At 40.1% G+C, this 72,089-nt stretch overlaps 1 protein-coding gene across 1 annotated transcript; it reads left to right on the top strand.

The window, feature by feature from the left end:
- Positions 1 to 37,586: 37,586 nt before the first annotated feature.
- LOC114708590 lies at positions 37,587 to 64,521 on the top strand. The gene is made up of 5 exons (XM_028891958.2): positions 37,587 to 37,684; positions 41,284 to 41,446; positions 58,877 to 59,124; positions 60,209 to 60,348; positions 63,062 to 64,521. Exons 1-5 carry the CDS (start codon positions 37,627 to 37,629, stop codon positions 64,295 to 64,297), a joined length of 1,845 nt encoding a protein of 614 aa, XP_028747791.1. The 5' UTR covers positions 37,587 to 37,626; the 3' UTR covers positions 64,298 to 64,521.
- Positions 64,522 to 72,089: the final 7,568 nt, after the last annotated feature.

Raw genomic sequence — 72,089 nt, 5'->3', positions numbered from 1 at the left:
ATGGAAACTGAATAATGCCCACCTGAAACATCAATGGGTCAAGGAAGAAATAAAGAAAGAAATTAAAGATTTCCTAGAATTCAATGAAAATGAAAGTACAACATACCCAAACTTATGGGACACTATGAAAGCAGTGCTAAGAGGAAAATTCATAGCTCGAAATGCACACATGAAGAAGATGAAGCAATCCCATACCAATGAATTAACAGCACAACTGAAAGCTCTAGAACAAAAAGAAACAAACTCACCCAGGAGAAATAGACGCCAGGAAATAATCAAATTGAGGGCTGAAATCAACAAATAGAAAACAAGAGAACAATACAAAAAATCAATGAAACAAAGAGTTGGTTCTTTGAAAAAATCAACAAGATAGACAAACCCCTAGCCAAATTAACCAAAAGGCAAAGAGAGAGCACCCAAATTCACAAAATCAGAAATGAAAAGGGAGACATAACAAGAGACAACGAGGAAATCCAGAGAATTATCAGATCATACTTCAAAAACCTGTACTCCACAAAAATGGAAAACCAGGAAGAAATGGACAATTTTCTGGATAAATACCACATACCAAAATTAAATCAAGACCAGATAAACCATTTAAATAGACCAATAACCCCTAAAGAAATAGAAACAGTCATCAAAAGTCTCCCAACCAAAAAAAAGCCCAGGACCAGATGGTTTCAGTGCAGAATTCTACCAGACATTCAAAGAAGAACTAATACCAATACTCTTCAAAGTGTTCCACACAATAGAAACAGAAGGATCACTGCCAAACTCTTTTTATGAGGCTACAATTACCCTGATACCCAAACCACACAAAGATGCAACAAAGAAAGATAACTACAGACCAATCTCCCTCATGAACATTGATGCAAAAATACTCAACAAAATATTGGCAAACCGAATCCAAGAATACATCAAAACAATCATCCATCACGACCAAGTAGGATTCAACCCAGGGATGCAAGGATGGTTCAACATACGAAAATCAGTCAATGTAATACACCATATAAATAAACTGAAAGAAAAAAACCACATGATCATCTCCTTAGATGCTGAAAAAGCCTTTGACAAAATCCACCACCCCTTCATGATAAAGATCTTATAAGATCAGGAATACAAGGAACATTTCTAAACATAATAAAAGCAATTTATAGCAAGCCAACAGCAAACATCAAATTAAATGGAGAGAAACTCAAAGCGATACCACTAAATTCAGGAACAAGACAAGGCTGTCCACGCTCCCCATATTTATTCAATATAGCACTAGAAGTTCTAGCTAGAGCAATAAGACAAAAAAAAGAGATCAAAGGGATACAAATTGGCAAGGAAGAAGTCAAACTTTCACTATTTGCAGATGATATGATAGTTTACATAAGTGACCCCAAAAACTCTACCAGGGAACTCCTACAACTGATAAACTCCTTCAGTAAAGTGGCAGGATACAAGATCAACTCAAAAATATCAGTAGCCCTCCTATACACAAATGATAAAAGGGCTGAGAAAGAAGTCAGAGAAACATCACCCTTTACAATAGCCACAAATAATATAAAATACCTTGGGATAACACTAACTAAACAAGTGAAGGACCTTTTTGATAAGAACTTTAAATCTCTAAAGAAAGAAATTGAAGAAGATATCAGAAAATGGAAGGATCTCCCATGCTCATGGATAGGTAGGATTAACATAGTAAAAATGGCAATCTTACCAAAAGCAATCTACAGATTCAATGCAATCCCCATCAAAATCCCAACACAATTCTTCACAGACTTGGAAAGAAAAATACTCAACTTTATATGGAAAAACAAAAGACCCAGGATAGCTAAAAGAATCCTATACGATAAAGCAACCCTTGGAGGCATCACCATCCCTGACCTCAAACTCTACTATAGAGCTATAATAATAAAAACAGCTTGGTACTGGTATAAAAACGGACATATGGACCAATGGAATCAAATTGAAGACCCTGACATTAATCCATGCACATATGAACACCTGGTTTTTGACAAAGGAGCCAAAACTATACAATGGAACAAAGAAAGTATCTTCAACAAATGGTGCTGGCATAACTGGATGTCAATATGTAAAAGATTGCAAATAGATCCATATCTGTCACCATGCACAAAACTCAAGTCCAAGTGGATCAAAGACCTGAACATAAATCCAGTTACAATAAACTTAATAGAAAAGAAAGTAGGAAGCACTCTTGAACGCATTGGCACCCGAGACCATTTCCTAAATAAAACACCAACAGCACAGACCCTGAGCACAACAATTAATAAATGGGACCTCTCGAAACTGAGAAACTTTTGCAGGGCGAAAGACACAGTTAATAAGACAAAAAGACAGCCAACAGAATGGGAAAAATCTTCACCAACCCCACATCTGACAGAGGATTGAGCTCCACAATATATAAAGAACTCAAGAAACTAGACATCAAAGTATTGAACAGTCCAATTAAAAAATGGGCTACAGAGCTAAACAGAGAATTCACAAAACAAGAACTACAAATGGCTGAAAGACATTTAAAGAAATGCTCAACATCCTTAATCATCAGAGAAATGCAAATCAAAACGACTCTGAGATACTACCTTACACCTGTCAGAATGGCTACGATCAAAAACACCAATGACAGTCAATGTTGGAGAGGATGTGGAGCAAAGGGAACACTCCTCCACTGTTGGTGGGAATGTAAACTTGTACAACCACTGTGGAAATCAATATGGCGGTTTCTCAGAAAATTAGGAATCGAACTACCTCAAGACCCAGCCATCCCACTCTTGGGCATCTACCCAAGGAATGCTGATTCATACCATAAAGATACATGCTCAGCTATGTTCATAGCAGCACTATTTGTAATAGCCAGAACCTGGAAACAACCTAGATGCCCATCAACGGAAGAATGGATGGAAAAAATGTGGTACATATACACAATGGAGTACTATTCAGCAGAGAAAAACAATGAAAGCATGAAATTTGCAGGCAAATGAATGGAACTAGAAAAAAATTATCCTGAGTGAGGTAACCCAAACCCAGAAAGACAGTCATGGTATGTACTCACTCATAGGTGGATTCTAGATATAAAATAAAGAACAATCAGACCACAACCCATAGAGCCATAGAGGCTATATATATAGCATGGAGGTCCCTAGGATGACTGTAGCTTATAATAAATTTCAGTTTTACTCAATTATTGAAAAAAATAGCCAAATGAATGGAAACACCTGAACTATGAAGCAAAGGTTGAGGGGCCCCCAGCTGGATCAGGCCCTCTGAATAGGTTGAGACAGTTGATTGGCTTGATCTGTTTGGGAGGCAACTAGGCAGTGGGACCAAGTCCTGTGCTCATTGCATGAGTTGGCTGTTTGAAACCTGGAGCTTATGCAGGGATACTTGGCTCAGTCTGGGAGGAAGGGACTGGACCTGCCTGGACTGAGTACCAGGTTGATCGCAGTCCTCGGGGGAGGACTTGTCCTGGAGGAGGTGGGAATGGGGGGTAGGCTGGGGGTAAGGGGAGGGTGTGGGAGGGGGGAGAATAGGGAACCCATGGCTGATATGTAGAAATGAATGGTATTGTAAAATAAAATATATATAAAAAAATAAAAAAATATGGAAATTTCCACTGCCTATGGAATAAAGAACAGCCTTAGAAGATGTGACTCAAATGAAATCTGAAATCCCGGAGCAAAGATGAAGACATTAGAGAGCAGACAAGGGAATCTGAATAAAACTTTGGTGAATAGTAATGCTTTAAAAAAAAAAAAAGATATAAGAACAGTTAGCAAGAAGCCTGCCACGGCCATACAGTTTGTAAGCAATATAAGTCTCTGTGTTTACTTGGTTGGGTCTGAGTGGCTGTGGGACTGGCAAGTGACAAAGATTTGTCCTGACTGTGGGCAAGGCAGGAAAACTCTAGCTACACATTTGCCATACAGAACATCCCAAAACATTCAGGCCTGGAACTGCTTCAGCAAGGGAGGGTATCTTGACTCTTTGGGAAAGTCAGGATATACCTGGTATGATGGTATGATGGGGGATGGTCTCCCTGCAGGACACAGCAATCCTGCTCCTCTCCTGGAGAGCCACAATCTCTGGCTCAGTGTTACCCACTCTTTCTCGCTCAGACCACTATGGGACGTCCCAGCAAGGTTCTTCTGTTCAGCTGTCAATGAAGGTCTTCACCCAATACTCTTTTGAGAAAGAGGTTCATTTGGTAAAAAGTCCAGGAGAGTAGCTGTCTCTACCAGGGTGGAGAGAACAGCTCACAACTGACCGGGCAGGGCAGTTTATATAGGATATCTAGGGGGTGGAGTCAACTGTGATTGGTTAGTTTATTTTGTGCCCAGGGATTTGCCAGTTTTGTGAGCAAGGGGTAGAGATGGCCCTGATTTCAGGGCCAAACTGTGTTTCTTTCACTGTCCTTTCTTGGCTTTTTGGCACTGCCTCTAAGGCCAGGACACATTTCTTTCACTGACTCTGATTCTAGGGACCAAGAGTGTTATTTTGGTACTAGTTTCAGAGTCAGGGCATATTTCCTGGGTTCTGGGTTTGGGGATAAAGTGTTCATTTCTCTGGCTCAGGTCCTAAACACAGCTGTGTTTCTTTCCCTGGTCCTGGGCCCTAGGGCCAGGATTCTGTTGTCATGATCTGTGATTGGTTGGTTTCACAAGTCAGTTGGACAGGGGCAGAGATGGCTCTGATCTGAGCTAAACTGTGTTTCTCTCACTGGCTTTATCTGAGCCATCTTTCCCTAATTCTGGGCTCCAGGGTCAGGGTAGGTTTCTCTAGACAGTCCCTTTTCCCTACAATCTCTGTGAGTTCAAAGCCACACTGGAAACAGCCCGGCATGGTGACACACACCTTTAATCCCAGGAAGTGATGGCAGGAAGCAGAAAGGTATATAAGGCATGAAAACCAGGAACTAGAGCTGGTTAAGCTTTTAGGCTTTTAGCAGCAGTTCAGCTGAGATCCATTCGGATGAGGACACAGAGGCTTCCAGTTTGAGGAAATGAGATCAGCTGAGGAGTTGGTGAGGTAAGATTAGCTGTGGCCTGTTCTGTTTCTGTGATCTTCACCATTCAGCATTCACCCCAATACCTCGCTGCCGGGTTTGATTTTATTAATAAGACCTTTTAAGATTCGTGTTACAGGATTGTTGTGAGTTTCATGTCAGCCTGGATTCTGTAGTGAGAGCTTATTTCAAAACAAAAAAAGCAAGTCCCTCAAACAATAAAACATAACCAAACCAACTAACCAAACAACCCAACAAACTCTTGGGTGAGTGGTTGTTACTTAGGGGTACTGCTGAATTCATTCCCTGGGACAAATTCATCTTGGCAAGATGACTCACCCAGACAGGAAAGTGAAGTGACACTTTGAGAATGAGGGGCTGCTGACAGATGGGGACAGCTTCGAGATCTGGGGCAGACATGCCAAAATGGTGCCCACCACTGTGAGGAGAGTGAAAGTAGAGATCCTGAGGGATCTAAGACACAAAGTAATGGTTATGGATCCCGAGGTAGAAGGTTAATGTCACCTCAACCCACCTGAGAATGACAGTAGAGATCTTGAGGGTCCAGGGCACAAATAATTGTTAGAAATCTGAAGTAGGAACACAACTGCCACATGCTCCTGAGTGAGAGTAGAGATGCTGAGGGTCCCCGACACAAAGATCAAGTTACAGAGCTGAAGCAGGAAGGGAAAGAGCCAACCTCCCAAAGTGAAAGCAGAGGTCCTGAGGGTCCCCGACACAAAGTTACAGATTGACAAGGAACATTGGAATACCAGCCTCAGAGAGAAACATGAGATGACAAACCTTTTTAGAACAAACAGTTCAGGGGGATGGGAGGGGTTCCAGAGATGGGAGTCTGCCAGGGGCCTCTGTGTTAGACTTTTTTTTTTAAAGGCTCCTGGGATCCTCCTTGCTCATACCCCCTCTCATCCTTGATTGTTCTTATCCAGCATAGTCTCCCTTGGTTAGGCTCTTTTCTCGCTGCCCACCATTTTGTAGCACTTGCAATCTCCTAGGGGTGAGGCAACCCCTGGAGCAAGGAGCAGCCTTTTTTTTTAATTTAAAGGAGACAGATCTTAGCCGGGCAGTGGTTGCGCACGCCTTTAATCCCAGCACTCGGGAGGCAGAGCCAGGCCGATCTCTGTGAGTTCGAGCCAGCCTGGCTACCAAGTGATTCCAGGAAAAGGCGCAAAGCTACACAGAGAAACCCTGTCTCGAAAAACCAAAAAAAAAAAAAAAAAAAAAAAGGAGACAGATCTTGTTTCCCATACCAGCCCAAGTCCCACTGGTCCCCTTTCATTACCACCTTTCAGAGATTGATACCCACTGCTGTGGTGACTGCTTTGACTACATCCTGCTGAGAGGCAGTGTTTTAGGGTGTCAACCAGAAAGAGGACAGTCTTCAGGAGTGGGTTCATTGGGCCAATCCAGAGAGCTGTGATAGAGCTCACTTGGCTGTATAGATCTGGGGTGCCAGAAAGCCATTCAGTGGCAGTATGCTGTGAGGGTCAGGTAACATCTATAACCCATAAGGAGTGAGACCATTAGACTATTGTAACCTGTAGTTAAGAACATGATTAAAACAACATTGGGGACAGATTTTCCCTAATTAGAGAACAGGCATGAAAAATATCCAGAAAAACTCTTTGTAGGCTTTGTTATAAGCATCAGATAGGCTGATGATTTCCCTGCCATCTTTGTCCATTGCAAGGTTTACACAATGAAGAAGGCTATTACTGTAGACGAATTTCTAAATGGTCATTAAATAAAAAACATGGAGCCAGATTTGGGTTAAAGCCTTAGAGATTTCAGGGAAATACGAAAAGCCACCAGCTAACCTCACCTCATCAAGTCCGCAGCTTCCTAGGAGCGTGACTTCCTGTCTACCCAGGCTTATATGCCTTGCTTTTCTCTCCTCTCATTGGCTCTTAGCCCAGCTACCTCACTTCCTCTTCCTACACATCTTTGTCACTGTCTATACAGACCTCCAGGTCTCTATGGTTGGTACTGGGATTAAAGGTGTGTGTCACCACGCATGGCTCTGTTCCCTAGTATGGCCGTGAACACACAGAGATCCTGCCTGCTAAGGGATTGAAGGTGTGTGCTGCCTGACTTCTTGTTTACTTAAAATGGCTGGCCTTTCCCCCCCGATCTCCAGGCAAGCTTTATTTATTAATGCACAAATAAAATATCACCACATATTCCATTGATTCAAGAGCTCAAAAAGCTTTTAGTTTGTCAATTCCAGTTTAGAAATCAGCCACTGTGCTGTGGGATGGACTGTATGTCAAATAAAACACTGGTTGGCCAGTGGCCAGGCAGGAAGTAGGTGGGACAAGGAGAGAGGAGAATGCTGGGAAGCGGAAGGCTGAGGCAGAGAGACACTGCAGCCGCCGCCATGACCAACAGCATGTGAAGATGCCGGTAAGCCACCAGCCACGTGGCAAGGTATAGATTTATGGAAATGGATTAATTTAAGCTATAAGAACAGTTAGCAAGAAGCCTGCCACAGCCATACAGTTTGTAAGCAATATAAGTCTCTGTGTTTATTTGGTTGGGTCTGAGCGGCTGTGGGACTGGTGGGTGACAAAGATTTGTGCTGACTGTGGGCAAGGCAGGAAAACTCTAGCTACAAATGGCGCCCAACGAGAGGGCAAGAGTTTCCACCTAAAACCTGAGAAAAGATTCTAAAACGGAGCTAAAAACAGCTTCCTAATTGTCTCTCTCAAATGAGCAGCAGCTGCCGGTTTGAGTTACTGGCGGGTTCCTGGCGTGTGCGCTTAACCTGCAGTATGGCGGAAATGAGGCCTCTGCAAGTGGCACATTAAGCTGCATGGTGGATTTAGCCTTTGCTAGTACAAAACAAAAAGAGGTTTCTGGGCTACACGCTGCTTTGATAAGAAGCATAGACCCACTATTTCTGAGAGTTGATGTCTCCCAGAGCTGGCGGAAAACGTACCACCGCCATGTTGGGAAGCTGAAGTGGGAGGAGCCAGCAGCCACAGCACTATTTCAGGCTTAGAAGGCTGAGTTTAAAGCAATAAGCTCAAGGTAATATAAAACATAAGCCACATAAAGATGGCTACCACACAGAGAATCTGGATTATGTTCTCTTTGATATTCGTAACTGAAGAGAAACATTTGATTGCAAAAGCTGTTAAGTTATGCCAAAATGTGTATTTTAAAGGTACCTTAACTTCAAAATTTGGATGTAAGGATATGTTGCTTTGGAAAGGAGGCTCTGATTTTGTTTCTACAGAAAGCCAGAGGCTATGGATTTGTTCCAGATTAAGATACATCAGGTTTGACCAGCCAAGACCACCTGAAAGGTCTCCGATGACACCATGGCCCAGATGGTCCAACATCCAGAATCGTTTCAAGGCAACTGGCTCAGACGATATGGTCTCACAGACTACTCCATGATCCTAAAATTTTCTTTGCGTCCCCTTAAGATACAGCGCCCCCCTCCAGCAGGAAGTAGTAAGAGAAGCTACGCCCAAATTCCCAAATATACCAAGCTGGCTTTGGAGATGTATAAAAGTTAAAACCTTCCTTTTTAAACAAAGAAAAGGGGAAGTGCTGTGGGATGGACTGTATGTCAAATAAAACACTGATTGGCCAGTGGCCAGACAGGAAGTAGGTGGGGCAAGGAGAGAGGAGAATGCTGGGAAGCGGAAGGCTGAGGCAGAGAGACACTGCAGCCGCCGCCATGACCAGCAGCATGTGAAGATGCCGGTAAGCCACCAGCCACGTGGCAAGGTATAGATTTATGGAAATGGATTAATTTAAGCTATAAGAACAGTTAGCAAGAAGCCTGCCACAGCCATACAGTTTGTAAGCAATATAAGTCTCTGTGTTTATTTGGTTGGGTCTGAGTGGCTGTGGGACTGGTGGGTGACAAAAGATTTGTCCTGACTGTGGGCAAGGCAAGAAAACTCTAGCTACACCACTGTGTCTCTTTTATTACCACCACCTCATGGGAAACATTAGGAGATGAGGTTAATGAAGAGAATTCTTTAATGTAATCATTTACGTTTTATTCAGTGAGATGAACTGTAACTGTGCAACAGGCTGAACTGTGTGCCCAAACCCTGTAATACAGAGGAAATGCCTAGAAAGTTCATATGAAAGATCTGTGACAGTGTGTCATTAGCTATTTCCTCCCAACAGTAAGTGCCACCTCCCATGTGTCAAATGTACTCTTTGATGGGACTAGATACAAGTAGATACATGCCACCTCCTATTTATCAAATGTACTCTTTGATGGGAGTAGATACAAGAGGTCAGGTCTAAACGAAGTCAAGATTCCATTCTCTCTGTTGGCAAAACCAGATGTCACTCTCTAATTTAGTCTACAAGAGAGATATAATCTAACTGGGTTCTGTTTTGTAAATCTGTCTAGCAATATCTCATGGTACAAGATGGATATTCTGACAGCTATACCTAAAACTGTGATTTTGACCACTGGGACCTTAATCACTTCATTCAGTTAGGGAACATGGGCAGTTAGAATGGAGGATGTGTTACAATTATGAGAGTCTATTTTCCATAAAGAAGAGGTATTATAAGTGGCAAATACACAGACTTTGCCTCTGCATTCAGGAGAGTGGGCCATCAGCCCCTGGACATCTCAGCTCCCATCCAAATTAAGATATTCAAGCCTAGTCCTTGTTGGGCTTAAATGCAATCTCTCTCGCAAGTAGTGGTGGGGGCATATTCCTAGAAAATCCATTCTGCATTCCTTACCCATTCCCCTAACCCTGAATCTTCCTTCCTTAAGGCATTCTAGGGGTTTCCCTCCTGAAATAATAGGCTGACTTTGTGTTCTATCCCAGATAGGGAGGCCTTTTCTAATGAAATGTTTCTCTTCTGAAGTGACCCAATCTAGTTGCCCTAAAATCTCTAGGCTTTTACTGATTTCCTCTAGTAGGTCCTTACTATAAGGAGAGGCTACAACTGTGGGAGAATCTTAATCCACTGTTTCTCAGAGATAAGTCTGGGATACCTGTAGCTAAATGTTTCCTGTGTCCTGCCCAGTCTGCAGCTGGCTCTGACCCAAGCTTACAGAGACTTCCATTAATTCAAACTGCTTGGCCATTATCTCAGGCTTACTACTGACTAGTTCTTACACTTAAACTCAGCCCATTTCTGTTAATCTATATGTTGCCACGTATTCCGAGGCTTTACCTGTGTGCCCTTACATGTTGCTCCCTGGACGACGAGATGGCATCTCCTGACTCAGCCTTCCTCTTCCCAGAATTCTCCTAGTCTGCTTATCCCACCTATACCTCCTTCCTGGTTACTGGCCAATCAGCATTTTTATTAAACCAGTGTACAAAAGCATTATCCCACAGCAGATACCTTCCAGAGAAACTGGGTCTACTGAAAAACTGTGATTTGAGTACACTTAGAGTAAAGTGATTTTGACCACTGGGACCTTAATCACTTCATTAAGTTAGGGAACATGGAACCTAGAAATATTTCATTGGAGGGTAAATATGATAGGTACTACTCCCAGGTAAACAAAGGTCTGGTGTGCCAAAGAGGCTTCTAGAATCATCCCACTCTCAAACTGATACTAGTCCTATGACTCTTTTGGGTTCACTACTCAATCCATACTACAAGGTGAGATTGGTTTGGGGAGGTGGGTAGGCCCACAAGGCAACACTCAGCAGTTGGGTTTATCTATTTGGAAATTCTATTCAAATCTCATAGGTGCAGGGCATAGTCTTGAGTCAGTGCTCCATGTTACAATGGACCTTATATAGATGATCAGGTTCATGAACCCTACACATGGGTATGTCTGACTGGAAGTGGAGTTTACAATCTGCTAAGTATTCCTGGTCAAGGGCACTTATCATATTGATGGTAATATAGGCAGGGATCTGACAGTTTTGATTTCTAACATAAATATCTGACAGGGAAGGATTAAAAGGAGGGCTCTTATTTGGGCTCAGGACAAGATAATAGAGCATAATTGAGAAAGATTATCCTTTGTACAGGCTTAGGGTAGTTTCTGTTCCATTTCAGTTAGGAAATCCATACCAGCTGTCTTGATGGATACAGAAGCAGACAGGAAGACAAGATAAGGATCCACCCAGTTTGGCCTCGAAGAAGGGGGTCATCTTGAGGACTTTGATCAGGACCAGATCTTCAGGACAGAATTGGGGATAATCCATCTCTTCCTTCAAGGGCTCCCTGTCTAAGTCCTAGGAAAACTTGGTACAACTGGCTAAATGGGTGATGTGGGATACCATCTGGGTAGTCTTGGGATCATGTAGTAGGTCCCTTGAAAGAAAAGGCTTGACATACAAAGCCTCAAAAGGAGTTAGTTCTAAAGGGCCCAGGGTACTCCTCAGCCACACCAAAGCTAAGGGCAACAACTTTGTTCAGGGAATTTGGACCTTTTGCATTAATTGAGTGAGATGTGTTTTGAGTAGGCCACCCTCCACCTTCTCAAAAGACTGGGGATGCCAGGCACAGCGGGGAGATTCATTTGTATCCCCAGAGCTCAAGAGTCTCCTCTGGTGACTTTTGTTTTGACCCACTGTCAGTCTATATGCTTCTAAGTATTGTGAGTCTAAGAGTAATTTCATTTAAGATTGTCTTTGTCACCTTCTGTACCCTTTTGGTTTGGCAAGGGAAGTGAGAGGGCCAAAGAAAGCCACAGAAATCACACCACAAAACAGACATCATGCAAGAGATTTATTGGGGGTGGGCAAAAGGCTGCCTCTGAGTGGGGATGAGAGAGGGAGAGAGAGAGAGACAGAAAGACACAGAGACACAGAGACACAGAGACAGAGCGAGAGCAGTGATGACACAGATTTTATAGGGGGTATGGAGCATGCACATAGGGAAAATACGTGACAGTGGTGATGGTGGAAATGTGTCCCATTGGCCTTTAGTAATGATGTGGCATTGGCACTGAATCATTGAAGGTTGGAGGATCCTAGTTCTAGAATGCAGGTGATTTTTAGTTGACTAACAGAAAAGCTTCAACCCATTCAGTGAAGGTGTCCACTCACACTAGTAGCAGATGTGTTTTAGGTCCCCCTGGCAAGTGGGTAAAATCTATTTGCCAATATTTCCCTGGATGTTTTCCTTGCCTGTGCATGCCAGAGAAAGAAAGGTGATCACTACAAGAATGAGTCTTTTGATAGACTTTGTTAGCATGAACTACCTGAGTTATAGCATCTGATATTCTTCTCTGTATCAACATCCTTTTAATTGAACAGTGTTTTCCCTTCCTAGGTGACATTTGGTGGAGGGCTTTAAAATATTTTTTCCATATAAGGACTAAAGTAGCCATATGACTGGTGTTGGCCTATCAGTGATCCAGGCTGCAACCTCGTCCTTGGGCCTCCTCTATCTTGGAAAGAATATGTAGAAGAGAGTTTTCCAACAAAAGGTGAAATATTCCTTCTGTGTGCCACAGCCTCGAGAGCAGCATCTGTTATGTGGTTACACAAGACTATTGGATCATCGTCCATCAGGTGCCTTCATCAGTGAATGATTGCAATATCCTAGGGAAGCAGGACTGCATCTAATAAGTTCAAGATATCCTTGGAGTGTTTGATGGATATCTCCAAGGTGATCAGTAACCCTGTCTCCTTCCAGATGGCAGCATGATCATGCAGCATTCACTATGCATATCTGGGATTCATTAAGTATTTACTCATTTTCCTTTTGTAAGGGTCAAAGCACCTTTTAGGACGATAAAATCTGCTCGTTGAGCACTGGTGCTAAGTTGGAGATGGTTAGGCTTGAGACTCTCAAATTTGGCTACCACTGTATATCATCTTTTTTGAGACCCATTCTGTATAAATGAAAAGCCATCAGTAAAAAGTTGGAGATTGGTATTTTTCTAGGATTGGTTTCTAAGAGCAGGCCTGGCACCATAGGTTTCTAGCAAGACCTCATAACATGAGTGTTCAAGATTTTCCCTATCAGTAAGTTGAGAGAGAAAGTAATTTGAAGATTTTCCTCATCAGTAAGTAGTAGGATTGAGAGAAGGGTGGATCTTAAGTGTCACTTCAGGCTTTTCATTATTATTATTATTATTATTATTATTATTATTATTAAGAGATTTTCTATTCATTTTATATACCAACCACAGATTCCCCTGTCCTCCCTCCTCCCGCCCCCAGGCTTCCCTCCAATCTCCCCCATTCCCACCTTCTCCAAGGCAAGTTCTCCCATGGGGAGTCAGCAGAGCCTGATACATTCAGTTGAGGCAGGTCCAATGCCCTCCTCACTGCACCAAGGCTGAGCAAAGTGTCTCAACATAGGCACTAGGCTCCAAAAAGCTGGCTCATGCACTAGGGACAGGTCCCAATCCCACTGCCTGGGGGCCCCCTAAACAGTTCAAGCTAAACTACTGTCTTGCTTATCCAGAGGGCCTAGTCCAGTACCATGGGGGATCCTCAGCTATTGGTCCACATTTCATGTGTTTCCTCTAGTTTGGCTAGTTGTCTCTGTACTTTTTCCAATCATGGTCTCGATATCTCTTGCTCATAGAATTCCTCCTCTCTCTCACTGATTGGGCTCTTGGAGCTCTGCATCTGCTTCCATCAGTCACTAGATGAAGGCTCTATGATGACAGTCAGGGTACTCAGCCATCTGATCACCAGAGTAGGTTGGCTTAGGCACCCTCTCAACCATCACCAGTAGTCTATGGTGGAGTCATCCCTGTGGATTCCTGGGAACCTCCCTAGCACTCTGCTTCTCCTATTCCCATTGTGTCTTCATTTATCATGGTATCTCTTTCCTTGCTCTCCCACTCTGTTCCCATTCCAGCTTGAACCTCCCACTCCCCTAAGCTCTCATTTCCTGTCCCTTGTCCTCCATTACCCCCCCTCATTTCCAGTTTGCTCATGTAGATCTCATCCATTTTTCCATTGCTGGGTGATCCATGCATCCTTCCTAGGATCCTCCTTACTAGCTAGCCTCCCTGTGGGTTGCAGTCTGGTTATCCTTTGCTTTACATCTAGTATCCACTTATGAGTGAGTACATGTTGCTGGAGAGCTTCTCTCCAGGTTCCCCAAGCCCCGCAGTCCCACAATCCACTTATAAAATAATCACTCAGACGCTTATATCACTTATAAACTGTATGGCCGTGGCAGGCTTCTTGTTAACTGTTCTTTTATCTTAAATTAACCCATTTCTATAAATCTATACCTTGCCACGTGGCTGGTGGCTTACCAGTGTCTTCACATGCTGCTTATCCTGACGGTGGCTGCAGTGTCTCTCCTCCTTCTTCCTGTTTCCCCAATTCTCCTCTCTCTTTGTCCCGCCTATACTTCCTGCTGGTCACCTACTTCCTGCCTGGTCACTGGCCATCACTGTTTTATTTATATAGAGTGGTATCCACAGCACTTCCCCTTTTCTTTTTTTTTTAAAAGGAAGGTTTTAACTTTAACATGGTAATATTACATATAATAAAACAATTATTGAGCAAGAATTACAGTTACAATATTAAAGAAGATGTCCTATCTATCTTATATTTGTGAGTTTAAAGTTTTATATCTAACTTATCTTTTATCATAACTGAGGAAATTACAACTATCTAGTCTTTAACCACATCAAAGACCTGAGAAGGAACATAATGGTACCTAAGAAATGGTAGATGGATGCAAGAAACTTTCGGGAATCTTGCAAGAGTAGACCAAGACAGCTGGCAGCCTGGACAGTCACCTAATGTTTCTCAGCATTGTTGGTGCATTTAAATTGGCTACAGGCCTAGAGTATATGACAGACCATTTTTAGAAGCAGGAATTCTGAAAGACCATCTTACCCTGTCTTGGCAGAGTACAGTGGTCACTTTCCTTGTGTCCCGCTTGTCAGAAAGGACAGCATTGCATTCATACTGTCAGCCATCAAGGCAAGGGCAGTTCTTTGCCCAGTAGGCCATTTTGTGCCAAAAGACAAACTTCCAAATGGAAATGTCTTAGAAGCCCAACATTCTCTCGGATCAATTGGTGCAGCCAGGAGCAATTGTGTCTCACGTCAACAGAATTTTAAGTTATTTAAATGCCATATTCTCTAGGTCTATGAAGTGTTTGAAGATTACCTATCTATCTGAAATATATCTATGTATACCTAGAAGAATTAACTAACATGGCTACAAATATGATTATCATAGATGACTAATTATTAATCTATTTTTAATTATCCATTACAATTTTAAATGAGTTACATAAACATAATACCTCAAACAAGAATAGAAATATATATATATACAGTATAACAAAATTAACTTCAAGTTTGTATCAATAAACTAAAATTTATACCAATGTAAAACATTTTAAACATAAACTAAAATCTATACCAATGTAAAACATTTTAAACAAGTTTTTCTTTAAAAGTAGGTTCATTAATCTACCCTTTTATCTTATCATCTCCATATCCTCCTATATATCTAATCATATCCCCTTTTTCTTTTTTAGAAAGAGATCACATTTATAATCAACCTGTTTTAAATAAAAATATTGGTTTTTCTCTGTCCACACCAGAGGGCTCTTCTGATTTGGGACACAAGAATCTCTTAACCATTTTTTTTAAGCAATATGTCTGGGTTTAGAGGGGGAGTGAGCCAATTCCACCTCTAAAGCCAGCTTGGTATATTTGGGAATTTGGGCATAGCATCTCTTACTACTTCCTGCTGGAGGGGGGCGCTGTATCTTATGGGGACGCAAAAGAAAATTTTAGGCCTATGGGGTAGTCCTTGAGGCTGTATTGTGGGAGCCAGTTGCCTTGAGACTGTTCTGGATGTTGGATCATCTGGGCCATGGTGTCATCGGATATCTTTCAGGGGGTCTTGGCTGGTCAAACCTGATGTATCTTAATATGGAACAAATCCATAGCCTCTGGCTTTCTGTGGAAACAAAAGCAGAACCTCTTTTCCAAAGCAACATATCCTTAAATCCAAATTTTGAAGTCAAGTTACTTTAAAATATACATATTGGTTTAATTCAACATCTTTTTTGATCAAATGTTTTTTTGCAGTTAAAAATCCCAAAGACAACACAATCCAGATTGTCTGTGTAATATTCATCTTTACGTGGCTTTTTACATTAATTTTTTTGTCTCTTTCAAGCCTACGTATATTTTACACACATTGTAAACGATGTTATCTGAATCAGTCTTTTTGTGAGCCTATTGCTTTAAACTGCATCCTTCTAAGCCTGAAACAGCGCTGTGGCTGCTGGCTCCGCCCACTTCAGCTTCCCAACATGGCAGTGGTACGTTTTCCGCCAGCTCTGGGAGTCATCAAGTCTCAGAAATAGTGGGTCTAAGCTTTTATCAAAGCAGCATGTAGCCCAGAAACCTTTTTTTTAAAAATACTAGTAAAGACTAAATCTACTACACAGCATAATGTGCCGCTGGCAGACGCCTCATTTCCACCATACTGCCGGTCAAACACACCCGCCAGGAACCCGCCAGTGTTCAAACCTGCGGTTTGCCGCGTCTAGCTGCTCATATGAGACAAGAAGCAGGAACCTGGTTTTGGCTCTGTTTAGAATTGGTTATTAAATATTCTCAGGTTTAAGGTGGAAACTTGAGCCGTTGGGCGCCATTTGTTGCTGGAGAGCTTCTCTCCAGGTTCCCCAAGCCCCGCAGTCCCACAATCCACTTATAAAATAATCACTCAGACGCTTATATCACTTTTAAACTGTATGGCCATGGCAGGCTTCTTGTTAACTGTTCTTTTATCTTAAATTAACCCATTTCTATAAATCTATACCTTGCCACGTGGCTGGTGGCTTACCAGTGTCTTCACATGCTGCTTGTCCTGATGGTGGCTGCAGTGTCTCTTCTCCTTCTTCCTGTTTCCCCAATTCTCCTCTCTCTTTGTCCCGCCTATACTTCCTGCCTGGTCACCTACTTCCTGCCTGGTCACTGGCCATCAGTGTTTTATTTATATAGAGTGGTATCCACAGCAAGTACATACCATGTTTGTCTTTCTGAGTCTGAGTTACCTCACTCAGGATGATATTTTCTAGTTCCATCCATTTGCCTGCAAACCTCATGCTGTCATTGTTTTTCTCTGCTGAGTAGTACTCCATTGTGTGTATGTACCATATTTTCTTTATCCATTCTTCAGTTGAGGGACATCTAGGTTGTTTCCAGGTTCTGGCTATTACAAATAATGCTGCTATGAACATAGTTGAGCATGTGTCCTTGTGGTATGATTGAGCATTCCTTGGGTCCATGCCCAAGAGTGGTATAGCTGGGTCTTGAGGGAGGTTGATTCCCAATTTTCTAAGAAAGTGCCATATTGATTTCCAAAGTGGCTGTGCAAGTTTGCATTCCCACCAACAGTGGAGGAGTGTTCCCCTTGCTCCTCTCCAACATAAGCTGTCTTCAGTGTTTTTTATCTTAGCCATTCTGACAGGTGTAAGATGGTATATCAGAGTTGTTTTATTTGTATTTCCCTGATGACTAAGGATGTTGAGCAATTCCTTAATGTCTTTCAGCCATTTGAGATTCTTCTGTTGAGAGTTCTCTGTTTAGCTCTGTAGCCCATTTTTTAATTGGACTGTTAGGTATTTTGATATCTAGTTTCTTGAGTTCTTTATATATTCTGGAGATCAGCCCTCTGTCAGATGTGAAGTTGGTGAAGATCTTTTCCCATTCTGTAGGTTGTCTTTTGTCTTATTTACAGTGTCCTTTGCCCCACAAAAGCTTCTCAGTTTCAGGAGGTCCCATTTATTAATTGTTGCTCTCAGTGTCTGTGCTACTGGTGTTATATTTAGGAAGTGATCTCTGGTGCCAATGCGGTCAATACTACTTCCTACTTTCTCTTCTATCAAGTTCAGAGTTACTGGATTTATGTTGAGGTCTTTTATCCACTTGGACTTCAGTTTTATGCATGGTAAACTTCAGACTTTTCTATTAGGGGAGCCTGATATATTGTCATCTGGCTGTCTGATGGTCATAACTGTCCCTAGGAGCTAAGTATTCTTCAAATGTTTTGGGGAGCACATGCAGTCAGGGACTTCCCCAGGGACAGTTTATCTGCCTCAGGGATGAGAAGTCTGTTGGCTCCATTGCTCTCAGGCATTCCATTCCATTCTGGCCATTTCTTAGCCTTGCTGAGGTACCCCACTGGCATGTTGTCTACTATTTTTTGGATTAGAATTCCCAGGGAAATCCCCTTACTTTCAATTACATAAAGGGAAATTTGGGATTGAGTGGGTAGCTGGAAAAACTGGGACCCAAGTAAATGCTTATTTGAGTCCACTCCAGTTCGTATTCCAGAAAAATTGGGGTACATTTCTGAGTTGCTTTTAGAAGTTGGTTAAATGGGTTAGTTATCTCTGTAAATCCTCAGCTGCTTGGCAGTTTTAGGGACAGGATAAGTTAGAGTAGGTTGGATTCACTCAGAACTCAGCCTCTTTGCTTCCCTCTCTCTAACGTCATTCCTAAATATTTAACTCAAGACTACCATAGTTGGCCCTTTTCCCAAGAGACCTTATATTCTCATTTAGGATATTTTATTTGTATGTCCTCTTTATATTGCTTGATTTCCTCCTTGATACCAGAAAAGGGACTGAGAGGGGCTGTTGGAATTGTTTCCTTTTGATCTCATGCTTTTTCATGATTGGACTCCACTGTTCCTGTTTCTAGGTCTCCTTGCCCTTTGCTTTCCAGTTTATGCAGTTCTGAGAATGGTCTCCTCTAGCCAGACTCCTGGTGTTGAGCACAAGTAGCAAATATCAAATAGAGAGAAGCAGTAGACACATGGCAGCCTTTCCTCAAATTTGTTTACAACCTTCCCCAGAAACCAAGAAAGAAAATGCCTGTTATGACTAATATACTAGAGTTGCTGCTTGAGAGACCTCTAGGTGGAAGTCTCTGCTTTCTACACGTACTATGGACATCCTTTTGTCCTGAGACAAGAAACAATAGCTTTGACTTGAAATAATGCATCTCTTAGCTGTTCTTAAGGGCACTATGCTTTTATTCTTGGGCTGTTTAGTTGTCCTTCTTGTTACAGTCAGGGGGTCTGCCTGACCCAGAACAAGGCCTGGGAAGACATTTTGAGATAAACATGCTTGGTTCTGAAGGGAGAGAGTCAAATCCCCTCTTCAGAAGTAGCTTCTCAGTGAGGTTAATCAGCAAGCGACAACTCACACCAATATTGTCCACATTTAAAAGGTGTTTACTTCTCTACAGATCCAAGCTCAGTGGTTTCCACTGGGTAGGGAACTGACTGTCCAATGACAACTGACTGCACTTAGAGGACCTGTCCTCTTTTTAATCTGCTTTAATTGTCCATATGAATTTTATCTTCTGGGTCATGTACCAGGAACTGGGACAGAAGGCATATTCTCCCCTTTGAAGGTGCTGTAAGACACAGAACACTTCATCTTAGTGGTAACCCTCTGATCTCTTTAAGCTTTGTAAGGCTATGGGTACATGTTGTCTGTATCCATGATTGAGCAGGATCAAGCTAACAGAGGTATCTGCCTTTACCAGTGTCTAGCTTGAGATCCCCAATGCCCAGTCTTGTTGTGCCCAACTGCTTAAAAGCCTGGATCCACAACCATTTTGTGTGTATGCAAATGAAGACAACCTGTTGACTTGTACAGGAGGGCTATTTCCCCCTTGCAAATATAGTATTCTTAGTAGCTCAGGAGGAGTCTGGGAAGCTTTGCTTGAGCCCCCTGGAGACTGCTGGGATATGGGGACACATCTCTAAATGAGGGAAGATGAAACATAGAGACGCAGGAGCACCTAGAATCAAAGTGGGAGAATCAGAGTAAAAATAGAGGTGTGATGGGGAAGGATCCTTGGCCTTTAAAGAAAACACTTGTTCCACAGATTACAATTAATAAACCAGAATCTGGCTGGTACCTCCTGGCTAATTTGGGGGTGGTCCTGAAGGTAGGAAAACAGTTGCTCACAGGGTATCTCTGACAATTTTTTTCCCCTTTATTATATTTGAGGCTCCCCTGGGAGACCTTTTCTCATGATCTCTTCCGGGAGTCTTGAGGCCAACTTCCTTGCAGAAACAGATCAAATCCTTTTTGTTTCAGAGTTTAGAGGAGGAAAGATAGAGAGGCCTTGAGCGGGGGTGGCCCTTCTCCATCCACATTCTCTAGCTTGGAGGAGAAACTCGGGTGTACAAAGGGAAACAGCTAGTGTCATCTCGTCTGTCCCAGAAGGATGCTCGACTGAGTAGTGAGACTGCCACACCTATTCATGGCTCAACTAACATCTCCCTTTATGGTGATATTTTATTTGTACTGAAATGTGATTTTAATTATATGTTAATAAATAAAGTTGCCCTGGGGTCAGAGCTATTAGAGCCATAGCAAGAGCATGGTGGTTAGAAGAGCTAGGTAGATTTCTGTGTGTTCAGGGATACAGCCAGTATTGGAGACATACACCTTTAAGACCTGGAGGGCAGTACTTACAGGCAGTGATGAGACAGTCATGTGGTTGGGTTTACAACCAATGAGAAGGCAGAACAGAAAGACTATTTAAAGACAGACACACAGGAAGAAGCTCTCTCTCGGGGAAGCTAGGAGCACTGCAGGAGGTAAGATTTTATCTCTGAGCTCTGACCTCTCGGTTTTCTCTTTTACATTGGCTCTGTGTTTCTTATTTTAAAAAGATGATTGGTTACATCTACATCCCTTCTTTGATTCTAGGTGCTCCTGCGTCTCTATGTTCCATCTTCCCTCCTTTAGAGATGTGTCCCCATATCCCAGCAGTCTCCAGGGGGCTCAAGCAAAGCTTCCCAGACTCCTCCTGAGCTACTAAGAATACTATATTTGCAAGGGGAAAATAGCCCTCCTGTACAAGTCAACAGGTTGTCTTCATTTGCATACACACTCATGAGGCTCTTTGCTTGCAGGAACGTCGGCCCACACTATTCCTCAAACCAAAATATTTGCCACCTGGAAGAAAAGGCTCCAAAAGAAAACAATAAAATAAACTCCTCTGGCTCCTGAAATGCCCATTTTAGAAAGGAAAACCCAGGGGCCATCAAACATAACCGCTCCCAGCCACTCCAGTGAATACCTACCAGAATGTGATAGCTACTATAATTCTCCTGACATCAGAATTCTGGTGCAGCATGTGATGGTTGAAGTAAAAAGGAGTTAGGAAGAGAAGAGATCAGTAATGGAGAGACTGAGCCAAGAGAAAAAGGGACTGTGGAAAGGGCAGTTGGGTTTGTCTGGGTGGGATATTAGAAGATGTTCAATGGAGAGGTGTGTATCATTCATTGATCTTGCTCAGGTTTCCACAGTCATCCAAAAATCATGGAAACCAAGAGGTTGACTGGACCTGTTAGGGGTGAGATAAAGCTCTCCTACCTGAGGGTTGTGTCCTTCTTTGAGGCAGACAGGCAATACTTTTTTTTTTTTTTTTTTTTTTTTTTTGGTTTTTCGAGACAGGGTTTCTCTGTGTAGCTTTGCGCTTTCTGAACTCACTTGGTACCCAGGCTGGCCTCGAACTCACAGAGATCCACCTGCTCTGCTCCAAGTGCTGGATTAAAGGCAGTGTGACAACGAGCTCTACTTTTTAACTATTACTAGTTTTGAGATTTTCGAGACAGGAGTTTTTGAGAATGCTGTTCTTATTCAGTCTAGGTTAGTTGAAGCCATGTACAAATCGCTACACTAATCTGTAAAACTCAAGAAGGCCAAGTTATAACGAGCTCTACCTTTTATAATCCAAGCCTCTCCGGATAGACAAAAGCTTCAAAAATTAGACCAGAGACCCCAGAACTCTTTTCCCACTTTATAAAGGTTATTTTCAAAAACTGGAAGAAGAAAGAGAAACAGAGCTCACTTAGTACATGGCATGTCAATTGCGTGATGGATTAATCTTAGGAAATCCTATATCGCCATCTAGTGGCCATCTGCTTTAGTGTAAAGGAACCAACACAGCTTCAGAAAGTCTGTCTCCTGCTACTGTCCTCAGTCAAGAAGACATTTCATCGAGATTGCCTAGAGCTTCCCCCAGGACCATGTCAAATCTGAAAAGTGAAGCACCATTGGAAGAGAGAATGTCCCTTTCTCCTCTGTGAGGGAAGACCAGTCTCCATCCAAGGACTTTACTCTTTGGTTAAACAGGAAAAATGCCTTTGACTTCGTTCCTGGACTATGAGGATCCTAGTGAAGCAAGAAGCCCTTCTCCCTTTGCGGACTAGTGAGGCCCCGAGGAGAGGCTCCTGTGTTCTCTTTTTCTGTTCATAAGCCTTTGGTAGTCCTCAGTGTAGCTGAGACCAAAATGACATTCCTTCTTGACATGGGAGAGACTATTTCTTCCCTGACAACCTTCTCTTGTTAACCATCCGGTCCCTAGGCCTTCTTACTGTTACTTTACATCCTGATCCACAGGCAGCAGGGAGGGAGGGAGGGAGGGAGGGAGGGAGAGAGAGAGAGAGAGAGAGAGAGAGAGAGAGAGAGAGAGAGAGAGAGAGAGAGACTGGTGTTGGCTTTTGCAACCTCAAAGCGTACTTCCAGTGACACACCTCCTCCAACAGGGCCACACCTTCTAATCTTGCCCAAACAGTTCCACTAACTGAGGATCAAGCATTCAAACATATGGGCCTATGGGACATTCTCATTCAAACCACCACATTTCCACTCCCTGGTCACATAGGTCTGTGGCCACATCATAAAGCAAAATGCCTACTTTAAAAGTCCCCAAAGCCTTTTCACAGTCTCAAGATAACTGAAAGCCCAAAGTCTTTTCTGAGACTCAAGACCATCTCTTAACTGTAATCTCTAAAATCAAATAAAAAAGCAGATCACATACTTCCATCATGTGGAATGGCACAGAATGTACATCACCACCACAAAAGGGAGGAAAGGGGACATGGTGAAAAAATACTGCACACAGCAAAAACTGAAAACTATCAGGACAAACTCCAAATGCCACAGCTCCATGTCTGATGTCAAAGGGTTTGGTTAGGAGATGGTCCTTTGCTTCCGGTTTTGTTGACTGTAACACACTTCTCCCTCTTTGGATGGTTTCACACCCTGTCTGCAGCTCTCCTCAGCAGCTTTCCCACGACTCTGGCATCTCCAACCCATGCTGTCCAGGCTTCACCATGAAAGCATCATACCATGGCTTCTCCAGGCCTCTATGCAGGGACTCCCCTGTCACATTCATGGCCTTGGTGGCTTTCCTTAACTCTAGAGAAAGATTGTACAATTCCTTTCCTATATCCCTCTGGAGTTTAATCCAGAACCACATGGCCGGAGCTGCCAAGTTTTTCTGCTTGCTGGGGCTGGAACCTGGCTCCTTCCTTGAATTACATTTGTATCAGCTTTGTGTTGCACATGATCTTTCCTTTAATTCCTTTTTACAAGCTGGAAGCTGAGCTGGGTTAGGTCTTGACCTGAGGGCACTACTCCTTTTATTCCATTTTGAATCAGGGCTTTCTTTCTTTCTTTCTTTCTTTCTTTCTTTTTTTTTTTAAATCTCCTTGAGCATAGGATTTGGCTTCAACATTACATTTCCTGGTGCTTTTTATATTTTATATTTGTCTTTGTCCCACTTGCTCCTTTTCATTGTAGATCTGCGTTAGAGTGATCACTAACATCAATACTAGGCCATCTTGAAATCTCATCTGCCAATGATATTAGCCAGAAACTTCAATTTAGCCTCCATCAGATTGTTAGGACAAGAGAAAAAAAAAACAGTTTTTTTTTGCCAAAATATCACAAGAATGGTCTCTAGGCCACTTGCTAGTATTCTTTCTTCCTCTGTGAACCCTCTTGATCTAGGCCTATATAGTCCACATCACCCTCAGCACTGTTTTCCATGTTCCAACTAGGATGGCTCATGAAGCTTCACTTAAAGTGTCCAAGTTCTTTTCTAGTCCAAAGTGCCAAAGTCTTCCATATTCTTCCAACCAACACCATGGTCAAGCCTGTCACAGCAATACTCCAGTTGCTGGTACCAATTTCTGTCTTAATCAATGTTCTATTGTTGGGAAGAGACACCATGACCAAGGCAACTCTTATAAATAAAAACATGTAATTGGAGGTTTGCTTACAGTTAGTTTTAGAAAGTGTCTTAGGGTTACTATTGCTGTGATGAAACATCACAACCAAAAGCAACTTGGGGAATAAAGGGTTTGTTTCATTCATAGTTTCATACAGTAGTTCATTATAAAAAGCAGTGAGGAAGGAACTCACACATGGCAAGGACCTGGAGGCAGGAGCTGATGCTGAGGTCGTGGAGGAGTGCTGCTCACTGGCTTGCTCAGCCTTCTTTCTTATAGTACCCAGGACCATCATCCCAGTGATGGGACCACCCACAATGGACTGGCCTTCCCCAATTAATCACTAATTAAGAAAATGCCCTATAGCTGGATTTTGGGGGCATGGGGTGTGTGAGACAGGGTTTCTCTGTCCTGGAACTTGCTTTGTAGACCAGGTTATCCTTGAACTCATAGAGATCCACCTGCCTTTGCCTCCTGAGTCCACAGCTGGATCTTATGGAGGCATTTTTTTTTCAATTGAGGTTCCTCCTTTCAGAAGACTTGTGTCAAGTTGACATAAAACTTGCCAGGGCAGAAGGTTAGTACATGACTATCATGGTAGGAAACAGACAGCCATGGCACTGGGGCAGCAGCTGAGGGAATTTACATCCTAATCCACAGGTAAGTGGGGCGGGGGAGCACTCCAACAAAGCCATATCTCCTTCAATCAGTCCACACCCAATTGTTGTGGAATATTAATTTAAGATATATTTGTTTATGCTGTGGAGCATTTATTTTAATATATGCAAGGATGTGTTGCATTCTTTTCTGTTGCATTTGTTTAACTCTGTGAAGCTGTGTTACTGTGCTGTCTAAACACCTGATTGGTCTAATAAAGAACTGAATGGCTAATAGCAAATCAGGAGAAAGGATAGGTGGACCTGGCAGGCAGAGAAAATAAATAGGAGGAGAGATCTGGGAGAAAAAGAAGAAGGGGAGACAGAGAAGACTCCAGGGGCCAGCCACCCAGCCTTACAGCAAGCCACAGAGTAAGAAAGAAAGGTATACAGAAATAGAAAAAGGTAAAAGCCTAGAAGCAAAAGATAGGTGGGATAATTTAAGAATAGCTGGCAAGAAACAAGCCAAGCTAAGGCCAGGCATTTACAAGAAAGAATAAGTCTCCATGTGTTTATTTGGAAGCTGGGTGGTGGGTCCTCAAAGTGCTAAAGAGCAAAAAGAGTCCAAGAGTAAAAAGCAAACAACACCCAATCCTTCCCAAACAGTTCCACTAACTGGGAACCAAGCATTCAAATATATGAGATTATAGGGATCATTCTCATTCAAAGCACCACACACTATCTAAGGTCTGCATGGTTAAACTTCAAACTCACATTTGAAACCCTAAAGGTTTATATGGCATTCTGAACACCAAGTGTCTCAGTTCTGTACTACCTGGAACCTCAAAGTCTCTGTTTATAGTCTTTACTATACTACACCACTCAAAAAGTTTCTACCAATGACTGTGATAACTCTATTCCCAGATGCTCACAAATAACCACTCATGTCACAGTTGCCCCTGGGAACTCCAACGAATTTCACTGAAGGTCTTAATATCATTTAAAGCTCAAAGAATGATATGATATATACCATACTGATAAATCATCATGTTCTGTTTAAAGTGGTTCTGGAAGTGGAATAGACCTTTCCAGAATTTCAGACTCAAACTTGTTTATTTCAAATGTTTTCCAAAACGCCCTATTCTGGGATAGGTTGGCTCTCTAACTCTGTAACATGGAAAGGAAAACAGAAACCATCTAACATTCAACCCTTAAACAGCTTGGAGAGAAAAACCCCTTTCAACAAAGATTACTATTGCTTATTTATTCCATAGTATAAAAATGCCTGTGGTGGGAAAAAGAAGCCAGAAGCTCATCCACGGAGAGACTGTCCTGTTCTACCCTGGGATTTCCGTCAGGAACACCAGCTGACTACGTGAATGTGGTTTCCACAGTTGATTTCTGCTGGATGTATTAAGTGCCTAAGCTTGAGCTAATGAGAGTTTGCCTGCTATATGTCACTTGCTTCTTGTTCTTTTCTTTTTGCTTGCCTTGTGCTTAACAAACTCACTCATTTGGAACAAAGTCTGGATATCATAGATCACCCTCTGGACTGTACAGAGTAAGTGGAAAGGAAGGTTTATAGCTTCTCATTGATCACTGAACTCCTGTAACTCCCTATGCCATGTGCCTATCTTGGCAGTAAAGAAGTCAGATGGATCCTAAAAAATGTTCCATAACTTGAAGATCATGAATGAGACTATGGTCTTGGTATATACCATAGTTCCCAATCCTTAACCTTCTTGAGACAGATATCCCCATATGCCCCCTGGTTCTTGATGTTAGGCTATAAAAATACTTTCTTTTTATTCCTATCAACCTAGACTCAAAGTTCCTGCTTACCTTCTAAAGGCAGGACCCCTTCCTTCACTGAGCAACTTGCCTAGACTGTCTTACTTCAACACCTGTCTTACTTTAAGTTATGCCCAAACTAAGTAGCCTTCTTCAATACATAGATGATTTGCTAATCTATAGCTCAGACCAAACAAAATGCTGTCTTAATTCTTCAAAAACTGACCCCATGTGGATGTGAGGCTTTGCCTTCAAAGGCCTCCCTCTTCTTCTGCTGCCCATTTAGCATAGAAAAAACTATGCCAGGAGAAGATTGGCAAATAAATTTTACTCACCTGTCTCAAGCAAAGGACCCACATATCTACTAGTTCTAGCAGATACCATCACCAAATAGCTGCAGACATTTCAGGTAACACCAAAAGAACTTTAGAAGTGTTCCACGTTTTTCATAGAACACATTGATTCTCACTTTGGGCTCCTCTAGTTCCTATGGTCTGATAACAGTTTGGCTTTCACTTCCAATATCAGAGAGTAAATGAATCTCTCAAAAAATTAAATATTATTTTTGTAACACCTGGAACTTCAATTTTCTGCAAAGATCAAAAGGATTAACTCCCAAAAGACCTCCCTAAGTTGACACTTGAGACTAAACAGTCTTGGCCCAGTCTCCTTCCTGTGTCACTTTTAAGATTCCACATCACCTCTAAGTCTATCACTTATCTTAGCCATTTTGGAAGCCATTATGGTAGGTCCTTCCTCCAGAATGACCTACTGTTAAATCACAAGGCGCATAAACTGTCTCAGCTTTTTACATCTTAGTGACAGCTAATCAAGGCTGTCACTGACTACCAGGATAAATACAGTCCTATGTCTGACCTTACCTTTTCAGGATCACCTCCCATGTTAACTTGGAGGATTGTGCCTATCTGGAAACTTTCTAAAAGGATAAAAGACCACTCGAAGCTTTCATATTCAGACCACATCAAGTACTGCTTGGACCTCCAACTTCAGTTAAGCCACAAAGCCTGTCATCATGAGTGGTGGTTTGAATGAGAATGGCCTCCATAGGCTCATATCTTTGAATACTTGGTATCCAGTTTGTGCAACTGTTTGGGTAAGATTAGGAGGTATAGCCTTGTTGAAGGAGGTGTATCACTGGGGGTGGGCTTTGAAATTTCAAAGACTTGTTCATTCTCAGTGTGCTCTCTCTTCCTTCTGACTTTGAATAAGGATGTGAGTGCTCAGCTGTTGTTGTTGCCATGCCTTTGCTCCACCATCGTGGACTCTAACCCTCTGAAACTGTAAGCCAATCAAATGCTCCCTTTATAAGTTGTCTTGGTCTTAGTGCTTTATCACAACAATAGAAAAGTAACTAAGACAGACATTGATTCAGGAAGTGGGATATTACTATTACAGACCTGACCATGCTGTTTGTTGGGAGAGTGTTGAAGACTTTGGGACTTTGGACTAGGAAAGAGTTGAACACTATAACCAGGGCTTAACAGGCCATCCTAGTAGGAGCTTGTAAGACAGTGGTATCGAGAGAAATGTAAACTACAGAGACCCAGATGAAGAGGTTTCAGAGGGGAACAATATTAGCAACTTGGCTGGAGACCATTCTTGTGATATTTTGGCAAAATGGAATAAAGGGAGGGATGCCCTCAGGGCAAGCCCTTATCTAGCTAAGCTTCTAACTTTTATTAGGAAAGGACTGGGGAAGTTTATGCTCCTAAAAAGCAGCAAAAAAGAGAACTTATGCATTTGTAAATTCAAGGGGGAGCCAGGCTCTACCACAAGCAGGCAGCTGAATTTGACAGCATTGTCCATCTAGTTCTGGTTTTAGAGTCATGGAAGATATAATAAGAGTAAGGAGGTTGTGGAGTCTTCCAACCTCCAATGCAAGTGGAGACCCTCTATTCAACCAAAGGTCACTGTAACCAGAAAACCAGACGGGAAACAGAAACCAAGGAAGAAAACACCCATCCAACAAAGACAAATCTAGAAATCAGCACCTAGACCTATAATCACTCCAAATCCAGATGCCTAAATCTAAGTGTAAGAACACAATCAACAACAGCCAGGGCAATATGTCACCAGCAGAACCCAGGCATTCCACTACAGCAAGCCCTGAATATTCCAACACAGCGGAAGCACAAGAAAAAGACCTTTAAAAGAACTTTATGAAGATGATAGAGGTCCTTAAAGAGGAAATTAATAATCCTTTAAAGATTGAGGAAAAGACAATCAAAATATTGGAGGAAATGAATAAATCCCTTAAAGAATGTCAAGAAAACCAAGAGAAAACAAACAGTTAAAGGAAATGAATAAAGCTATTCAAGACCTGAAAATGGAAATAAAAGCAATAAAGAAAACACAAACTGAGGGAATTATGGAAATGGAAAATCTAGATAAGCAAACAGGAACTACAGATGCAAGCACCACCAACAGAATACAAGAGAGGGAAGAGAGAATCTTAGGTGTTGAAGACATTATAGAAGAAATAAAATACTAAATCTAAAAAATTCTTGACACAAAACATCCAGGAAATCTGGGACACTGTGAAAAGTCCAAACCTAAGAATAATAGAAATAAAAGGAGAGGATTCCCAGCTCAAAGGCCCAGAAAATATTTTTAACAAAATCATGAAAGAAAAATTTCCTAATTTAAAGAAGGACATGCCTATAAAGGTACAAGAAGCTTACAGAATACCAAATACATTGGACAAGAAAAGAAAGATCCCTGGCTACATAATAATCAAAATACTAAACATACAGAACAAAGAAAGAATATCATAAGCTGCAAGGGTCAAGTAACATATAATGGGAGACCTATTAGAATTACACACAACTTCTCAATGGAAACTCTAAAAACCAAAAGAGACTGGACAGATGTGTTGCAGACTCTTAGAGACCACAGATGCCAGCTCAGACTACTATACCCAGCAAACTTTCAATAACCATAAGATGGAGAAAACAGGATATTTCATGTCAAAGTTAAACTTAAACAATATCTATTCACAAATCCACCCATACAGAAGATATTAGAAAGAAAACTTCAAGCCAAGGAGGTTATATATACCAATGAAAACAGAGGCAATAAATAATTTCACACCAGCATAACCTAAAGAAGGACACACACACACACACACACACACACACACACACACACAAACCCTACCACAACCAACAACTGCAATAAAACAACATGAATTAACAATCATTGGTCATTGATATCTTTCAATATCAATGGATTCAAATCCCCAATAAAAAGACAGAGGCTAAAAGAATGGATGTGAAAACAAGATCCATCCTTCTGCTGCACACAAGAAACACACCTCATCATCAAAGATAGACATTACCTCAGAATAAAGGCTTGGAAAAATATTTTCCAAACAAATGGCTCCAAGAAGCAAGTGTAGCCATTCTAATATCTAACAAAATAGACTTCAAACCAAAATTAATCTAAAGAGATGGGAAAGTACACTTCATACTCATGAAAGGAAAAATCCACTAAAATGACATGTCAATTCTCATCATCTATGCTCCAAACACAAGAACACCAACATGCAGAGGAAACACGACTAAAGCTTAAATTATACATCAATCCTCATGCACTGATAGGGGAAGACATCCGCATACCACTCTCACCAATGGACAGATCATCCAGACAAAAACTAAACAGAGAAATAATGGAGCTAATAGACATTATGAACCAAATGGATCTAACAGATACGTACAGAACATTTCACCCCAACACGTAAGGATACACTTTCTTCTCAGCATCTCACAGAACATTCTCCAGAGTTTACCATATACTTGGTCACAAAGCAAGTCTCAACAGACACAAGAAAACTGAAATAATTCCCTGTATTCTATCAGATCACCACAGATTAAAGCTATATTTCAACAACAACAGAAACAACAGAAAGCCTACAAACTCATGTGATAGGACACAGGTAAAGTCACAGAACACGTGGTGATACATTAATAGTTATGGGTTGAGGTAAGTTATAAGAGCTAGCTAGCTAGTAAGAAGCCTGAGCCATAGGTCATATAATTTACAATTAATATTAAGCCTTTGAATAATTATTTTATAAGTGGCTGAGAGACTGTGGGGCCAGATGAGACCTGAGAAAACTTATGGCTACATTTGGCTGCCCAACGTGTTGGTTCAAGTTTTCACCTAAAGCCCAAGAGAACTTAATAAGAGATTCCAAAACTGAGCCAAAAACAGCTTCCTACTTCATGTCTCATGTGGGCCTTGAGACACTGCAGCATTCAGGCATGGTGGATTCCTGCCTCAGTACACAGTGCTGTCTCCAAGCTGCACAGCATGCTGCATGGTGGATTTAGCCTTTACTCATACAGACAAAAAGGGTTTATGGGCCAGCTGCACATTACCTGGTGGCACCATGGACCCCAGAGTTGCCAGGGTAAGCATGACTTTCCTGGGTACCTCCACCATGTTGGGAAGTTGAAATGGGTGGAGTTAGCAGCCAAGGCTGCTGCTTCAATCTTAGCCACACTGGAGTTTGCAATGATCAGAAAAAAGATTATAAACATACAAAAGACAGATTCAGATGGAATAAATCTCTAAATGGTTTACGTTATACGTACAAATTTATGTAGGCTTGGAAGAGAGAAAAGGGATACACAGTTATATAAAGAAATAGATAACTAAAAAAAGTCTTTAAAGGGACAGTAAACATAATATAATAAGCCATGTAAAGATGGTAATCACACAGAGAGTCTGGATTATATTGTCTTTGGGATTTTTAACTGCCGAAAGACATTTGATTGTAAAGGCTGCTGAGTTAAACCAATATATACATTTTAAAGTTATCTTGACTTCAAAATTTGTGTCTAAGGATACATTGCTTTGGAAAAGAGGTTCTGCTTTTGTTTCCACAGAAGATGAGAACCTATGGATTGCTTCCAGGCTAATATGATTTGATCAACCAAGACTCCCTGAAAGGTCTCTGATGACACCATGGCCCAGATGATCCAACATCCAAAATCAGCTTCAAAGCAACTGGCTGAGATGATCTGTCCTCACAGACTACTACAGCCAAGATTTAACTACAATTTTTAATTTTTTCAGGATCCCTATAAGATTACCAGCACCCCCCCAATGAGCAGGAAGTAGTAGGAGAAGCTATGCCCAAATTCCCAAAATATTGTTTATAGATGCTTATTTTTATTTAAAGGGAGTTGGTTATAAATGCAATCTCTTTCTAAACAAGAAAAGGGGGTGTTATAGCTATGATAGGATGAAAGGGTAGATTATTGAATGTACTTTTAAGAGCAACGACTTGTTTAAAATGTTTTACATTGCTATAGGTTTTAGTTTATTATAAATTTAAAGTTAATTTTGTTGTACTGTATGTATATTTCTATTATTTTTTATTTTTTATTTTTATTTTTTATTTATTTTATTTTTTATTTCTACTCTTGTTTAAGATATTATGCAGCTCATTTAAAATTCTAATATATAATTAAGAAATACAGATTAATAGTCATCTAGGATAACCAAACTTGTAGTCATGTTAGTTAAGATTTTTAGATATATAAAGGTATATTTCAATTAGATAGACAATCTTCAAACACTTCAAAGACTTACAGAATATGGCATTTAAAATGTTTTAAAAACTTAAACTTTCTGGACAGTGAGACACATCTGCTCCTGGCAGCACCGATTAACTTCAAAGAAGATGATGGACATTGAAGAAACTCCATATGGAGTTTGCTTTCCTTATGGCAAAAGTTAGCCATTTGGGCAAGAAACTGTTCTTGCCTGGACTGTTTAACAAAATATTATATTGACTGCACATGCAGGACCCATGGAAAAATGACCACTAAATTTTGTCAAAACAAGGTGAGATGGTCTTTCAGGTTCTTGCTTCATAGAGGAGATTGCCAGATATTCTACAGGACATGGGGAGAAGTAACTAAAAAACTCTAGGTCTATAGGCTGAAGATGGATGCCCCAATGTTGCAGAAGAACTTGGGGTGACTGTCAGGCAGCCAGCTGTCTCTGTCATTCTAGATTTATGGAAGTTGCTTGTAATACACTTCCTGTTTACTTAGGTAATATATCCTTCTGGGGTCTTTGATGGAGTTGAAGACTAGATAGTTACAATTGTATTTTTCCTTGGTTACAATGAAAGATAAATTAGATATAAAAATTTAGATTCACAGAAATAAGATAGATGATAGTGTATTTTGTGGTGGTATTCTAATTGTACTGAAATGTGATTTTGATTGTATGTTAATAAATAAAGTTGCCCGGGGGTCAGAGCTATTAGAGCCATAGACAGAGTGTGGCGGTGGTGGCACACGCCTTTAATCCCATAGATCTCTGTGTGTTCAGGGATACAGCCAGCATTGGAGACATATGCCTTTAAGACCTAGGGGGCTATACATTCAGACAGTGACGAGGCAGTCACGTGTTTGGGTTTACAACCAATGAGAAGGCAGAACAATAATACTATAAAAAAGACGTACAGACAGGAAGTAGCCCTCTTTCGGGAAGTTGGGACACCGCAGGCGGAAGGGTGAGATTTTAGCTCTGAGCTCTGACCTCTAGGCTTTCTCTTTTACATTGTTTCTGTGTTTCTTATTTAATAAGACGGTTAGTTACATCAACAGTATTTTATTTAATTTTGCCAAATAAAAATAGACTAGATATTGTAACTGTAATTCCTGCTTGATAACTGTTCTATTATCTGTAATTTTACTATGTTAAAGTTAAAACTTTCATTTTTGATTAGATAGAAAAGGGGAAGTGCTGTGGGATGACTTTCTGTATGCTGTGAATATGTATTGCTACCATTGGCTAATAAATAAACCTGCATTGGCCTATGGCAGGGCAGAAGGGATCCAGGTGGGAAATTCCAATGGAGACAGTGGGAGGAGAAAGGCAGAGTGGGAGATATGAGCCAGCCACCCAAGGAGCAACATGTAACAGGATGCAGGTAAAGCCACGGAACACGTGGCAATACATAGATTAATAGTTATGGGTTGAGTTAAGTTATAAGAGCTAGCTAGTAAGAAGCCCGAGCCATAGGCCATGTAATTTACAATTAATTTTAAGCCTCTGAGTGATTATTTTATAAGTGACTGAGGGACTGTGGGGCCAGGTGGAACCTGAGAAAACTTATGACTACACCTGCCCTTTTCTAAACCAGAACAGAGGAGGTGTGGATAGGGTGGGGGGAACCAACAGGGAGGTTGGAGTGGGACTAGGAGGAGTGGAGGGAGAGGAAAGTGTGGTTGGGATATAAAAGAAAGGAAGGAAGGGAGAAAGAAAAGAAAGAAAGAAAAACCATCCAGGTGGTGGTAGCACACACCTTTAATACCAGCACTAGGGAGGCAAAGACAGGTGTTTCTCTGTGAGTTCAACACCAGCCTGGTCTACATAGTGAGTTCCAGGACAGCCAAGGCTACATAAAGTAACCCTGATCGAGAAAGCAAAGCAAAGCAAAACAAACAAACAAAACAAAACAAAAAAGAAAACCAAATAAGTAGGTTCTCCTCTAGGGCTTATGACTTCACTAGCCATGGGTTTTGGCCATATTTATAATACCAGGCATGAATTCCATCCTGTGGACAAGGCCTCAAATCTAATCAAGAGAGCAGTTGGTTACCCCCATAGTCAGTCTTGCCACTATTGCAGCAATGGGCACATCTTCCAGGGCACACCTCATAAAGTAACTATTACTTCCCAGTGGTTCCATAGGCTGGAGGACAAACCTTGAAAACACAAGCTTTGGGGAGGACATTTTATATCTGGACTATAGTACTCTCCACATATTGTGTATATATGAAAACAGAGAAATTATTTAGGTATGATTCATAATCAAAATGGAAACTGATTTTGGGAATTTCTCAGTTTATCCATGTAAAGAATAAAATATGTTGAGGGAACAAAAACAGGGACATGGCCAAGAGATCTTTTGATAAGAAGATTGGACTGAATAAAAGGAAGATAACTGATTTTCATTATGACAATGGAAAGTGCCACACACATCACAGGCCCAGGTCTTGAGACCTGGGTCTTGAGGAAAAAATGGTTTAAAAGGAAGATCCCAGACCACTAGAAAGTGATGGGGCAGGGCAGGATGCCTTAATGTTTATTGACTTACTGCCCAAGGCTACTTCATATCTCTATTTAGCCACATTGGGTTGTATTCTTTGGTTACTCTACCAGTGGTTTTTTAACAGACCCAAGTGCAGCTTAATCTATTATTCCAGAGGGCATAGGTCATAGACCTTGAAAGCGTCCACATAGTCTTGACTCCACAGACACACAGGAAAAGATAGCAAAAGCTTCCATTCTACATACCTATCAAAGGAATGGACGTAAGGACAAAGAACTCTGCTGTAACAGAACTTGGTGAGAATTGTACATCCTACAAAACCCAATCCTTTTCTTTTTCAGAAAGGAGAATAATTAAGACCCCCATTTTTCTTAGCTAGGACAAATAAAAAACTGTCTCTGTAATAGCAAACTGGAACAAACAGGCCTATATTCTCTTTTACTGAGGAAAGGACTGGGAAAACTGCCCCACGCTTGAGTTTACATATTTCTACCCTTTGTTCCATGATTTTCTAGCAATTATAAGACAGCTCCAGTCATGTTGGGGGGGGGGAAATTAGGTTTCTTACTCTCCCTGGTTTGTCCAGACTGTAAATAAATCCATTCCCTTCACCAATTTCTGTTTCATAATTTTTTCAATACAGTGGAACCAAGATGCCATGCACCTAAATGTGGTGATATTGTTTATTTTTATCTGTGTCCTCCAATAAAATTTATCTGAGGATCAGAGGAAAAAGACAGCCACGTTGGGTCTGAGCAGCTGTGGGACTGGCGGGTGACAAAGATTTGTCCAGACTGTGGGCAAGGCAGGAAAACTCTAGCTACAAATGGCGCCCAACGAGAGGGCAAGAGTTTCCACCTAAAACCTGAGAAAAGATTCTAAAACGGAGCTAAAAACAGCTTCCTAATTGTTTCTCTCAGATGAGCAGCAGCTGCCTGTTTGAGTTACTGGCGGGTTCCTGGCCTGTGTACTTGACCTGCAGTATGGCGGGAATGAGTCTTCTGCAAGTGGCACATTAAGCTGCATGGTGGATTTAGCCTTTGCTAGTACAAAACAAAAAGAGGTTTCTGGGCTACACACTGCTTGGATAAAAGCATAGACCCAGGATGGCTCCCAGAGCTGGCAGAAAAGGTACCACCACCATGTTGGGAAGCTGAAGTGGGCTGAATCAGCAGCCACACCGCCATTTCAGGCTTAAAAGGCTGCAGTTTAAAGCAACAGGCTCAAGGTAATATAAAAAATAAGCCACATAGAGATGGCTACCACACAGAGAATCTGGATTATGTTCTCTTTGATATTTGTAACTGAAGAAAAACATTTGATTGCAAAAGCTTATGCCAAATGTTATGCCAAAATGTATATTTTAAAGGTACCTTGACTTCAAAATTTGGCTATAAGGATATGTTGCTTTGGAAAAGAGGCTCTGCTTTTGTTTCTACAGAAAGCCAGAGGCTATGGATTTGTTCCAGATTAAGATACATCAGGTTTGACCAGCCAAGACCCCCTGAAAGGTCTCCAATGACACCATGACCCAGATGATCCAACATCCAGAATTGTTTCAAGGCAACTGGCTCAGACGATACAGTCTCACGGACTACTCCATGATCCTAAAATTTTCTTTGTGTCCCCATAAGATACAGTGCCTCCCTCCAGCAGGAAGTAGTTAAGAGAAGCTACGCCCAAATTCCCAAATATACCAAGCTGGCTTTGGAGATGTATAAAAGTTAAAACCTTCCTTTTCAAAAAAAGAAAAGGGGAAGTGCTGTGGGATGGTCTGTATATCAAATCTGTTGCTCTGATTGGTCAATAAATAAGACACTGAATGGCCAGTGGCCAGGCAGGAAGTAGGTGGGACAAGGAGAGAGGAGAATTCTGGGAAGCAGAAGGCTGAGGCGGAGAGACACTGCCAGCCGCAGCCATGACCAGCAGCATGTGAAGACGCCGGTAAGCCACCAGCCACGTGGCAAGGTATAGATTTATGGAAATAGATTAATTTAAGCTATAAGAACAGTTAGCAAGAAGCCTGCCACGGCCATACAGTTTGTAAGCAATATAAGTCTCTGTGTTTACTTGGTTGGGTCTGAGCGGCTGTGGGACTGGTGGGTGACAAAAGATTTGTCCGGACTGTGGGCAAGGCAGGAAAACTCTAGCTACAGCCACTCTATTAGACATAGAAGTCAGGCAATGGTAGCACATGCCTGTAATCCTATCATTTGGGAGGCAGGGATCTGTCTGGATCTCTGTGAGTTCAAGATCACACTGGGAACAGAGCCAGTCATGGTGGCACATGCCTTAAATTCCAACACTAGTTAACCATAAAGTTCTGTAGGTCTGTATAGACAGACAGGAAATGACATTGCTGGGCAGGAAGAGGAAGTGATATAGCTGGACAGAGAGAGCAAATGAGATAGCAGAACAGAAAGACATATAGTCATAGGTATACAGGAAGTAGGTCTTTTGGGAAGCTGAGGTGTTGGTGAGGTGAAGTTAGCTTGTGGCTTTTCCTATTTCTCTGATCTTTCAAGTTTTACCCCAATATCTGGCTCTGGGTTTTTTATTATAAGACTGTTTAGCAATTTGTCTACACCTAAACATCTGGCAAAATATTTGCAAATCATCATAAAAATCTGAAAGAAAGAAATGAAGACTATCTTTAGAAAGCACTTGCTTATTTGAGAGGCAGAGACAGGTGGATCTCTGAGTTTGAGGCCAGCCTGGTCTACAGAGTTCCAGGACAGCTAGGGCAACCCTGTCTCAAAAAAACCCAACCAACCAAACAACTAAACAAACAAACAAACAAACAGCTGAAGCTGAGCTACATAAAGATGCCAATGGTACAATGGTACCATAATCACTCATTCTTTATAGCAGAGAACTGAGCTTCTCACAATAGGCTGGGACAAATACCAGCTCTTCTCTGACATGATAAAACATAAAAAAACACCCAGAGTTTAAAACTAGAATAATGCTTGATTTAAACTATGTTGCTGTTTCCAGTTCCCTATCTTAAGCAGCATTAAGGCTACAAGAGGAAGAAATGTCACAGTAGGTATTATGATGTCAGACATTCTAGAACCTCTGAACTCTGCTTCTAGACTACTAGAGTTGCTGTTGCCTTGAGACTTTCACAACACATCTCTTGCCAGTGGAGCTAAAATGAAGGCTCTACTTTGGCTTTACTGTGTTTCGTGGTTTGTCTCCTACTTCTGTGCAGGTAAGTCAGATACCTGGACATCCTTATCTATCCTTCCTTCCCTTCTATGTCCAGACACCATTCTCCGGTCTGTTTCATCCCTATTTTACTTCTCATCCTTTTCTGAACTAGTTTAACCCTCTTCTTCGGTGCCTCCTCTCATTCTCTTCTCCCTCATCTACATTTACATATCCTCTTCCATACTTTTTACTCCCTTCTCCTCTCTACCTCTACTTCCTGCCCTACCTTTTAAATTTCACTGCATCAGATAGAATATCTTTGCCTATCATTTCTTTTTGTTGTTGTTGTTGTTGTTTTTCGAGACATGGTTTCTCTGTGTAGCTTTGTGCCTTTCCTGGAACTCACTTGGTAGCCCAGGCTGGCCTCAAACTCACAGAGATCCGCCTGGCTCTGCCTCCCGAGTGCTGGGATTAAAGGCGTGCGCCACCACTGCCCGGCTATGCCTATCATTTCTTGTACAAACTTTATTTTCATTTGGTTTAAATGTACAAAGAAAAAGAGACAAAACATCAGATTGTGGTCATGGTGGGAATATCACACATCTATGATGGGGGAATGTCTTTCACTACGCTGTGAATATGTGTTTCTCTGATTGGTCGATGAGTAAAGCCCTTTGGCCTATGGCAAGGCAGCTTAGAGGCAGGCGGGAAATTCAAAGGGAGAGACAGGAAGAAGGTGGGGGAGGGGAGAGATGCCAGCAAGCCACCTAAGGAGCAACATGTAATGGGATACAGGTAAAGCCATGGAACATATGGTGATACATAGATTAATAGTTACGGGCTAATTTAAGATATAGAGCTAGCTAGTTAAAAACTTGAGCCATGGCCATGCAGTTATAATTACTATAAGTCTCTGTGTTTACTTGGGTCTGAGTGGCCATGGACCAGGTGGGACACAGGAAAAACTTCAGCTACAAATGGTGTCTTTGATGTAGTCGAAGACTAGATAGTTTTAATCATAATTTTCCTTGGTTATGATAAAAGATAAATTAGATATGAAACCTTAGACTCACAAATATAGGATAGATAAAAAATTTCTTTAATTTTACAAAATATAAATAGACTAGATATTGTAACTGTAATTCTTGCTTGATAACTGTTTTGTTATATGTAATTTTAATAGGTTAAAGTTAAAACCTTCCTTTTGTTTAGACGGAAAAGGGGAGGTGATGGCGGAATGTCTTTCTGTACACTGTGAATATGTGCTTCTCTGATTGGTCGATGAGTAAAGCCCTTTGGCCTATGGCAAGGCAGCTTAGAGGCAGGCGGGAAATTCAAAGGGAGAGACAGGAAGAAGGTGGGGGGAGGGGAGAGATGCCAGCAAGCCACCTAAGGAGCAACATGTAATGGGATACAGGTAAAGCCATGGAACATATGGTGATACATAGATTAATAGTTATGGGCTAATTTAAGATAAAGAGCTAGCTAGCAAAAAGCTTGAGTCATGGCCATGCAGTTATAATTACTATAAGTCTCTGTGTTTACTTGGGTCTGAGTGGCCATGGACCAGGTGGGACACAGGAAAAACTTCAGCTACAAATGGTGTCTTTGATGTAGTCGAAAACTAGATAGTTTTAATCATAATTTTCCTTGGTTATGATAAAAGATAAATTAGATATGAAACCATAGACTCACAAATATAGGATAGATAAAAATTTCTTTAATTTTACAAAATATAAATAGACTAGATATTGTAACTGTAATTCTTGCTTGATAACTGTTTTGTTATATGTAATTTTAATAGGTTAAAGTTAAAACCTTCCTTTTGTTTAGACGGAAAAGGGGAGGTGATGGCGGAATGTCTTTCTGTACACTGTGAATATGTGCTTCTCTGATTGGTCGATGAGTAAAGCCCTTTGGCCTATGGCAAGGCAGCTTAGAGGCAGGCGGGAAATTCAAAGGGAGAGACAGGAAGAAAGTGGGGGGAGGGGAGAGATGCCAGCAAGCCACCTAAGGAGCAACATGTAATGGGATACAGGTAAAGCCATGGAACATATGGTGATACATAGATTAATAGTTATGGGCTAATTTAAGATAAAGAGCTAGCTAGCAAAAAGCTTGAGTCATGGCCATGCAGTTATAATTACTATAAGTCTCTGTGTTTACTTGGGTCTGAGTGGCCATGGACCAGGTGGGACACAGGAAAAACTTCAGCTACAAATGGTGTCTTTGATGTAGTCGAAGACTAGATAGTTTTAATCATAATTTTCCTTGGTTATGATAAAAGATAAATTAGATATGAAACCTTAGACTCACAAATATAGGATAGATAAAAAATTCTTTAATTTTACAAAATATAAATAGACTAGATATTGTAACTGTAATTCTTGCTTGATAACTGTTTTGTTATATGTAATTTTAATAGGTTAAAGTTAAAACCTTCCTTTTGTTTAGACGGAAAAGGGGAGGTGATGGCGGAATGTCTTTCTGTACACTGTGAATATGTGCTTCTCTGATTGGTCGATGAGTAAAGCCCTTTGGCCTATGGCAAGGCAGCTTAGAGGCAGGCGGGAAATTCAAAGGGAGAGACAGGAAGAAGGTGGGGGGAGGGGAGAGATGCCAGCAAGCCACCTAAGGAGCAACATGTAATGGGATACAGGTAAAGCCATGGAACATATGGTGATACATAGATTAATAGTTATGGGCTAATTTAAGATAAAGAGCTAGCTAGCAAAAAGCTTGAGTCATGGCCATGCAGTTATAATTACTATAAGTCTCTGTGTTTACTTGGGTCTGAGTGGCCATGAACCAGGTGGGACACAGGAAAAACTTCAGCTACAAATGGTGTCTTTGATGTAGTCGAAGACTAGATAGTTTTAATCATAATTTTCCTTGGTTATGATAAAAGATAAATTAGATATGAAACCTTAGACTCACAAATATAGAATAGATAAAAAATTTCTTTAATTTTACAAAATATAAATAGACTAGATATTGTAACTGTAATTCTTGCTTGATAACTGTTTTGTTATATGTAATTTTAATAGGTTAAAGTTAAAACCTTCCTTTTGTTTAGACAGAAAAGGGGAGGTGATGGCGGAATGTCTTTCTGTACACTGTGAATATGTGCTTCTCTGATTGGTCAATGAGTAAAGCCCTTTGGCCTATGGCAAGGCAGCTTAGAGGCAGGCGGGAAATTCAAAGGGAGAGACAGGAAGAAGGTGGGGGGAGGGGAGAGATGCCAGCAAGCCACCTAAGGAGCAACATGTAATGGGATACAGGTAAAGCCATGGAACATATGGTGATACATAGATTAATAGTTATGGGCTAATTTAAGATAAAGAGCTAGCTAGCAAAAAGCTTGAGTCATGGCCATGCAGTTATAATTACTATAAGTCTCTGTGTTTACTTGGGGGACAGGAGTGGGAGAGATTTGTCCTGACTGCCGGCAGGCCAGGACAAAGAAAATCTCCAGCTACACATCTACTCCCACAGAAGAAATCACACACATGAAGGAAGTTAGGCTACACTGAATATGTAACAGAAACTTTCTAGCTGAATTTGAACAGATTAACTAAAAAAATTAGAAAGTTCATTAGTATTGAAAATGTTTTTAATGTTATCTTCATCCATCCCTATTCCTGTCCTATCTCTTTTCAGTACCCCAAATACGGAGTCTGAATTTAGATTCATTGATTGAAAATATACCATCATTGGATGCCTCCATTGACATACCATGGCTTGCATCTATGCCTGATAATTGTCAGGGTATTGTCCTGACTCCATGGCTGATCCTTTCTACAGCTAACTGTCTAAAGAAATCGTGAGTAGGGGAAGAAAGAATGTTCTTGGGTCTTGGATAAGGTTAAATGAGTTTTTCTTTTCAGGACTCCTGCTGGTGGATTATTTCAGAGAAACTCAGTGAAGAAGATACTGATAAGAATCATTTTCTGGTACTGAAATCATGTAACTGGCTTGTTTTTGTTAACTAGCCAACATCTTTTTTTCTTCTCATACTTTATTTTTCCATTTCTTTCTCCTTCATGCATTCTATTGAAAATTAATTGCTATTCACCTTTGTCATGCTCAAAACTAAGTTCTGAGGAGTCATAGAAGAAAGATATAGTCTCTAGGGAAGGAGAGATATCTCAGCAGTTAAAACATGCATGTCACCAAGGTTGATGACCTGACTTTGAATGAGCTCCTGCAAGTTGCCCTCTGAGTGCCATGTACTTGCTGTAGCATGTACATAAAAATAAATGAATACATAAAAATAAATGAATACATAAAAATAAGTGAATACATTAAAATAAATGAATTAATAACAAAATAAATTTTTTAAAAGAAAAGACAATCTCTATTCTTGAAGATATGTTAGTCTTTCATCAAAGATAAAGGAAGGTCTTTTGTGTCATCTGAAGAGATTGGATCTTATCACAAATACAAAAAAAAAAAGAAATCGTTGTTTTGGGAATGGTAATATTACTAAGGTTATAACTAGAATTTGTCCATAATTATTTAATCTTATATCAATGCAGTTATAAAGTCTGGTTCATTTTTCCTCTTTAATTCATTTAGTCCTTTATCTTCATTCCCTATGGCCATTGCTTTAATTCAGATATTCATGGTGTTGATTCTGGAATACTTCAATACTATTCTTGAATCTATCCTCTATATTCTTTTTAAAATAATATTTTAATTAATTTTTTTGAGAATTTCATACAATATATTTCAGCCGTATCACCCTATCTACTTCCAGGTCCACCCCCACCTCCCTACCCACCCAGATTTATGTGCCTTTTCTCTCTCTCTCTTCATAAAATTCATGGAGTCCAAATTGTGTTGTCCAACTTCTCCTGGATGTGGGGTATGGTCATCTTACCATTTAATAAAATTGACACTCCTCCCAGCAGCTATCAAATATCATTAGTTCCTCAGCTAAGGGTGAGTCTTCATGCCAATCTTTCCTCTTCCATGCTAGGACTTTTGTCTGGCTTGATCTTGCAAAGGTCCTATGTATGCTGTCACAATTGCTGTGACTTTATATATGTGACTTTGCTGTTGTGCCAGCAAGATATTATTTCTTTGAAGTCACCCACCACCTCTGGCTCTTATGATCTTTTTTGCCTTCTCTTCTGTGAAGATCTCTGACCCTTGGGATAGAGGTATGAAATAGATGTCACATTAATAGCTGAGCACTCTGCAGTTTCTTATCCTCTACATGTTGCCCAGTTGTGGTTCATTGTTAAATGCCATCTTCACAAGAAGAAGCTGCTCTGATGACAGTTTAGAGATGCACTGATATATGGATATATCAATAAGTTACTAGGAGAAGTTTTAATACTATGTCCATTTTAGCAGAATCATAGCAGTAGGTTTGTCCCTTGGGCCTACTAATGGTGTCAGGTATGGGTTCCATCTATGAAGAATTGTGTTGGGATTTTGATGGGTATTGCATTGAATCTGTAGATTGCTTTTGGTAAGATTGCCATTTTTACCATGTTAATCCTACCTATCCATGAGCATGGAAAATCTTTCCATTTTCTGACATCTTCTTCAATTTTTTTTCTTCAGGTACTTAAAGTTCTTGTCATACAGGTCCTTGACTTGTTTAGTTAGAGTTACCCCAAGGTATTTTATATCATTTGTGGCTATCGTAAAGGGTGATGTATCTCTGATTTCTTTCTCAACCCGTTTGCCATTTGTGTATAGGAGGGCTACTGATTTTTTTGAGTTAATCTTGTATCCTGCTACATTGCTGAAGGTGTTTATAAGCTGTATGAGTTCCTTGGTCAAATTTTTGGGGTCACTTATGTATACTATCATGTCATCTGCAAATAGTGAAAGCTTGACTTCTTCCTTTCCAATTTGTATCCCCTTGATCTCCTTATGTTGTCTTATTGCTCTGGCTATATCTTCAAGTACTATGTTGAATAAGTATGGGGAGAGCGGACAGCCTTGTCTTGTTCCTGATTTTAGTGGAATCGCTTTGAGTTTCTCTCCATTTACTTTGATATTGGCTGTTGGCTTACTGTAAATTGCCTTTATTATGTTTAGGTATGTTCCCTGTATTCCTGATCTCTCCAAGACCTTTATCATGAAGGGGTGTTGAATTTTGTCAAAGGCATTTTCAGCATCTAGTGAGATGATTGTGTGGTTTTTTTCTTTCAGTTTGTTTATATGGTGTATTACATTGACAGACTTTCGTATGTTGAACCATCCTTGCATCCCTGGGATGAAGCCTACTTGATCATGGTGGATAATTGTTTTGATGTGTTCTTGGAGTCTGTTTGCCAATATTTTATTGAGTATTTTTGCATTAATGTTCATGAGGGAGATTGGTCTGTAATTCTCTTTCTTTGTTGCATCTTTGTTTGGCTTGGGAATCAGGGTAATTGTAGCCTTATAGAAGGAGTTTGGTAATGTTCCTTCTGTTTCTATTGTGTGGAACAATTTAAAGAGTATTGGTATTATCTCTTCTTTGAAGATCTGGTAGAATTCTGCATTGAAACCACCTGGTCCTGGGCTTTTTTTTTTGGTTGAGAGACTTTTAATGACTGTTTCTATTTCCTTAGGGGAATTGGTCTATTTAAATAGTTTATCTGGTCTTGATTTGACTTAGGTATGTGGTATCTATCCAGAAAATTACCCATTTCTTTTAGATTTTCCAGTTTTGTGGAGTACAGGTTTTTGAAGTATGACCTGATGGTTCTTTGGATTTCCTCAATGTTAGTTGTTATGTCTCCCTTTTCATTTCTGATTTTGCTAATTTAAATGCTCTCTCTCTGCTTTTTGGTTAGTTTGGATAAGGGCTTGTCTATCTTGTTGATTTTCTCAAAGATCTAACTGTTCATTTTATTGATTCTTTGTATTGTTCTTTTTGTTTCTATTTTATTGATTTCAGCTCTCAATGTGATTATTTCCTGGCATCTATTCCTTCTGGGTGACTTTGCTTCTTCTTGTTCTAGGGCTTTCAGGTGTGCTGTTAAAGTCACTAGTGTGAGATTTCTCCACCTTCTTTATGTGGGCATTTAGTGCTATGAATTTTCCTCTTAGCACTGCTTTCATAGTGTCCCATAAGTTTGGGTATGTGGTATATTCATTTTCATTGTTCTCTAGGAAATCTTTAATTTCTTTCTTATTTCTTCCTTGACCCATTGGTGATTCAGTTGAGCATTATTAAGTTTCCATGAGATTGTAGGCTTTCAGTAAATTTTGTTGTTGTTGAAATCTAACTTTAAACCATGGTGGTCTGATAGAACACAGGAGGTTATTCCAATTGTTTTGTATCTGTTGAGATTTGCTTTGTGGCCAAGAGAAGTTTCTATGGGGTGCTGCGAAGAAGGTATATTCTTTTTTGTTAGGATGGAATGTTCTGTAGATATCAATTAAGTCCATTTGAGTCATAACATCAGTTAAGTCCCTTATTTCTCTATTATGTTTCGATTTTGCAGATCTGTCCAGTGGTGAAAGAGGGGTGTTGAAGTCTCCCACTATTAATGTGTGGGGTTTTATGTGTGATTTAAGCTTTAGTAATGTTTCTTTTACATATGTGAGTGCCCTTGTGTTTGGCACATAAATGTTCAGAATTGAAATTTCATCTTGGTGGATCTTTCCTGTGATGAGTATGTAATGACCTTCTTGATCTCTTTTGATTGATTGTAGTTTGAAGTCAATTTTGCTGGATATTAGGATGACTACACCAGCTTGCTTCTTAAGACCATTTGATTGGAAAGACTTTTCCCAGGTTTTTGTTCTAAGGTAGTGTCTATCTTTGAAATTGCGGTGTGTTTCTTGTATGCAGCAGAAAGATGGGTCCTGCTTTTGTATCCATTCTGTTAGCCTGTGTCTTTTTATAGGGGAATTAAGTCCATTGATATTAAGGGATATTAATAACCAGTGATTGTTAGTTCCTGTTATCTTTTGGTGGTAGTGTGTGTGTACTTCTATTCTTTGTGGTTTATTGCTGTGTGGTTATCTATTGCCTGTGTTTTTGTGGGTGTATCTGACTTCCTTAGGTTAGAATTTTTCTTCTAGTGCTTTCTGTAGGGCTGGCTGGATTTGTGGATAAGTATTGTTTAAATCTGTTTTTGTCTTGGAATGTCTTGTTCACTCCATCTATTATGATTGAAAGTTTTGCTGGGTATATTAGTCTAGGCTGGCATCCATGGTCTCTTAGCGTCTGTATTACATCTGTCCAGGTCCTTCTGTCTTTCAAAGTCTCCATTGAGAAATCAGGTGTTATTATGATGGGTTTGCCTTTATAAATCGCTTGACCTTTTTCCTTTGCTGCTCTTAATATTCTTTCTTTATTCTGTAGGTTTAGTTATTTAGTTATTATGTGGTGAGGGGACTTTTTTGGGGGGCTAATCTGTTTGGTGTTCTATAAGCTTCTTGTATCTTCATAGGTATTTCCTTCTTTAAGTTGGGAAAGTTTTCTTCTATGATCTTGTTGAATATATTTTCTGTGCCTTTGAGTTGGTATTCTTCTCCTTCCTCTATCCCTATTATTCTTAGGTTTGGTCTTTTCTTGGTGTCCCAGATTTCTTGGACATTTTGTGTTATGACTTTTTTGGCTTTGGTATTTTCTTTGACTGATGAATCCATTTCCTCTATTGTATCCTCTACACCAGAGATCCTCTCTTCCATCTCTTGTATTCTGTTGGTTATGCTTGCATCTGTGTTTCCTGTTCATTTACTCAGATTTTCTATTTCTAGAATTCCCTCTGTTTGTGTCTTCTTCATTGTTTCTTTTTCCCTTTTCAAGTCTTGAACTGTTTCTCTCACCTGTTTAATTGCTTTTTCATGGTTTTCTTTAAGGGATTTATTGCTTTCTTCCATTTTTTCTTTGTCTTTTCCTCTATTTCTTTATAGATTTCTTCCACTTTTTTGTTTGTCTTTTTCTCAATTTCTTTATTAATTTCTTCTACTTTTTTGTTTGTCTTTTCCTCAATTTCATTTTTCATTTTTTTCTTGAAAGGCCTCTAGCATCTTCATGATGCTATTTTTTTTTTTGTTTTTCGAGACAGGGTTTCTCTGTTTAGCTTTGCGCCTTTCCTGGAACTCACTTGGTAGTCCAGGCTGGCCTCGAACTCACAGAGATCCGCCTGCCTCTGTCTCCCGAGTACTGGGATTAAAGGCGTGCGCCACCACCGCCCAGCCCATGATGCTATTCTTAAGGTCACTTTTTTCTGCTTCTTCTACCTTGTGATGTTCAGGTCTTGCTGTTGGAGGAGGGCTAGGTTCTGGTGATACCATATTGCTCTTTATGTTGTATGTACTTCTGCCTTGACGTCTGCCTATCTCCTCCTCTAATAGGTATAAGAGGTGCCTGTGTCTGAGCGAGTTGCTGTTGGTCCACTCTGTGCTTATTGTGTCTGTGTCTCAGGGGTCCTTCTGGGTCTAATCTTAGCTCTTGGTCTAATTGGAGCAGGCAGATTCTGTGTCTTAGGGAGCTACTCTTGGGTCAACCCAAGCTAGTTGATTCTGTGAGTCATGGATCTGTTCTTGGTCTTATCGGGCTCTTGGTCCAGTCAGAGCTGACTGATTCTGTGTTTCAGAAAGCCATTCTTGGCCTAATGAGGGCTGGCAGATTCCCTGTCTCCTGAGGTTACTCTTGGTCCAATGACAGCTCTTTGTCCAATGAGAGCTCTCTCTCTAGGCTGGATGAGAGCTGGGGGTTGGTTTCCAAGCCTCAGGAACTGGCTGGGGTCTTGGGCAGATGGGTATGGGGGCAGAATGTGTAGATTGCTTAGGGGTCTTGGTGAACAGGGAGCCTTCCTGCAGGAGCCCTACCTGCTGGCTGGCAACTGGGGCTGAGTTGGGCTGGGGCCTGGGATGGGTCTTAGGGGCAGGCCTCACTGGGTATGAACAGAGTCACTCACCTCTAGGTCTGAATAGAGCTGGGGATTGGTTTCCAAGCCTCAGGAAGTGGCTGGGGTCTTGGGTGGATGGGAATGGGTGCAGGGAGTGTAGATTGCAGGGTCTGCTGAGGGGTCTTGGTGAACAGGGAGCCTTCCTGCAGGAGCCTTGCCTTCTGGCCAGCAACTGGGGCCAAGTTGGGTGGGTGTTCCTGGGGAATGGCTGGGGCCCAGGGATGGGACCTAGGGGCTGGCCTCACTGGGTATGAACAGAGTTACTCACCTCTAGGCTGGATGAGAGCTAGGGGTTGGTTTCCAGGCCTTAGGAAGTGGCTGGGGTCTCAGGCAGATGGGTATGGGTGCAGGGCATGTAGATTGCTTAGGGGTCTTGGTGAACAGGGAGCCTTCCTGCAGGAGCCCTGCTTGCTGGCTGTCAACTGGGGCTGAGTTGGGCAGGTGTCTACATTACATTTTTAAATGAGCTGCATTAGGTACAATATCTTAAACAAGAATAGAAACATAAATACAGTATAACAAAATAACCTTAAATTTGTATCACTATACAAAAATCCATACCAATGTAAAATATTTGATACTAGTGGTTGTTTAATAGTAGACTCAACAATCCACTCTTTATCTCATCATTTCTGCACTATATCCCCCTTTTCCCTTCAGAAAGAGATCTCTGAATCTAATGTTCTTTGTTTATCTTTCTCCCTGACCATGACCAGTAACAATTTGTAACCACCCCCCAAACAATGACAAACATCCATAACCCACCAAATTACCAAAAAAACCCACATACCCCACCTCTTGGGAAGGTGGGTATCATGCTCTCTAAACTGCTTCCTGTGGGTCCTGGCATCTTTAGGGGGCCCTGAAAAATTAAGATAATGGTCAAGTCCTGGAGGAGCTAACTGTTGTCCAGTCTCAGTGTGATGGGATAATGCAAGGGTTATCTGAAGTTCTGGATGGAGTAGTCTGTGAAGCTGGACCATTTCAGTCACCAGTCTGGAAGCTGTTCTAGATACAGAACTCTAAGGAAACTACAACAGAGGCACTCTGAGATGCTGTATCACCTGGGCCATCCATTTTCATTGATGTCTGGTCTCTTTGCTCTGAAAACACACAAACTTTTAAAGGTAACATACATATCTACATTAACACAAGCATGGAATGTACAGTGTGTACATACAAGTCAGTTAAAGATGATTTTTTTGTTCTATGTTTGAGCAGGTAAAAGGCATCTGTCAACTTTATAAGTCCATTTGGAGTGTATAACCAAACTGTAATATAAATCTGTATCCATGCCATATGAAAAGATCGCATGTAGTAATAAGTTATGAGGACTATGTAGTTAACAAGATTTACACGTCTCATTTGGTTTCCAAGTTGTTCTCATGCAGAGGGATCAGCTTACATGTCACCTGTCCTGTAGTCTTTCTTGGATTCCTCTCCCATGTCTGTAGCCAAGATACTCAGGAGGTCTCTCCCAGTCAAATCTGATCTCTCTTAACCTGGAAGGAATCCACAGCTTTTTGTTCTCTATGGAAACAAAACCATAATCCCTTCTTTGTTGTTGGTATTTTTTACTCTTTTACTCATACGGCTCTTTTGGGGAACTCACCACCCAGCTCCTAAATAAATACACATGGAAACTTATTATTACTTATAAATGCCTTGCCTTAGGTTGGCTTGTTTCTAACCAGCTTTTCCTAAATTATCTCATCTACTTTTTGTGTCTGGGCCTTTCCCTTTTCTTGTTTCTGTGTATCTTACTTTCACTCTTAGTCCATGGTTGACTGTGTGGCTGGGTACCTGGCCCTTAGCATTCTCCTCTCCTCCTTTTCTTTCTCCTTGATCCCTCTTGTTCCCTCTTTCCCTCTTTTTCTCCTTCTATTTATTCTCTCTGCCTGCAAGCCCCTCCTCTCTTTCTCCTGCCTTGTTATTGGCCGTTCAGGTCTTTATTAGACCAATCAGGTGTTTTAGACACTCACAGTAACACAGCTTCACAGAGTTAAGCAAATGCAAGATAAAAGAATGCAATACATCTTTGCATCATTAAAACAAATGTTCCATAGCATAAACAAATGTAACACATCTTAAAATGATATTCTACAACATTTCCCCAATGTAATACACTTTTTGACTTCCATTTTAAAGTTAAGGCCTTCCTAAAGTATATAGGTGGGTTTAATTCAGCAGTCCTTTCCACAATCCAATGTCTTTCAGCAGCTCATGTCTGTTCATTAGCATTCAAAAATTCAAATTAACAAAGTACCATATAAGGTCCAAACTCCCTGTGTTATAATATTTCCCATCCTTATGTGGCTTATTTTTTTATTACTTTACTTTTCTCTTTAAAGACTTTATTATTTTAAAACTTTTTTCTCTTTTGTCTATTTTCTTTTTAAGTTATTTATTTTTTCTTTATTTTTTATTTTATTTTATTTTATTTTACAATACCATTCAGTTCTACATATCAGCCACGGGTTCCCCTATTCTCCCCCTCCCACCCCCTCCCCTTACCCCAGCCCACCCCCCATTCCCACCTCCTCCAGGGCAAATCCTCCCCCGAGGACTGCAATCAACCTGGTAGACTCAGTCCAGGCAGGTCCAGTCCCTTCCTCCCAGACTGAGCCAAGTGTCCCTGCATAAGCTCCAGGTTTCAAACAGCCAACTCATGCAATGAGCACAGGACTTGGTCCCACTGCCTAGTTGCCTCCCAAACTGATCAAGCCAATCAACTGTCTCAACCTATTCAGAGGGCCTGATCCAGCTGGGGGTCCCTCAGCCTTTGGTTCATAGTTCATATGTTTCCATTCATTTGGCTATTTTTTTCAATAATTGAGTAAAACCGAAATTTATTATAAGCCATAGTCATCCTAGGGACCTTCATGATATATATATATATATATAAAAATAAATAATATATATATATATATATACTCCATGGTTCTATGGTTTGTGGTCTGATTGTTCTTTATTTTATTTCTAGAATCCACATATGAGTGAGTACATACCATGACTGTCTTTCTGGGTTTGCGTTACCTCATTCAGGATGATTTTTTTCTAGTTCCATCCATTTGCCTGCAAATTTCATGCTTTCATTGTTTTTGTCTGTTGAGTGGTACTCCATTGTGTATATGTACCACATTTTTTCCATCCATTCTTCCGTTGATGGGCATCTAGGTTGTTTCCAGGTTCTGGCTATTACAAATAGTGCTGCTATGAACATAGCTGAGCATGTATCTTTATGGTATGAATCAGCATTCCTTGGGTATATGCCCAAGAGTGGTATGGCTGGGTATTGAGGTAGTTCGATTCCTAATTTTCTGAGAAACCGCCATACTGATTTCCACAGTGGTTGTACAAGTTTACATTCCCATCAACAGTGGAGGAGTGTTCCCTTTGCTCCACATCCTCTCCAACAATGACTGTCATTGGTGTTTTTGATCGTAGCCATTCTGACAGGTGTAAGGTGGTATCTCAGAGTAGTTTTGATTTGCATTTCTCTGATGATTAAGGATGTTGAGCATTTCTTTAAATGTCTTTCAGCCATTTGTAGTTCTTGTTTTGTGAATTCTCTGTTTAGCTCTTTAGCCCATTTTTTAATTGGACTGTTCAGTACTTTGATGTCTAGTTCCTTGAGTTCTTTATATACTGTGGAGATCAATCCTCTGTCAGATGTGGGGTTGGTGAAGATCTTTTCCTATTCTGTTGGCTGTCTTTTTGTCTTATTGACTGTGTCTTTCACCCTGCAAAAGCTTCTCAGTTTCGAGAGGTCCCATTTATTAATTGTTGTGCTCAGGGTCTGTGCTGTTGGTGTTTTATTTAGGAAATGGTCTCCGGTGCCAGTGCATTCAAGAGTGCTTCCTACTTTCTTTTCTATTAAGTTTAGTGTAACTGGATTTATGTTGAGGTCTTTGATCCACTTGGACTTGAGTTTTGTGCATGGTGACAGATATGGATCTATTTGTAATCTTTTACATATTGACATCCAGTAATGCCAGCACCATTTGTTGAAGATACTTTCTTTTTTCCATTGTATAGTTTTGGCTCCTTTGTCAAAAACCAGGTGTTCATATGTGCATGGATTAATGTCAGGGTCTTCAGTTCGATTCCATTGGTCCGTATGTCGGTTTTTTATACCAGTACCAAGTTGTTTTTATTACTAATAGCTCTATAGTAGAGTTTGAGGTCTGGGATGGTGATGCCTCCAAAGGTTGCTTTATTGTATAGGATTCTTTTAGCTATCCTGGGTCTTTTGTTTTTCCATATGAAGTTGAGTATTTTTCTTTCCAAGTCTGTGAAGAATTGTGTTGGGATTTTGATGGGGATTGCATTGAATCTGTAGATTGCTTTTGGTAAGATTGCCATTTTTACTATGTTAATCCTACCTATCCATGAGCATGGGAGATCCTTCCATTTTCTGATATCTTCTTCAATTTCTTTCTTTAGAGATTTAAAGTTCTTATCAAAAAGGTCCTTCACTTGTTTAGTTAGTGTTATCCCAAGGTATTTTATATTATTTGTGGCTATTGTAAAGGGTGATGTTTCTCTGACTTCTTTCTCAGCCCTTTCATCATTTGTGTATAGGAGGGCTACTGATTTTTTTGAGTTGATCTTGTATCCTGCCACTTTACTGAAGGAGTTTATCAGCTGTAGGAGTTCCCTGGTAGAGTTTTTGGGGTCACTTATGTATACTATCATATCATCTGCAAATAGTGAAAGTTTGACTTCTTCCTTGCCAATTTGTATCCCTTTGATCTCCCTTTGTTGTCTTATTGCTCTAGATAGAACTTCTAGTACTATATTGAATAAATATGGGGAGAGTGGACAGCCTTGTCTTGTTCCTGAATTTAGTGGTATCACTTTGAGTTTCTCTCCATTTAATTTGATGTTTGCTGTTGGCTTGCTTGTATTATGTTTAGAAATGCTCCTTGTATTCCTGATCTTTCTAAGACCTTTATCATGAAGGGGTGTTGGATTTTGTCAAAGGCATTTTCAGCATCTAAGGAGATGATCATGTGGTTTTTTTTCTTTCAGTTTGTTTATATGGTGTATTACATTGACTGATTTTCGTATGTTGAACCATCCTTGCATCCCTGAGATGAATCCTACTTGGTCGTGATGGATGATTGTTTTGATGTATTCTTGGATTCGGTTTGCCAATATTTTGTTGAGTATTTTTGCATCAATGTTCATGAGGGAGATTGTTTTGTAATTCTCTTTCTTTGTTGCATCTTTGTGTTTTGGGTATCAGGGTAATTGTAGCCTCAGAAAAAGAGTTTGGCAGTGATCCTTCTGTTTCTATTGTGTGGAACACTTTGAAGAGTATTGGTATTAGTTCTTCTTTGAAAGTCTGGTAGAATTCTGCACTGAAACCATCTGGTCCTGGGCTTTTTTTGGTTGGGAGACTTTTGATGACTGTTTCTATTTCTTTAGGGGTTATTGGTCTATTTAAATGGTTTATCTGGTCTTGATTTAATTTTGGTATGTGGTATTTATCCAGAAAATTGTCCATTTCTTCCTAGTTTTCCATTTTTGTGGAGTACAGGTTTTTGAAGTATGATCTGATGATTCTCTGGATTTCCTCGTTGTCTGTTGTTATGTCTCCCTTTTCATTTCTGATTTTGTGAATTTGGGTGCTCTCTCTTTGCCTTTTGTTTAATTTGGCTAGGGGTTTGTCTATCTTGTTGATTTTTTCAAAGAACCAACTCTTTGTTTCATTGATTTTTTGTATTGTTCTCTTGTTTTCTATTTTGTTGATTTCAGCCCTCAATTTGATTATTTCCTGGGGTCTACTTCTCCTGGGTGAGTTTGTTTCTTTTTGTTCTAGAGCTTTCAGTTGTGCTGTTAATTCATTGGTATGGGATTGCTCCATCTTCTTTATGTGTGCATTTAGAACTATGAATTTTCCTCTTAGCACTGCTTTCATAGTGTCCCATAAGTTTGGGTATGTTGTACTTTCATTTTCATTGAATTCTAGGAAATCTTTAATTTCTTTCTTTATTTCTTCCTTGACCCATTGATGTTTCAGGTGGGCATTTTTCAGTTTCCATGAGTTTGTGGGTTTCTATAATTTTTGTTGTTGTTGAGGTCTAACTTTAAGGCATGGTGATCTGATAAGATACAGGAGGTTATTCCAAATTTTTTATATCTGTTGAGATTTGTTTTGTGTCCAAGCATGTGGCCAGTTTTTGAGAAGGTTCCATGGGGTGCTGAGAAGAAGGTATATTCTTTTGTGTTAGGATGGAATATTCTGTAGATATCTATTAGGTCCATTTGAGTCATAACATCTGTTAGGTCCTTTATTTCTTTGTTAAGTTTCAGTCTGGTAGATCTATCTTTTGGTGAGAGTGGTGTGTTAAAATCTCCCACTACTAATGTGTGGGGTTTGATGTGCGTTTTAAACTTTAGTAGTGTTTCTTTTATGAATTTGGGTGCTTTTGTATTTGGAGCATAAATGTTTAGAATTGAGACTTCATCTTGGTGAATTTTTCCCGTGATAAATATATAATGTCCTTCCTGATCTCTTTTGATTGATTTTAGTTTGAAGTCTATTTTTTTAGATATTAGGATAGCTACACCAGCTTGTTTCTTAGGTCCATTTGCTTGGAAAGCCTTTTCCCAGCCCTTTACTCTGAGGTAGTGTCTGTCTTTGAAGTTAAGGTGTGTTTCTTGTATGCAGCAGATGGATAGGTCCTGTTTTCTTATCCATTCTGTTAGCCTGTGTCTTTTTATAGGTGAGTTGAGACCGTTGATATTGATGGATATTAATGACCAGTGATTGTTAATTCCTGTTTTTTTTTTTGTGGTTGTGATGTGTTGTCCTTCTGTGGTGTATGTTGGTGTGGGATTATCTATTGCTTGATTTTTCATGGATGTGTTTAGCTTCTTTGGGCTGGATTTTCCCTTCTAGTGCTTTCTGTAGGGCTGGGTTTGTAGACAGGTATTGATTTATTGATTAAATCTGGTTTTATCCTGGAATATTTTGTTTACTCTGCCTGTGGTGATTGAGAGTTTTGCTGGGTATAATAGTCTGGGTTAGCATCCCTGGTCTCTTAGTGTCTGCATGAGATTTGTCCATGATCTTCTAGCTTTCATAGTCTCTATTGAGTAGTCTGGTGTTATTCTGATGGGTTGCCTTTATATGTTACTTTGTCTTTTTCCTTTGCGGCTCTTAATATTTTTTCTTTGTTCTCTGTGTTTAGTGTTTTGATTATTATTTCGCGAGCGGACTTTTTTTTGGATCCATCCTATTCGGTGTTCTGTAAGCTTCTTGTATCTTCATAGGTATTTCTTTCTTTAGGTTAGGAAAGTTTTCTTCTATGATTTTGTTGAATATATTTTCTGTGCCTTTGAGTTGGTATTCTTCTCCTTCTTCTATCCCTATTATTCTTACGTTTGGTCTTTTCATGGTGTCCCAAATTTCCTGGATGTTTTGTGTTATGACTTTTTTGTCTTTAGTGTTTTCTTTGACGAATCTATTTTATCTATTGTGTCTTCAGTGTCAGAGATTCTCTGTTCCATCTTGGTTATGCTTGTTTCTGTAGTTTCTGTTCGTTTAGTCAGGATTTCTATTTCCAGCATTCCCTCAGCTTGTGTTTTATTTATTGTCCCAATTTCATTTTTCAGATCGTGGGATGTTTCCTTCATCTGTTTAATTACTTTTTCTTGGCTTTCTTTGATTTCTTCCAATTTTTTGTTTGTTTTTTCTCCCATTTCTTTAAGGGAATTTTTTATTTCCTCTTTAATAGAGATTTTTATTTCCTCTTTAAGGGACTTTTTTATTTCCCCTTTAAGGGAGTTTTTCATTTCCTCTTTAATGAAGTTTTTCATTTCCTCCTTAAGGGATTTTTTTTATTTCCTCTTTAATGGAGATTTTAATTTCCTTTTCAAGGGATTTTTTTATTTCCTCTTTATGGGAATTTTTTTATTTCTTCTTTAAGGGCCTCTATCATCTTCTTAAAATCAATTTTAGGATTGATTTCTTCTGTTTCTTCTGCCTTGGTATGTTCAGGTCTTGCAGGTGTAGAATAATCACTAGGTTCTGATGTTGCCATATAGGTCTTTATGTTGTTGCCTGTATTTTTGAACTGACGTCTACTCATCTCTTCCTCTGTGCGGTGCAGGTGGTGTCTGTGTCTGAGAGTGCCTCTCTTGTTCTAATTTTTAGTCTTGGTTTAGTAGGAGTTCTTGGTTAAATTGGTGCTATTGGGCTGTTTCTTCAGGGGCAACTGATTTCAGTCGGTGAAGTATATACTTATGATTCTGGTGATCTGGTTTGGTGGCTGGGTAGCTCCTTCTTCTGTGTTCCCAGGTCACATTTTGTTCATTTGTCAACTCCTCAGCTGATCTTGTTTCTTCAGACTTCCAACTGTAGGCATCTGAATCCTCTCCCAGATGGGTTTCAGCTGAGTGGGGTAGTCTCACCAACACCTCCAAGTTGTTGGGTTTTGCAGGATCAGCAGCTGGGCCCTGGGTTGCCCTCAGACGGAGTGTTCAGATTCATTCTGGTTCCTTCCATGGTGTTGGGGTTAGAGGTGTCCCTGTTCCAAGCTGTGTCTGCTTGTCTCCGTCGCTGGGCCTGTGTACCTCTGCGGGCCGCTGCCGGGCCTGTATGTCCCTGTCAGCTGTCACGGGTCTGTCTGCCTCTGCGGGCTGCCGCCACGAGCCTACCTACCTCTGCTTGTCACTGCCGCTGGGCCCGTCTACCTCTGCGGGCCACCACCGGGCCTGTATGTCCCTGTCGGCCGCTGCTGGCGGGCCCGTCTACCTCTGCGGATGCCACCGCGGGCCTACCTGTGTCTGCTTGTTTCTGCTCTGCGGGCCACCACTGGGCCTGCATGTCTCTGCCGGCTGCCGGGCCTGTATGTCCCTGTCGTCTGCTGCTGCTGGGCCCGTCTACTTCTGTGGGCCACTGCCACAGGCCTACCTGCATCTGCTTGTCTCCGCCGCCGGGCCTGTCTACCTCTGTGGGCTGCCGCTGGGCCTGTATCTAAAACTTTTTTTTTTATGACTGTCTATACCCTTTTCCTTTTTCTTTTCTTATGCCTATGCATATTATTATACACACTGTAATCTGTTTAGAAGATTTTTCTGTCTGAACATGCTTTACTGCATATCTGTAACCTTTTCTGTCTGCATGAGCAAAACCTTAAACCATCATGCAGCTTAGCTCATGATGAACTGGTGGTTCAAGCCTGCAGGCAGTGGCCAGAATATGCATCGTGGCCTGCATCATGAGAGACTGTGGGACTAGGAAGCTGCATTTGGCTCTGGGTGTTTTTTTTTTTTTTTTTTTTTTTTGTGTTTTTTTGTGTGTGTGTGTGGTTGGAACCTTTTTAAGAGCTTTCTCAGGTCTTATATGTAAATATGTGCCCCCACATTGGATATCATTTTATCATTTGTAGCTGGACTTTTTGTTGGGTCTGTCAGATCCCCAATAATGACATGGAGACACATTATTAATTATGAAAGCTTGGTCAATAGTTTCGGCTTGTTTCTAACTAGCTCTTATAACTTAAATTAATTCATATATTTTATTCTATATTCTTTAATGTAGCCTGGTTACCTTTACTTGGTGTTGCCCATGCTGCTTCCTCTGTGTTTCCTCATCTCTGCCCTTCTTGTTCCCAGCATTCTCTGTGCCTAGAAATCCTGCCTATTGACCATTCAGCTTTTTATTAAATCAATCAGAGTGACACATCTTCACAGTGTACAAAAAGATTATTCTGCATCACAGTTTTATCTTAGTTTGGGTTTTCTTTAGTGATTCTATTTCTACTTTCATGTCTTGAGCTATTTTTCATTATTCTGTTCCATTGTTTGTTTGTGTTTTCATAGACTTTATTAAGGGATTTATTCATATCCTCTTTAAGGTCCTTGAAGCGTATTCATAATAGCTATTTTGAAGTCCTTGTCTTGTCCCTGCATTTCTCAGAGCCTACTGTAATAGTGTTACTGTGGTCTGGTGGAGGCATATTGTCTTGGTTGTTAGTGTTTGTTTTTTTTGTGCTGGTGTCTAGGCATCTGGGGTGAGGATGATTGAGGTGATTCTAGGAGTTGATATCTGGTCTTATCTTTGTTGGGTGGGTGTTAAATTTCTTGGTTTCTGTTATCTTCTCTGGATATTAGGGAAGTGTGGTGGCTGTGGGTTCCATGGTAGAGAGTGCTTTTTCATGTCAGCTCGTGGCAAAAAGGAATGGAGGTGGGCTTAGAGGGGCTTCCGAAAAGAGATAAGAGGATCCTGTCTACACCAAGAGGCAGGGTCCCTGGAAATTGCAGGTGTGGTGGGAAAAGGGGATTTTTAAAAGTAAGGCGTAGTAAGACAAATAATAATTTGGAGAGAAAGAGGTAAATGGGCAAGGGTGACTTTTGGTTTGAACCAGGAGTTGGACTCCCCAGTGAATAGAGTTGAGGAAGGAAATGAGGCACCTGTAAGTAAGTTGTTACTAGGCTCAAGGTGAGAATAGAGAGATCATAATGGAGGACAGGAAGGTTAGTGTGAATAACTTGCCTGAGTCTCTGCCAGGTTTGTCCATTGGGGGTCCTGGTTAGAAAGTGTTTTGAGATATCAGGGATGAACTTAAAGGAATGGAGATAGGATAGAGTCGGGGGTGGAGAAGGTAGAGGAAGACCATAGGAAGGAAGAGGTTTGGTGGAGTCTCCAGGGAATGGAGGGAGGGTAGGAGGTCAGGCCCCTGCAAGCATGCTGCTACAGGGATGGGGATGAAACTGGAGAGATTTTTAACAGAGGACAGGAAGGAGAGTTAAACATATCACCTGCCTGTATCCAGGACCAGTGTGTCTACTGGGGGCCCTAGGTAGAAAGTGTGTCTAGGTATCAGTGGCTGGACAGAAGGCTGGGTTCAAAGTAAGTTCAGTGGAGTCTCTAGGGATTGAAGATAGGGTGGGAAGAGAGGCACATACAAGCAGTCTGCTACAGTTAGAGATGGGACTGGAGAGATTGTAGTGGAGGACAGAAACAGAGTAGAAACTGCTTATCTGAATCCCAGACTTTTGTGGACACTGGAGATCACAGGTAGAGAGTCTGGGCTTATTTTTCAATTTGGAGAATGTTAAATCTGAAACAGAGTTTGAATAGGCAGTCCTTCTCTTCTCAATTATGAGATTCACTAAGATCCAAGCATACAAAACATTTTTTTTTGAGAATCAGATAGTTGGTAGTAGAGCTGTAGAAATTTAAGAAACCAAGGGCCACAGTGTGTCTTGGAATTAAGATAATGTCATATAAATGAAAAACTAGGCTATTTTATAACTTTGAATTTGATGCATGATGCCAAACAATGCCTTTAATAAGAAATTATATGGATAATCATTTATTGTTATCAATTAAATTGTTGCATATCCTTCTCTTACCCTAGGAAACTGTCACACCTGGACATTTCAGGAGTGAATGACCCAGAAAGCATCCCACATGGCCAAAAAATCTGTCTCCATCCCAAGTTTGATCCTCAGGATGAAAATGACCCATTAAAAGCAGATATTGGCCTGGTCATTCTGGAAGAGCCTCTCTATGGGGATGAAATACCACTGTCTCAGTCCCCTAATGTATCCCTGAAGAGTTGTTCCAAGTGCCAGTATAGAAACTGTGATGTGTATCAATACCAAAGTAAGTAAAAGGAGTCAAGGGACACTATTTTGTGATTTTTAGCTCTGGTCCTTTGACTCATTTTCTAAAGAAATTCTGTCTCTGACATGGGAAGACTAATCTAGAGGAAATAGTGGAGATCCTTAACTCCATATCACCTCAGTCCAGTGAGACATAAACTTGAAGTGTAAGGAAGGAATGGAATATGCCTGGGTTTGTCTCAACTCTTGTTACAGAATTATGTCTATACCCAGGTATTTTAACTACTTTCCTTGTTGCTGTGAAAGATCTAATAGAGATTATTTGAGACAGGATAGATTTCTTTTGACTCATGTTTTCACGAAGTTCTATATATGGCTGCTTGTCCCCATGTACTGGGCAGAACACTAGCAATTGGAGCATGTGGTGGAGGCTGTTCTTCACTTGTTGGTGTTCAAGAAGTAGAGAGAAAGGAGGAGTATAAGAAGGGACAAAGGTATGTCCCCAGTTAACTACCACTCCAACTAGGGTTCACTTCATACCTTTAACCGTATCTCAGCACTGCTATCATATTTAAGTGATTAATTCATTGTTTTGTTAAGAATGGTCATTAGCTAGATGTTTGAAAATGCTATAAGACATACCCAGAGTTTGGCTTTACTTAGGTACTCCAAAGTGTTTCTTTTGTTGTTGCTGTTTTTCTGAGACAGGCATTCTCAGAAAACAGATGTATAATGTGTAACAGGCCTGGCTGTCCTGGAACCCATTTTGGCAACCAAGCTGGTCTCTAACTCACAGAGATCTTCTTGCCTCTGCCTCCTGAGCGCTAAGATTAAAGGTGTGCGCCACCACACCCTGCAATCCAAGGTGTTTCTTAATCCAATCAGATTGATAATCAAGACTAATCATCACAATAGGGTACGAAAGGTGGGAATGGTTCAGAAAATCCAAGGTAAGGAAATGTCTAAAGAGAGGAGAGAAAGGAAAGGGGAGAGAGGGGGGAAAGAAAGGAAGAGAAAGGAGAATGTCTTGGGAAGATTACGTGGTTGAATTGAGAGTGGCGACAAACCAAAGTCAGAGAGCAGGTGTTTTGGATCTCAGCATTATCCCTTATGTATGCCTTTAGGCAGCAAGAAACTTGGAACCACCAGAGTGAAGAAGATATCTGTGCAGTTGCTGGACTTCTCAACATGTCACCATCAGCATTCATATCTAGAGAAGAGTGAGGGCATGTGCATTCAGAGTCAACCACGGGAAGATTGCTGGGTAATCATACACCAGAGCAATATTAAGAACAGGAAGGAAACGTAAAAATGTAGAATTCTGTAGATATGCAAGTAAATGTTCGATAACAGGACATAAGGAAGTTGGCGCCAGGCAAATACGTGAATCTGGGACATTCCAGTGTATATTTGAGAGCCATAGAGTTTACCACAAGGAAGACTTTAGATACAAATGAGAAATACAAAAAAAATCAATGAATACACAAATACATTTTGTCTTTCTGTTTCTAATTTTATTATAGTTTCTCAGTAGGTACCATAATGAACACAGTATGGCTCAGACTTAACTGTGGAGAGGTTTAAAAGGTACAGACGCAATTCACTCCACCTATTCATGTAGAAAAGCTATATAAAATAAAGCCTCATGCAGGATAAGTTTTAGGTACCAATATATCTTGGACAACTTGAAATCACATACACAAATACTGGTGAATAGACTTCAAGGGAAGCAATAACTTGAACTGTGGAGAGCTGGACTGAGTTACTAAATGATATGATCAGCCTTGAATGCTAAGTCTTGAGAGATGAGAAGTAATTTAAGCAAGAACAGATGCAATATTGTTCAAAATTGTTTCAAATTGAGATGAGGAAATAGCACATGAAAAGTTACAGAGTTAATACCTTGATTTCATGGTGGATAATTGCAAGGGATGAGATGAATACCAGTACTATTTCTGGAAATACATATCGAATATCAGGCCTCATGTTAGTTTCTAGAAACACATGGTTGCAAAAGAACTTCGGGTAAGCAGTTAGGGGACTGCTGTTTATTTGGTGAGATAGAAAAGAAGCATCTGAGACCAGTCCTTAGAATGTCAGTCTGATAGGGGAGATAAAGGAGCCAGAGTGCTCACAAACATCAGAGGGCTTACAGTAGAATGGAGGTTTGCTAGAAAAAAAATCATCCATGGTCTCAGCACCAGAGTTCACATTCTTATACAGAAGGCAGAGAATAGTAGCCCAGGAGGACAAGTATAATAGATACCTGCACAGTATAAAATTAGCACTGAGAGTAAAAAGGAAGGCTAATTTAAAAGTGTGTTGAAGTTAATATTTCAACTACTATTTAAAGATAAGTAGCCATTTATCAAATCGGATAAGAAGTATAAAATGAAGTGATGGCATTTAGGTCATAGGAGCAGAATATGACAAGTCTGGAAAATGTAAAAATGCCTTGATTTGGGGGGAAAAGTGGAGTACAATGGAGAAGAGAAGTGAGAGACAAATAATCACTGGACAGATTATGAATGTGTTATTACCTTATTAACACAAGCATACTGTATTATTTAGAGCATGGGGGGCATGCAAAGATTTGGACAAGAGAAATGGCATGACAAAGTTTATATTTTGAAGTTTACTCATAGCGGGTGTGAAAATGCCCTAAAAGGGAAGGCTTGTTGAAGAAATGCAAAACAACAGTTATGAGATGAGTATTTATGCACTCTTCATTCTTACATAGTAACCTTATATGAACTAGGGTAATGGCAGTGAGGATAGGGTGGTTCATGTTCTCATGAGTTTCTCCATTTTTGAATGGTGATCAAGAATAAGTAAATAATACAAGTGCTATTTAAATATTTTGAGTAAAATACACCATGACAATAAATGTAGAACAGGGCTTATTATAACCTTTAATTCTGCATGGAGTCTGAAACAACTGGATGGACTCTAAAGACAGTATTAGCCTAAAATACTTGCAACACAAGGTAGAAGTAAGAATTTTTGTTTATATAATCCTGTTCAATAGGATTAGGTAATCAGGAAAGACATTTGTTTAAAAAAAAGTGTTTGAAAGGAGTTGTGGAAGAAGTGATGAAGGAAGTCATTTGGATATCAGACCAATGTTACAAGTATAGGGTAGGGGAAAAGCCAGTACAATGATTTTGATGTGGAAATATATAACAGAAAGGAGAGGCCAGTCAAGCCAACAGCAGTAGGTGATATCAAGGTGGCAACAAGGGTTTCAAAGGTCTTATAAGCTATCATAAAAACTAATCTTTTAACATTGTTAAGACTTGGAAGCACTCACCAGAGGGTTTTTAAGCAGAAAGATGTACTGGTCTTTCTTAGATTTTAAGAGGATAAGTTTGGATGTTGTATTAAAATCAGATGTAAGAAGGACAAGAGCATGCCTTTTCATAAGGATACTATATGTTTTATCAACAATAGTAGCATCCCTAGATAAGAAAATTATTTAATTTAATTATTAAAATACATTTTTGGGAAATTATTTAAAATATGAGAATTATTATTTGTTGATAGACTGGTAAGATATGTGGAAGAAGGAGAGGCACTGAGAATAATTTCAAAGTTTTTTTTTAATTTTAAAACTTGAACAATGGAAAAGCAGTTGTAACTGTTACTAGGAAAACAGCAAAGGGAAGATTTTGTATGAAAAAGATAATTGGTTCTTTTCTGACTTAACATTAAGTTTGGTATAACTTTTAGAAATCCAAATTCAGTGCTGATAAAGTGGTTGGTTGTAGGAGTCTGAAAATTTGTAATTAGTACTAACACTTGTTAGATTCTCTTATCATATACTTCAACTGTATGTGACCATGTCTTACACTGGTAATTCCTTGGAGCTGTTTGATAATGAAATTATTTGAATTTTTCCCTTCTTCCTCATATAGTATATTAATTGTATGCACAGTAGACTGCATAAGTGACACATATTTCTTGGTTTTCTTATTCAGATACAAAGAGCCAGTCCTGTTCTATGTTTTCTAAAGAACCACTGGGAACTCGTGGGCCTTGTACATAAGACATCAAGGATATGTCAAAATCCCACAGTCATCGTTAGAACAGCTCACTACTTTGCCTGGATAAAACGATTCATCAAGGCATCTAAAAAGCTACTGAATCCAACTTCCTCCTTACGCTGTAGGGCATTGCAGGAAAACGAGCATGTTCCCCAAATCAAACACAGCCATAATTATATCTCAACCATGGCCTCACCTAATACGTCCTTGATGTCCTTGCAAGAAAACTTAGGCATTTCTCCACAAACCAAACATATCAACAATCTCCCTCAGATCTTTAATTTTAGTGATGTGAATTATTTTACTGATAGTCATAAATTGTTCCTTGATAAAAGCCAGACCCCACCACCTGTCAGATTTGTAGCTGAGCAATTGAAACCATTTGCTGTTGCTAGACTTCCAGAAAAATTTGGACAGAATTTAATTCAGGTTACCCCTCCACCTAATACTGGCGGCCTTCATAAATACCCATTATCTCAGCTTATATCTGATACAGCTATGCCATATACTTCTCCTAAGACCGGTAGTGCTAAACCCTTGGGTCTTGCAGCCAATAATCCTGATAAGTCTTTTGATAAAATCATGGCAGATGTAATTAAACAATGGAGTCCATCTGCAGATGATGAAGTGGAGCCTGTCCGTTTCCACGATACTAGTACAACTGATGAATCTTGGACGGAAACGAGTGATTTAGATGAATACAAAAACATTTTGAAGAGCATGGCAAATGCTTCTCAAAATCAAAACATGACTCTGGGCAACTCAGCTCCAAAATTTCATTTATCTGACAAAAAGGGACCCTGGGATTTCTTTCCTATTAATCAAACGGGTCTGCCCATGGAGTCTTATGAAAATAGAACTATTCTCCAACCAAGTGGTACAATTAAGGCGTGGAATTCTTCTTCTGACTATAATGCAAATTCTCATGATCAATCAGTTATTGACTCACTAAAAACTCAGAATCATTCTGTGTCTGATGCAGATAGATTCCAGATTGTACCATTGGCTAACATAGGTATGCCCCCAACTTCTACAGCCGTTACCGATGCATCTTCACCTGATGTTGAGACTACAAACCCGCCACACCAAATTCCATACAGTACACTACCAACACAAGACCAATCTTCCTTTAAGGACATGATACAGCCTACAGCTGAAATTCAACCATAACTAAAAGCTGAATCTGAAAATGCTGGACATCAGAGCATTCTTAAAGTAATGTGAAGTAACATAGCAGAATTTCTTGTCTCTATTGAAACTCATATATTTAAGGAAACAAGTTACCTTAACTCCCTTGGAACAACTTATGACCTCATTTGAAATATCATTTGTCCTATGGAAAATTATGTAACACTCATCTCTTTTCAAAATATTAAAAAAAATTAAAAAGCAAATACATTTCTTGTTTTTTTAATGTTGCTTTTTTTAAATTTTACAATACAATTCAGTTCTACATATCAGCCACGGATTCCCTTGTTCTCCCCCTCCAGCCCCCCTCCCCTTCCCCCCAGCCCCCTCCCCTTCCCCCCAGCCCACCTCTCATTCCCACCTCCTCCAGGGCAAAGCCTCCCCCGAGGACTGACATCAACCTGGTAGACTCAGTCCAGGCAGGTCCAGTCCCCTCCTCCCAGGCCGAGCCTAGAGACCCTGCATAAGCCCCAGGTTTCAAACAGCCAACTCATGCAATAAGCACAGGACCTGGTACCACTGCCTGGATGCCTCCCAAACAGATCAAGCCAATCAACTGTCTCACCCATTCAGAGGGCCTGATCCAGTTGGGAGCCCCTCAGCCTTTGGTTCATAGTTCATGTGTTTCCATTCGTTTGGATATTTATCCCTGTGCTTTATCCAACCTTGGTTTCAACAAATCTCGCTCATATAAACCCTTCTCTTTCTCGCTAATTAGACTCTCGGAGCTCCACCCGGGGCCTAGCCGTGGATCTCTGCATCCAGATCCCTCAGTCATTGGATGAGGTTTCTAGCACGACTATTAGGGTGTTTGGCCATCCTATCACCAGAGTAGGTCAGTTACAGCTGTCTTTCGACCATTGCCAGCAGTCTATTGTGGGGGTATCTTTGTGGATTTCTGTGGGCCTAATGAGCTCTTGTTCTGGAGTTTGTAATTTTTAAGAGGATTAGCCTTTTTACATGTGGATCAATTTGATGTTTTGAATGCTTACAAGTTGAAAATTATTCCAAGATAATTGAAGAGTTACACTGTTTAAAAACACCATAAAAAGAAGTTACCAGTGCTACATTTTTCCTAAATTGTAAAAATTTTAAAAAGCTGTAGCACAACATCATAAGAATATTAACATAGATACAATTCATCCACCTTAGTTCATAATTTTTATGTTTTATTTGTACTCAACTGTATGTTTGTTATGCAATTTTCAATGCATATAATTTCATGAATACATCTCCATAGTCATGAGATATAATAGTTTTATTCCATAAAAATTCCCCATGTTACCATTTTATAGTCATATCTACTGCCTTCTCACAAGAACCTTATCACTAATCCTTAGTAGGCTTTAATATGTTCTCTATCACAAGAATTATCATTTTGAGAATGTTATGATAGGAACCATATGGTATGTAATCTTTTGTAACTGACTTTTTTCATTCAGCATAACTTCCTTACTATTTATATAAGCTAATGCTTGTATCAGTAATTATTTTAAATCATGTCATTATGTTAGAAGGTGTGGATGTATCACTATTTCTCTCTATTCAATCACTGAAGGTATCTGGATTATTTCTGTTTTTTTATTATTGCAAATGTTTTCTATGGACATTAATATACAGTATTTGTGTGAACACAAAACTTAACTTTTCTAGGATCAAGATTCCCAGTTGACTCATATTAGTTTCTTTTCTTGTTGCTGTGATAAAAACATTCTGACAAGGGAGAAGGGTTTATTCTAGATCATAGTTCAGATTATAGTTCATTGTGGTGAAGTCAGAGCTGTAGGATCTTGAAGGAACTTGTCATATTCCATCCACAACCAGGAAAAATGCGTGCTAGTGCTCAGCACACTTTCTCCATTGTATACAATCCATATCCCCTGCCAGGGAATGGTCTCACCCACAAGTTAGATGGTTCTTCCCACAATAATACAATCAAAATATTCTTCCACTGGCATACCCAGATGCCCATCTCTCAGGTGGTTTCAGATGCTGTCTAATTGATAACTAATACTAACCATCACAACCAGTGATTACATATTGGAATTTTGATTTATCTAATAATATATTCATGTACAATTATAAAAATAATAGAGAGAGATACCATGAGAAGTTCCCTCACTGTTCCTCAATAGTAATACTTTGTAATATTATAACATAGATAACAACCAGGATGTGGCCATAACCCTATGATGATTCTGTTAAGGTAACACATCCTAGAAGACGGTGTGGTGGTTTGAATAGGAATGGCCTCCATAGGCTCATATATTTGAATGCTTACTCTTTAGGGAGTGGAACTCTCTGATAGGATTAGAAGAATTAGGAGGTGTGGCCCTGTTGGAGGAATTGTGTCACTGAGGTTTCAAAATCTGATTCTAAGCCAATCTCTCTCCCTGCTGCCTTTCAGTTACTTCTCCACCACTGTGTCTGCTTGTGTACTTCCATGCTTCCTGCCATAATGATAAAGGATTAAGACTCTGAAACTTTAAGCGAGCCCCCAACTAAATGCTTTCTTTTATAAGAGTTGCCTTGGTCATGGTGTCTTTTCACAGCAATAGAGCAGTAGCCAAGAAGAGCGTTTTAATACTTGTTATATTGTAGTAATACATGGCATGTATATAATGTGTTTAACAATTCAGTCATTGAATAGATATAAAAATTACGTCAAGTTATTGCTTATATGTGCTAAACTGCTAAAAATTCATTCACAGGATTATGTGTAAATGTAACTTTATTCCCCCCAGGAAAATCCAAAACTGAGATTTGAGTCATATGGCAATAATAAAACAATGAGAAATTTAGTATTGTAAGAAACTGCCTAACTGCTAAAGAAAATAACCAAATTATATATCAAAAGAAATGGCAAGGTCAGTAAACTGACACGATGGGGACTATATCTAGCACAACCATAGCCTAGGAAATAAAGCACTAAGAATGGCAAACTGCCAAAGTCCCCTTGTTAGGTATTACATTAACACCAATGAAATTATCTAGTTAAGAGGGAAAGAAGGGAAGAATTTTAAGAAAGAAAAACCAAACCACTGCATCTGTAAGATGAACTTCAGTTTCAAAGATACAAATACGTTGAAAATGAAAATGGTGTACCACAAACAACCACAATAGATCTAGAATATCTTTCATAACACTACATACAGAAGATTTTTAAGAGCAAATATGGCTATTAGAAATATATTTTTAAGTTTTTATTTTTGAGATTGTAATACAGTTTTATTTCTCTTTTTCCTTTCTGTACTTTGAATCCTTCCTTGCTATTATCAAATTCATGGACTCTTTTTTCACTGTTATTACATGCATATATATGTACATGTATATATATTACTAAATAGAACCTACTTGGTCTGTATAATGTCACTTGTATGTATGTTTTCAGGGCTGATCATTTGGTATTGGATAACCAGTTGGTGTGCTCTTCCCTGGAGAAGACTATTTCACCTACTCTCAGCTTTCTTTACTTGCCTATAGTTCTTTGTTGAAGGTTGAGGCCTTTTGGGCTTTTCCTTATCCAAAGGCATATCTACTGGTGTTATCTTTATTTAGCTCATGTTTAGGAGGTCCTGTTGGTGAGAGTTTATGGTTTAGCTTCTAACATTACTAAAGGACAAAATCTACAGCAAATGCCCTGATTCTCTGGCTCTTACAATCTTTTCTCCTCTTCTGCAATGTTCTCTGAAACTTAGGTGTGGGGATTATATTGTAGATGCATGCATCCTTTGGGACTAGATTCCATAACTCTGAATTTTGATGGATTGTGGTTTTCAGTAGTGGTCTCCGTCTGTTGAAAAGATAAGTTTCCTTAATGAGGGGTAAGGACTTCATTTATCTGTGGGTATGAGGACAAATGTTTAGATTGGTGTTAGGGGTAATGGTGGTTTATTAAATTAGTGTTGTTGGTTCTTCTCCAATATCTATGACTTCACTAGCATTGACTAGTTAGCTAGGTTTCCAATACCAACATGATTTCCTTTTTGTTGAGTGGGTCTGGAGTCCAATTAGAAAGCTGTTGGCTACCACCAAGGTATGCATGACACTGCTGCACCCTTAGGGTTAATTGTACCATACTGGTCATTGATGTGGTTCATGTTGGGCCCCAAAGTTTAGGATCTCAAGTGGGCACCCCAAGAACCCAGACTCCAGTCTAGTTGATGCAACAGCATGAGGATTTTATTATTGAAGCTTCTGTACAGAAGGACAAACTCTGCTCCTAAGAGCAAGAGCCGCATCTTACTGCAGCCACATGGGGGTTTTTAAAGGAGAAACCCACAAAAGCCATAAGGTTACAATTCCCATACAATTTCGTTTCACAAGATCATGGTCTGGTTACAGAGTGATCACAGAGGGGGTACAGTTATGTCAACAGGTACATTCTTCCTGAAACCTCAAGGGGGGTATCAGGGTGGGTGGGAGTGGAGTTTACACAAAGGTCACAGTGGTCCTTCCTGGAACACCTGCAACTATCCCAGTCACAGTTGAGCACATCACTTAACAGAAATCTTTTTACATTGTTACATTGTGGCAGGTTGAATAATGGCTGAGTCAGGTAGCCCTTGGAACTAGTTTTTTAGTTTCTCATTTCCTGGTGCTTGAAGTTTCTCTTTTCCTGAGGCTTGGGGGTATAAGACTGAAGGGCTAGGGTCTTTCATTCCCCCATTTTCTTTTTGGCAAATTTTAATCTTAAAATTATGGTATTACATTTAGTAACTCATGGCCTATTTTAGTAACTCATGGCCTGTAATGGTTATGCATAGTCCATGTATAGTTAGCCATCTTGTCTCTATGTCAGGGAGTTTTTTGGTTTTTTTTTTTTTGACTCAGCATTTTAGCCTTTTCTGAACAAGGAATTTGGGATGACATATTCTCTTCTGGAACTGCTTTGAGCTGGCATTGGGGCACCATTGTCAGCCCCCTCCAAAAGGCTGAAAAGCTGGTCAAAGACTGGGCAGGGGGCATTTGTCAGTAGCATATAGCTGCCTGACCCCATAGGGAAAGAGGGGAATCATGTTAACTGGTCTAGTCCACGTTGGCCTTTAGCAAGTCCGGAGCCCACAGTCGTCTGGAGCAGTGGAGTCAGCAACTGAAACTTGGAGGTGTCTGCCAGCCAAGTAGAAATCTGTTGAGACAAATTTAAACTAGGAACAGAAGTTAAAATTTATGAATTTATTTGGAACCCTTAGGTCCATACCCTTAGTAATGGGAAAAGCAGTAGTCCCAAGACCAGGAGAGAGGAAAAATATCATCTTTAGGAATACTTATCTGGGGTTCTTTCGACCTCTGTAAAGTGGGTCTAGGTTTTTATGACTCTTTTGATCCTTTGAGACCTACTTACAAAATGACATGTAAGTTTTAGATATATTAGTATTATCAATCTGTACTAAAATCCATATTGTAGACAAAGCAGGTAATGGGTATCTTTATTTTATTTATTTATTTATTTATTTATTTATTTATTTATTTATTTATTTATTTATTTTTGGTTTTTCAAGACAGGGTTTCTCTATGTAGCTTTGCGCCTTTCCTGGAACTCACTTGGTAGCCCAGGCTGGCCTCGAACTCACAGAGATCTGCCTGCCTCTGCCTCCCAAGTGCTGGGATTAAAGGCGTGCACCACCAACACCCGGCGTTAATGGGTATCTTTAAAACAGCAGAAGTAGACTCATACCTTTGAGTCCCAACAAGAACTACAGATTTGGGCTTTTTTTTTTTTCTGTCCAGAAAGCCAGGTATAAATTGGACAGAGATTTTTGGCCTGATGAGAAGCACTTTTAGGTTTATATTTAGACATATTTAGATGACATCTAAAACAAATCTAAAATGTTGAGCTGTGACTGAACAGTAAGTAGTCATTGCTCTACCAGCTCATTAGGACTCCTAAATGTTAAGCTCTGAACCATAGAACAGGAAAGTAATCTGAAACATATCTCATTTTAGACTCATATCTGAACCTTTATGACTTATTTAAACTTTTATATCTTAGAACATTTTTAAAAAGTGAGCTAACAAGCTAGCTATGGCCTTGCAGAAGGATCTGGTTGTCTGATGCTGCCATGCTGACAAAGTTAGAGCTAGCCTAGCCATCAGTACTGTCAGAGATCTGAGAAGGATAAATTATATCTGAGTGCAGACCAAGAAGCTTCCAATCCTATAAATTACGGGGATCAATCCCTGCTCAGATTTCCATAGTGTTGGAAGCACCAGTCAGAACAGCATCAATCTTCTTCCGCCATCAGGCCCATAAGGCAGAGTATTTTTCCTGTGGAATAGGGACACGGAAGACTGACCTTGACCAGGCAAAAGGGTGCAATCAATTTCAGTGTCCTACTGCTTGTCCACAGTCTGGGCTGTGTCCTGGCAGCAGGCGTTGCATTGGGGTATCCTGCCCTGTGGTCAGCATTGTTATAATCCAGGCAGAGACGTTGTGGTGCCTCATACGTAATCTTCTTCAGAGACCTTGGGTCACTGCTAGGATCTGGAAGCCTGTCTGATATAATAAACTTTTAGATCAACATTTAAATGCCATATTCTGCAGATCTCTGAAGTATGAGGGCTGTCTAGGTGTCTGAATAGACAAACTTTGTTTCTAATTACTTGTTTTAAGCTCAACCCTGAAAACATATGCAAGGGACTGAGTAAATGAGTAAAGTTATTTCTATAATATTACATCAGTACTTATTCATCTTGACTATAATTAAAAAGAAACTTGATTACTCATGACTGACTATTAAAAACAATGCTTTTAAGTTGAAGCTTCCTCTAGCATCAAATACAGGTTCAGTAAAGAAGCCAAAACAAAATATCAATATATGTATCAGCTTATCTACATAACTTAAGTTTAACAAACTTAGCAAATACAAGGAGGCAAGACAACATTCTTAAGCCTGAATGTACCTTGGGTAAGGAGAAACATTTTTAAGTCATTGGTTTTTAACTATAAAAACTGTTTTTAAAAGATTAAGATCTCTCAAATGTCTTTTGTAATAACAATAAAGTATCTTTTTTTTATTTAGAGGCTTGGATGATTTCTTTGACCCTACCTTTGGCAGCATACACATAGTCTGTCTGTTTTATTTTATCATGGCTGGTGCTTTTGGTGATTATCACCTGACACTGGCAATTTTTTAAAACTGCTAAGGTCTACCATTGCAACCAGACTCTTTTTGTAACTCTAGTTCTGTCATATATTTGGAGACCTTAGCTGCTTTTTTATGATCTTTTTATGTCTTTAAAATCATTATCATTTTACATGGGTAAATTTTAAATTACAAAGTTTAGCTGCCAGAGCAAGGTATATTCCTGTGTAAAAGCATTGATGTGTAGCTTTAATATTTATTAAACATCTTATTTATTAAACATATGTTGTTATCTATTTAAATTTTTTAGAAACTTGTTGAACATTTGGTAAAGACATAAGTACTTAGGTGATATATTAAAGACAATAATTTCTTGCACACATACACACAGTTGGATCCAAGTTACATACATACATACAGTTAAAGCTTGCTTACATTTCCAAGACACATACACACATAAGCAGTTTGCAGAATCATTAGCCATTTTTAAGATGAAAACTAACCAGAATTAACTCTCAAATTCAGTATTTGCAAGTATAAGAAATCATAACAGTTTACTGACCTTTTATAACCTTTTATACCAAAGTCTTTCTTGTGATTTTCCCTCAGTAATCTAGAAATCTAAATTTGCATCAGTACTGTACCTCAGACAAGAAACTGTAGGTTAACCTCATATAGGGAGTGACATT

This window comes from Peromyscus leucopus, chromosome X (genome assembly GCF_004664715.2).
Source record: "Peromyscus leucopus breed LL Stock chromosome X, UCI_PerLeu_2.1, whole genome shotgun sequence".
Classification (NCBI taxonomy): Eukaryota; Metazoa; Chordata; class Mammalia; order Rodentia; family Cricetidae; genus Peromyscus; species Peromyscus leucopus.
Note: the sequence above shows the minus strand (reverse complement) of the source record. Positions and strands in the feature narration are given on the sequence as shown.

Excerpts from the sequence above, each read along its gene's own strand:
- LOC114708590 (XM_028891958.2), top strand. The coding sequence starts at position 37,627 with ATGAAGGCTCTACTTTGGCTTTACTGTGTTTCGTGGTTTGTCTCCTAC. Across the intron at positions 37,685-41,283 it reads TGTCTCCTACTTCTGTGCAG|TACCCCAAATACGGAGTCTG; the intron begins GTAAGTCAGATA and ends ATCTCTTTTCAG. Across the intron at positions 59,125-60,208 it reads TGATGTGTATCAATACCAAA|GCAGCAAGAAACTTGGAACC; the intron begins GTAAGTAAAAGG and ends GTATGCCTTTAG.